The following is a 65,722-nucleotide window of genomic DNA, read 5'->3' as shown; positions in this document are numbered from 1 at the left end:
GTATAATTTCAAGGTAGACTGTAAGTTAAATTTCCACATTGTAAGCCTTAGAGAAATGACTTTAAAAAAAGGTACAGCTATATTCTATATCTGGATTTAGGTGAAGTTTACCCAGGTAGGTGTGTGAGTTTGTGTGGACACACATATATATTTGTCAAAATTCATTAACTTATAATCTTAAAATAGGTACATTTTATTGTATGTGAATTCTACCTCAATAATGTTTGATTTTTTTTTTAAGTGGTCAGGCAGATTTGAAAAAGAACCAAATAAAATTTTTTAAATGTTTCAAAAAACATAAATGCTAAAGTTATAAACTTAGACATCATGTTAAACAGTAGATTAGATACAGTCAAAGAGAATATTAGTGAGCTGAAAACAAATTTATGAAAATTGCCAAAATACTATATAAACACTGAAAAATTGAAAGAAAGTAGAGACACAGAAGATAGAAGGAAGTCTTAAAAATGTCTTATCAAATTCTAAGAATAAAAGCGAAGAAAGAGGATAAGTAATCAAGTGATGACAGAAAGTTCTGCAAAACTGACCCAAAAAACAAGAATCTACACAAAGAGCACAACATGTTCCAAGATAACACTTTTAAAATTCATGAACATGTTATAATAAAATTGTAGAGTTTGAATAACAAAGGCAAAATATTTAAAAGCAGCCAGAGAGAAAAGACAGATCACCAAACAGCAATCGGTTTTATAGCTGACTGTTCAACAGCAACAATGGAAGCCAGAAAAAAGTGGAATAATATCTTCAAGGTCTTAATATAGAGTAACTATCAACCAGAACTATCTTTTTAAAATGAGAGAGAAAAAAAGAATGAAGACAGTTTTGGCAAACCAAAATCTGGTATTATAAGCCTGTGTATTTTGAGAAAAAGCAGAAAACGAAAGTGTGTATATGTGAGTCTTCATGGAAACAATATATAGTTTTACTCTCTGCAGCTTTTTGCATATAGTTTTGTGTGTACATGTAGTGTTACATATATGCATAAAAATGTATATTACATAGGATATAGAATATATAGAAAGAATTCCATATATGTACATAGAATTATGTTTCATATGGATATAGTCTAGGTATGAGTATACCTCTAAATAGCTCTACCAATAGAGCTTTCTGTAATAATAAAAAATGTTTTATATTTGGGCTAATACCATTGCCACTAGCCATATGTGGCTATTAAGCCCTTGAAATGTGATCAAAATTTTTAGTTGTATTTAATTTTAATTAATTTAAACATAAACAGTTGCATGTAGCTAGTGACTACAATATAAGAAAGCACAGCTATAGACTGATGGTGGGAAAGGGAAGCAAATCCACTGAAATTGGATGGTGATTGTCTCCAACTGGCAGAATTTTGCTTTATATCTGTATTTATGCATTCCTTTTATAATATGAAAAAGCTTATTTAAAATTATGCGTTATATTTCTAATTCCTAATTTGAAATAAGTAGTGATTTTACCAGAAAATTTTAGAATTAAACTTTAACAGTGTAGAAACTGAATTAGCACTTAATCCTTATAGTGTTTATCTCTGGATATTTTTATGCCAACAAAGAGTCTTGCAATGGAAACTTCATTTTTTTTAAGTTCTTTTTTCTTTTCCTGGTAGAGAAGAGGAATGTTGTTGTCCAGGCTAATCTCAAACTCCTGGCTTCAAGCCATCTTCCTGCCTCAGCCTACCAAGGCATGAGCCACCACACCCAGCCAGAAACCTCATTTTCATGTAAGTAAATCAGGTTTGAGTTTTCACACTACAATAAAATCAGTAGTTTCTTTACAACATTTCTTTTGCACTGTGATGCATCTAGATAGGATTATTTGTAAAAAATGCAAGAAGAGATATTCTATCTCAGAGACATCACGGATTTATACTCTGAAAATACAAAAATAAGTTAAAATGTTCAAACTTTCACTCATTCATCTAATTGTATATCATAATTTTAAAAAAGAAAGATCTTTGGGTTTGTGGTTGCATACAATTTAACAAATATTTTAATAAAGTAGAAAATAAAATTAGTTTAATGGTTGAGATGAAGAAAAGATTTAATATTAGATTATTAAGAAATTGGGAGGACACACTATAAATTCTTCCAATTTGCCTCTGACCCCCTTACCAACCCTCTCCCATACCAATTTGCTTGAATTTAGCAAGAGTAAGAATTATCTTAATGGGTCCCATTAGTGCCTACAATATGCAGTCTGCATAATACATTTGAGACATCAGCATTCTGGTATTTAGGCTGTAGCTTAACTCTGATTTTAAAAAGAATGCCAATGTTCCATTCATTGTTTCACCCATTGTTTGAAAACAGAGTGGGGAAAAAAAATGAGCTATTTTCAAATGTCAGCAAACCCGGGTAACTGTAAATGTTTAGAGCTGTCAATCCACAGCACATCACAGAGGTTTAATTCAGCAGTACGTGTATAAGCAAGTGTCACTGCCAGCCATGAGTTCAGACTACTAATACAAGTTTAATTTCTACTCTGCACATCCTTTAGTACTACAAGTATCACTACATTTAAAAAATTAACCATATGCAAGGACAAAACTTGGGTATGTTAAAGCTCTCTTCATTCGATGACATTTCAAAGTATCACTGAGATATTACAAAACAGATCATTTTCATGATAATCATGTTTTTCCAAACCATAACGTGCATTGTTTTTTAAGTGGAAGACTTAAATGCTAGCTGTCCTTAAGTAGCCCACAATTTGACTGGGACACAAGATAGTCACAAACACACATCTAGAGTAAAATTCTAAGGTAATAAACAAATGATGCCATGGTACTATAATGTGTGTGGTGTTAACCCTAAAATTAAGGGTCAATATTGTGTGTTGCCTTGACATCTGGTGTGATTGGGAGGGCCTCAAATGGTTTTCCTGAAGTTCCCTTGCCCCCAACTCTGTTCCCATGAAAAAGGTTCCCTACCCAAACAACCCTCCCTGCTTATCACTAAATTCAGTTCCTTACCAGCCTGCAGAATTATTGAAAGAAGCCAATCACGTCCTTGGGTGGAAAGTGTGGGTCATCCCATTTTCTTGATACTACACAGCCTGCTTCCCACAGCCTCTGGTTCCTCATTCTGTTTTCTAGTGCAATCCCCATGTGGCCCTGCATGGCATGGCGTCCTCTTCCCCTTGACTATTAGTATGCGTGACTAATAAACTGCTGCCAATCACATCTGCTCAGTGTCAGGTGTCATGAGTTTAACCATTCCCCTAACGCTAGGGCAGGAATCTCTCCATCATCAGCAGGGTGAATAGGAGGTGATTAAAACAGAGGTACCTCACAATACTGTAAGAGGTGTAGTTTTAGAAAAAGACCCTTATGATGGCTGTCTGAAAAGGTTTTGTGAAAGAGGTTGGTCTGGATGGAGATTAGTATTAGGATCTTACTTCTGGGATTCTCTGCTGAAGGAGCATATAGACAAGAAATTATGACAAAATAGTCAACAAAACACTGATTTCATTAGCTAGACAAAGACCCATTGCAATAATAAAAACTTGAGTAAAAACTAGATTACAGAAATTGATTTAGGGTAGGAGGCCAAAGTGAACTCTCTTATTTCTTATACTCTCTGCCTTGAAGTCTATACCCTCTCTCCAAACAGTTGCATGATTATGGATGACTGGTCCATTAGCTCCCCCAAGGTACAGGTAGGACAGAGAGAGTTGAGATGAGGAGGCCAGCTAAGACAGGCCCTGCCTGCTTCATCCAATCCCTGGATACAGGAAGTGAGAAAGGGCAAGGTTATGTACCATCCCTGAGCACAGACTTTAATACAATGAAAGTGGTCCCAATCAAAATCTTCTTCTAACAATCTGATTGGCAAGTTCGTTCTCCAGCGGAATGAAAGTGGGTAAAGAGAAGGTGACAGTTTCCTTCTAATCCATGAACTAAGGCAAAAATAAGTCCATTCCCCACAAATAGGATAGAATATATTCCAGAAAAGTTAATTAGATCAACAAACAGAGTAAAGCAGAAATGAGGATTGTTTGTGGAAAACCAAAGTACAGTTTGGAGCAAGGAATCCAAATTGTGGAGGTGTGAAACCAATGGAACCAGTGTTAAGATATTCATATTTTTTTGAGTGTGTGAAATCCAAAGCCAGAGAAGAGCTAAACAACCACCCAAGAAAAAAACATGAAGTCTCATCAAAAAGATGACATCTTTTTTGCCTATCACCAACGTCTCAGGATACCCTAGGTGAGTCCAGTCTCTGGCACTCATAACTTCCAGTGAACAATTCCAGAATCAGGGGGATACCAGTGGGCTGGAGAAGAAGAGAGGGGTCTGTATAAAACTTAACGAGATGCTTTTGCCATTCATTCAGGAAATATCTACTGAGAATCTGCCAGGTACCAGGTACAATGCATGGGGCTAGGCACAACAGAGAGGAGTACAGACAATCTCAACTTTTAAAACACTTATATTCTGATGAAAATACTGATGGATAACAAGTCAACGAGCACTTGCTATGTGCCAGGCAGTATACTACGGACCACCTTATTTTTATCCTCACGAAAACTCTGTGAGGAAGGCAGGTGCTATAATTATTATCATTTTATAGATAAGGAAATATCAGAAAGATACAACTTGCTCAAGGTCATGCAGCGAAGAAGCGGCTCCAACTCCAGAGCCCAGCTTGTAACTATTATGCTATATAGTCCTTCAAATACTGAATGAGAAGCAAAGAGAATATTAAAAATAGGAAGTAAAATTCAGGTCTATCTATATTCAGTTCAGAAAAAAAGACTAAGAATCTAAGTTTAAAAATGTTCATAGAGAAGGTAAAAATAAAAAGTTTAAAGAGTAGTAGCCAGAAGAAGTAACATAAGCCTCACGTTACTATATAAGAATATAAAGTGATAGAAGATAATAAGCTTGGAATATAACGCCATGAAATACGCCCAAGATAAATTTAAATAACTTGTTTCTACTACTTAAGTAACTTCAAGCATTCATTAGGAAAATAACATACTTAGAATCATTATATTTTACACTAGTGAGTTTTTCTGCTCTCATCCAAATTAATCAAACCACAATCAAGTTAAAGCAGAAGTCTAAAATTAGTTATTTGGTCCTATCTTCTACATTATTTGGGCTCATGTTTAGAGAGACAGATATGAGTTTGGAATAGCTGATCTCCTGAGTGGGCTCCTCAGCCTAATATTCTTACAGAAATGAAATCTGGTTTAAAATAAGGATTAATAGCAGGCTCAGCAAACAAACAGAATCTAAAATATAAACAAAAAAGCAAGGGCAAGCACCAGTTTTGCAGGGAGGCTGTTACCAAAGTGCATGCTGATGGAAACTACAGTTTACACACCGGAAGTTGTCTCCTTCTGTGAAACTAATCCCAAGAGGGTGGGGTTACGACATTAGCATAGCCAGCTATTGGATTTCATAATGATGATGTCTCCCACTTGTTAAGCAAGTTCTTTCGTATGTAACTGCTCCTTCAAGCTTGCTATGTAGGTAGGGTAAATGGTAGCATCCCAGTCTACAGATAAAGACAGAGGCTCAGAGAGGTCAGATTTGCTGACTGTCTCAGGCATGATAAACAAAAAAGCGAGCCCCAAATCGGGATTTCCAACAGGAGAATCTCCTGCCCTTGTTCACTGTGGTGGCTTAGACAACAATGGCTTGCAAGGCTTAGACCTGAGGTAACAATAGCCCCCCAAGCTTCCCTGTAGTCCCCATTAAGGTTGACTAGCCATGACCTAGGTGAAGCAAGGTCTGTGATGCTTTCCATATTCTATTCTCTACGTGGCAAAAAATTGAAGAAACGCTGCGTTTCTTTCTAATGGTTATTTCTTTTATAAACAGAAAAGGTTTTCTAAGATTCTTTTCCTGAATCTTACAACTCATTATTAAAGTCTAGAGGTTGGCAGAGAAAGCAAGAAAAAGAGAAGCTCAAATCAGCTAAATAGTTTGCTCCCAGACTTACTATGAGGATAAAAAATATGGCTAAGTTTCCAAACTCTTGAAAAGCTTATAAATGCTGCAGTAATTAACTATAACTTAAAGCACAGAATGCCATTATAATTAAATGAGGGGAAAAGTGTAGGTTAGAATAATAGTTTAAAAGAAATGACTTGCGAAATCTTTATTTGCCACACCATTTTGAAAAGAAAGACATAGGTCTAGGAGATAGTTGAGGTAAACTAAACTAACACTTATTAGTGTTGTACTTTTCTTTTTAAAAGTTATAATTGACAAATAATAATTGTCCATATTCATGGGGTACATAGTGATGTCTCAATACATGTAATATATAGTATGCACTTTTCTACTTAAAACCTCAACTGTGATTTCTTTTTAGGCATATTCTTTTAGGTCAAAACCCTCATTGTCCTTTAAATGGCATCTTACCTCCTAACTTCACTTTTTCTATAGAAGGAAAGAATTTTTAAATTTATCAGAAGGTCCACCCATCCATATCAACATCACTACCATTGTTTACCAGTTCAGTGGCATAGTCTCAAAATTGTGGCACCATATAAAGTCATAAGTCAGATTCATGGTGATTTGTGATTATGCGCTTATTCTTGGCTTGTTATTGTTTCTGTTTTACAAACCATGCAACCTAAGCTGCAGCATGTGTGTCAGAATGCATTGTGTATGACATTTTACAAGAAGATGGAACACACTCTTCCCAACAACCCCATCACTGAATGCATATATCATATTCTCCTCCCCTATTACAGCCTTCCTATCTCAAAGCCTTCCGCCTACCATCCATGGACTCTTATAACATGCCTGACTTCACTTTTTCTACTTATTTTTCCCAATTTCATACCATAGTGTTCCTAACCTTTTCTAGTCTACTGTGGAAAGACTCTATTTAGGATTTTACGGGTTTTTTTTTTTTTTTTTTTTTTTGAGACAGAGTCTTACTGTGTCGCCCAGGCTGGAGTGCAGTGGCACGATCTCAGCCAACTGCAACCTCCGTCTCTCGGGTTCAAGCAATTCTCCTGCCTCAGCCTCCTGAGGGGCTAGGACTACAGGCACCTGCCACCATGCCCGGTTAATTTTTGTATTTTTAGTAGAGACAGGGTTTCACCATATTGGCCAGGCTGGTCTCAAACTCCTGACCTTGTGATCCACCCGCCTCAGCCTCCCAAAGTGCTGAGATTACAGGCGTGAGCCACTGCACCCAGCAAATTTTTATTGTTATCGTTTACAGCAAGAGGTAGAAAAACTAGATATAGAGGCAATGAGGTATAAATAGAGAGAGAGACTTGTCTAAAAACAAACCTGGCTGTATTGCTTTTTAGCTGCCCTTAGACAAGGGGCAAGGGTGGGGAGAAATAATAATTATTGGGTACCTATTTTGTATGATGGGCCTTACGTATATTATCTTATTTAATATAATAACCCTACAAGATAACTTCTTTTATCTCTACTCTGTTAAGGTCTTCTTTTTCTATATTTTAAAGATTAACAAGAGAAATTTTGAATATCTACAGCTCAAATAATTTAAGTATCTTGCCTAAAGTCACAGAGCTAGGATTTAAACTCAGGTTTAACCCCAAAGTTCAATAAATATTAGCTATCCTCCCCCAGGAAAAGTACAGAGAATGGCAATTTGTATTAATCAAAGGGATCAAAAATAGATTTTTTGGGCAAAGTTTAAGAACTTAAGTTTTCTTTTAGCTTAAAAGGAAGTTCTAATTGCCATTTTAAAAATGAGATTCTCTAAGTATATTGAACAGATATTATCTATTTCCACAAAAAAACTTAGAAATTAAAAGTAGTATATATTTTGTGGGATATAAAGGATTTTCTGTGTCTGTCTTATTCACAGGACCTATTATTTGGAAGACAATTTTTTTTTGAGACTGAGTCTCACTATGTCACCCTGGCTGGAGTGCAGTGATGTAATCTCAGCTCACTGCAACCTCCACCTCCCAGGTTCAAGCGATTCTCCTGCCTCAGCCTTGCAAGTAGCTAGGATTACAGGCACCCAGCACTATGCCCAGCTAATTTTTTGCATTTTTAGTAGAGATGGGGTTTCACCATGTTGGCCAGGCTGGTCTTGAACACCTGACCTTGTGATTCACCCACCTCAGCCTCCCAAAGTGCTGGGATTACAGGTGTGAGCCACCACGTCTGGCCCATTTGTAAGATAATTTTCTAGGTGCCAGGAATTTCAAAGAATAAACTAAAATTTGACATTCCAATGAGAATAGGCCACAATACAGAAGGTACTCAAATACAGAAGGTATATACTGGCTTGGCTATAGGTTAGCTAATAAGATATAGCGATGACCTACAAGGAAGATGATCACATCTCTGGACTTCTTCAAATAGAACGAGGAAAGTCACTTTTAAGAGAAGCTAGGAGACATAGAAAACCTTCAAAACTAAACAGCTTAGGCTAATGATATGGTTTGGCTCTGTGTCCTCACCAAAATCACATCTTGAATTGAAATCCCTATGTGTCAGGGGAGGGTCCTGGTGGGAGGTGACTGGATCATGGGGGCAGTTTCCCAAATGATGTTCTCATGATATTGAGTGAGTCCTCATGAGATCCAATGGTTTTAAAGTGTGGCACTTCCCCTCTACCTTCTCCTGATACCATGTAAGACACGCCTTGCTTCCCCTTCGCTTTCCACCATGATTGTAAGTTTCCTGAGGCCTCCCCAGCCATGCTGAACTGTGAGTCAAATTAAATCCCTTTTCTTTATAAATTACCCAGTCTCAGGTAGTTCTTTATAGCAGTGTGAAAACAAACTAATACAGAAAATTGGTACCAAGAGAAGTGGGGCACTGTTGTAAGGATACCTGAAAACGTGGAAGCAACTTTGGAAATGGGTAAAGGTCACAGGTTGGAACATTTTGGAGAGCTCAGAACAACACAGGAAAATGTGGGAAACTTTGGAACTTCCTAGAGACTTGTTGAATGGTTTTCATCAAAATGCTGATAGTAAAATGTACAACAATGTTCAGGCTGAGGTGGTCTCGGATGGAGACGAGGGAGGAACTTACTGGGAACTGGAGCAAAGGTCACTCTTGCTGTGCTTTAGCAAAGAGACTGGCTGCATTTTGCCCCTGCCCTAGAGATCTGTGGAACTTTGAACTTGAGATTATTTATGGTATCTGGAAAGAGATTTCTAAGTAGCAAAGCATTCAGGATGTGACCTGGCTTTTTCTGAAGTGTACAGTCATATGAGTTCACAAAGAGATGGTCTGAAATTGGAACTTAATGTTTAAAAAGGAAGCAGGGCATATAAGTTTGGAAAATTTGCAGCCTGACCATGTGGTAGAAAACAAAAACCCATTTTCTGGGGGAGGAATTCAAGTCCAAGCCAGCTGCAGAAATTTGCATAAGTAATGAAGAGCCAAATGTTCAGACAATGGGGAAAATGTCTCCAAAGCATTTCAGAGATCTTCATGGCAGCTCCTCCCATCACAGGCCCAGAGGCCTAAGAGGGAAAAATGGTTTTATGGGCCAGGCCCAGGGCCCAGCTGCTCTGTGCAGCCTTGGAACACAGCACCCTGCATCCCAGCTGCTCCAGCTACAGCCGTGGCTAAAAGGGGCCAGTGTACAGCTCAGGTCATTGCTTTGGAGGGCACAAGCCCCAAGCCTTGGCACCTTCTATGTGGTGTTGGGCCTGTAGGTGCACAGAAGACAAGAGTTGAGCTTTGAGAGCCTCTGCCTAGGTTTCAGAGTATGTATGGAAATGCCTGAATGTCCAGGCAAAAGCCTGCTGCAAGGGTGGAGAACTCATGGAGAACCTCTCCTAGGGCAATGCAGAGTAGAAATGTGGGGTTGGAGCCCCCATACAAAGTCCCCCACTGGAGCACTGCCTAGTGGAGCTGTGAGAAGTAGGCCACCATCCTCCAGACCCAGAATGGTAGATCCACTGGAAGTCTGTACTGTGCACTTGCAAAAGCCACAGGCACTCAACGCCAGCCCAAAAAAGCAGCCACAGGGGTTGGACCCTGCAGAGCCACAGGGACAGAGCTGCCCAAGGCCTTGGGAGCCCAGCTCTTACATCAGCTTGTCCTGGATGTGAGACATGGCATCAAAAGAGATTATTTTGGACCATTAAGATTTAATGAGTGCCCTGTTGGGTTTTGGATGTGCATGGGACCTGCAGCCCCTTTGTTCTGGTCAATCTCTCCCTTTTGCAATGGGAGCATTTACCGAATGCCCGTACCCCCAATGTATCTCAGAAGTACTTAACTTGCTTTTGATTTTACAGGCTCATAGGCAGAAGGGCCTTGTCTCAGATGAGACTTTGGACTTGGACTTTGAGTTAATGCTGGAATAAGTTAAGACTCTGAGAAACTGCTGAGAAGGCATGATTGGTTTTGAAATGTGAGAAGGACAAGAGATTTGGGAGGGGCCAGGGATAGAATGATATGGTTTGGCTCTGTGTCCCCACCCAAATATCATCTGGAATTGTAACCTCCACGTTGTCAGAGAAGGGACCTGGTGGGAGGTGACTGGATCATGGGGGCAGTTTCCTTCATGATGTTCTCATGATAGTGAGTTCTCACAAGATCTTATGCTTTAAAAGTGTGGCACATCCCCCCTTGCTCTCTCTCTCGCCACCATGTAAGACATGCCTTGCTTCCCCTCCACCTTCTACCATGATTGTAACTTTTTTGAGGCCTCCTCAGCCATGTGGAACTGTGAGTCAATTAAATCTCTTCTTTATAAATTATCCAGTCTCAAGTAGTTCTTTATAGCAGTATGAAAACAGACTAACACTACTAGTGATTCCTAACCTTTTGAGAATGATATCACCCCAGCCATGTTTCATTTTGCAATGTTCCTTCTTCAAGAAGCTAAATATCCATAGCCATTCAGTCAATCCATCTTCACCCCAGGACCACTCTATTTAAAATACCACTGCATTATGGAAATGGCCCTTCACTATTTTCTCCACCTAAGACAGGCTTTTTCATTCATCCTTTCTTTGGTCATGCAACATTTATACAGGCAACCACATTTGGGATTATTTAAAAATAAACCTTAAGTCATGAAATCATATAGGTGGGCAAATTAATAAAACATAAGCCCTCCAAATTCATAAAATACAAATTTCTTCATTCAATCAGGTAAACTTGCAAACTAGTGATTTCTGATCATTTTGTAGTAACGCAGGCTGTTTTAATTCTTTCAGGAGATCTCACGTAATTAAGATTTTAATTTATACATCTATACAAATGTAAACATACCCCTGCATATATCCAGGATTTGTTTTTTTGTTTGTTTGTTTTTGAGATGGAGTTTCACTCTTGTTGCCCAGGCTGGAGTGCGGTGGCACAATCTCAGCTCACCACAACCTCTGCCTCCTGGGTTCGAGCAATTCTCCTGTCTCAGCCTCCAGAGTAGCTGGGATTAGAGAGACCCATCACCATGCCCAGCTAATTTTTTGTATTTTTAGTACAGACGGGGTTTCACCATGTTGGTCAGGCTGGTATTGAACTCCCGACCTCAGGTGATCTGCCTGCCTCGGCCTCCAAAAGTGCTGGGATTACAGGTGTGGACCACCATGCCCGGCATACCCAGGATTATTTATATCAGAAGTGATCTATATGATTTCTACTACAGATTTTTACCCTTTAGGAAATGTAACAATTTATACTTACTTGTTTAGTAATATGTCTCTCTTAAAAGCATGCTACAAATCAATTAGCTTTGAACCTAGACCAGAGGAAAACACAGGGTCCCTTTCATTTCTGTGATTTATTTGAACCTATCCATCTTCAAAGATGGGCAGACCTAACACTACCATTTTTCATTTCCATTATCCTCAAATTCATGTCTATTCTGGTTTGATAAAAGTTTTATAGTATCAGATAATGAAACAAAGACAACATAATGCATGCACTTAATGAATCTTCTACCCTACTAGTTATAAAAATAGGAAGATTAACAGCTAACTCTTAGTGAGTGCTATGTGCCAGGATGAGCTCTCTGAACGTATTTTCTCATTTAATCCTCACAACACATGTATATGAGGCAAATAAATTATCTTTTAAAAATAGAACTAGGACTAGCTTTTGTTTATGCCATATTTTTGAGATCCTCACCTGTATCACACGCACAACATTGAAAAAATAACTGAGAGGAAGCTGGATCTCCCTGAGCCTCAGCTTTCCTATCAGTTATACAACTGTGCCATTCTTTATTTCTGGAATTTTCCTATGGTTCCAAAAAAATGTTGAAAATTTTCTACATCTATAACATTTTGGATGTGCAATTTCCATCTTATTGTGTTCCCTCACATATGGTGTTCTTGCTCAAAGAGCATCGGTATTTTTAACTTGCACAATATTAGTAACTACTTTGAATTATTCTTCATTGACAAGTATCCAAATATCTATCACAAATTAGAAAATTACATGTATTATTTAGGCTAGTGTGTTCATTGATTTTTCAGACAAGTTTTCCAGTAGCATCACTGTATTTTACATCTGGAAGAGATCATGAAGACAATTTAATATGAAGTTATCTTTTTACGAGTGAAAATCTATAGCGCAGAGAGGTTTAAGCGTCTCTCCTAGGTCAGTGCTTAGTCAGTAGTAAAAACCACTAATGGCAGCCCAGTGTTTTTCCTGTATAAAAAACATCAAAAGTTATTATAAAATTCATATTTTTATGCAGCACCCTGCAGAGGATGCACCAGGAATAAATAATTGGCACATTATTATACTATCAGTACTGCAATGTAATACTTTGTCTATCAGTTATATAATGCGTCCATATATCACCGATGTTTTGGTCAGTTTTTTTTTTACTGTATGTCTTATGTCTCTAACTAGATTGTCACTTCCCTGTTGTTGGCACAACTTCTTTCCTCTTTTTTTTTATTTTTATTTTTGAAACTGAGTCTTGCTCTGTCACCCAGGCTGGAGTGCAATGCTGCAATCTTGGCTCACTGCAACCTCTGCCTCCTGGGTTCAAGTGATTCTCCTGCCTCAGCCTCCCGAGTAGCTAGGACTACAGGCGCGTGCCACCACGCCTGGCTAATTTTTGTATTTTTAGTAGAGACGGGGTTTCACTGTGTTAGCCAGGATGATCTCTATCTCCTGACCTCGTGATCTGCCCGCCTTGGCCTCCCAAAGTGCTTGGATTACAGGCATGAGCCACCGCACCCGGCCCACAATTTTTTTTAAATGTTTCTCATAGCTTTTAATAAGTCCTAGACATATGCAAGCTACTTAACAGAGATTGACATAAATATATTTAAAACTAATACCATACTGCTCAAAAGAGAGGCAAATGACTCTAATCCTGTATGGATGCAGGTGAACTTGTCAGTCTGAAAGGATCAAGTTGAGAAAAATGCCCTCATTTCTTTAAGCCCTGAGATTGTTGCTGAGGGTAAGTGGTTTTAGGACTTGAAGAGATTGGTGAAGGTTGAAACAGAAATTAGAGGGAATGATGAGGGAGTTGACTAACCCTCAAGGACATGTGGCAGCATAAGCAGATCAAATTGATCAATAAAAATGACAAAGCACTTACTAGGCATCGGGCCCTGCTCTCAGTACTCTGCCTGTATTAAATCATCTACACCTCCCAACAACCCTAGGTATTTTCCCCATTTTGTGGATGAAAAAAAGTGAGGCTCAGAGAGGTTAGGTCATTTGCCCAAGTGAACTAGCTAGTAAATGGTAGAGCCAGGTTTCAAACACTGACTGCTCCCAGACCCTAAGTTCCTAACCACAGTGTGATGGTTAGGATAAGACCAGATAAGCAGGTGGTGTTTAATACAATGCCTAACAAATGCCTGGTCCCCTAGTGGAAGCTCAATTGATATTAGTTCCCCCTGCTTTCTGGTTTTCAACCCACTTGCCCCATATTTATTTACTCATCCACTCCTCACCCACCAAACACACACACGCACAATAACACATTCACACACACTCCAGTCTTTAACAACAAAGTCCACACTCAGGTATTTAGGTCACTAGGTGTCAAATCTATACATATATTCTTCTTCCTGATAGGATTTCAGGTCACATACATAAAATGAGTCCTAGGACCAACCTCTGCTCTCCCATCACTCTCCAAGGTGAATGTAAATACACACACGAACACTGACTCTGGATTCCAAACATATGCGTACGCATAGCCTGATATAAGGCAGATTGAACTGTGGACTTTTCTTTTTCCGTTATCCAGGGAAATGCATGAGTTACTATGACAGATGCCAAAGACTTTTGGCTCTGGTAGTGGAAATTGGGAGGCAATGGTGAAATGAAGTAAGAAATTCCAGGGCCAGAAGGTGGATGCAAGTCAGCAACGGCTTTTCCCAGGAGCTTGCTCTTTTTGGGTAAGTGCTACACGTACAAGCCCCAGCCCGCTGCCTAAGCTACCCTATTCTGAACTCCGCTCAGGCTGCAACAGATGACACACCGCAGGGAGCCTCATTTGCAGGAGATGAGTGTTCCCTTGCTCTATTTTAATCCTGGCAGCCCAGCCGGGGAAGGTTTTGTCAGAAATGGTGGAAAACAGTGACAACCAAGCTTTCTGGAGTAAAGGCTAGGCAGCTCAGGAGCAACGAATCACGACTCGCACAGTATTAAACAATACAAGGGAAAACAAGTATCCTTCCCGCCGGCCCACACTTTTGCAGCCAGCTTGGGCGACCGTGGCAGCGCCTTGACGACGACCTGCCGGGCTCCGGAGGGCGAGCGCGGCGGAGACGCGAGCAGCCCTTCCCCTATCCTCAAGGACCAAATCGGTCCTGATAAATACCCCTCCTGGCCCTACAGTGGGAAGGGCAAGTTCAAACGCAGGGCGTCGAGCCCACACGCCTAGAGACCCGGCCAGCCACCCCCGCCCTCCTCGCCGCGCAGTCGCGCACGGTAAGCGACAGTCCAGCACCAACCCGGCTTACTGCACCTGCGCACTCCAAGAGTGCCCCCCGCCCCCGCTCCACGCCCCTTTCCGAGGCCGAGCGCCCGTCGCTTAGCAACGTGCGAGTCACAGTCGCCGAGCTTTGCGCGCCCTTTTCCTGGCGGGGCTGCGTCCCTGTTCTTCCCAGGAGGCTCCTCGCTGCCTGGTGCCGCAGAGGCCCATGGAGGGAAAGGAAGATAAGCATCAGTAAGTGCTGGGGTTTGGTGTCTTATTTCCCCTTCCAAAAACTATTTTCCTCCTTCAGGGGGAGGCCGGGGTCCAGCATGGACAGTCCAGGCCAAGCTCAGACAGCCCCCTTGCTTCTCTGATTTCCGGTTGGCTGAGAGCTTACAACAATAATTTTTAAAACGCACCGTTTACTGAGCACATACTGTGTGTCCGGGACTTGACTTACATTACCGGGTCTAAAATTCTTGAAGTCATCCACTCCTTCTCACAATTATTAGCAGATTCTGTAGGCTTTACCTTTAAAATTATCCAGAATCTACCACTGTTCATCACTTTCAGTAGTGTCCCCACCCAGTCCCAAGTACCAGCTTCTTTTGCCGGGATGCTGCAACAGCCCTCCAGTTGGTGGCTTGGCTTTTCCCTTACCCCTCTGCAGTCTCCTCGACACAGAAGTCAGAGCAGTCCGTTTCCAGCCCAGGTTAGATCGCCGTTCTCCATCCGACATCGTAGAGTAAAAGCCAAGGCACCTCCAATGGCCTATGGAGTCTACACAACACGCCCCTTCCCGTTTCTTGCCTCCCTCTGACAGGACTCTGCTATAGCAAACAGGCCTTTCTGCTGTCATCTGCAGTGATAAAGACCGGCATCAGCAGCACCTGGTTGTTAGGAATGCAAATTTTGGGGACTTCCCACCCCTGAGACACACTGAATCAGAAACTGTGGCTGGGGCTCGATAATCTGGCCTCAACCAAGGCATCCAGGTGATTCTGACGTACCTTAAATTGAGACTATTAATCAAGGTAGTACATACAGCTAGTTAGGAATGATGTGGAGCCAGAGATACCTTCTTCCAAAGCCTGTATTTTTGTCCCTGGAACAATGGTTCTCACACTTGAATGTGCATAAGAATCAGCGAAACAGCTGATTAAAACACGTTCCTGGGAACCACCCCAGAGATTCTGAGTTTGCAGTGCTTACTAAAAACAAGTAAACAAAAAACTAGGTACATAAAGGAAATGGGACCCATAAATTTGTATTTCTAACAAGGTCACAGTTGATGCCAATGCTGTTACTCCAGTGCCCATACTTTTAGAAGCAGTGCACTAAGGATGGTTACACTTCTGCTGGGAAGCTTTGACAGTTACAGTTCACTCTGCTAGAATGCTTTTCCCACAAATATCCACTTAGCTCTCTCCTCCCCTCTTTTTTCATTGCCACCTTCACAATGCAGCCTCCACCCTACCTGAAAATGCAAACCTACCTCCCACATACATACACTACCTTTTCCCATTCTCTATTTTATTATTGTCCTTAGCACTTAACAGACTATGTAATTTACTTTTTCATCCGCCTTTCCCCATTAGAATGTAAGCTCTATGAGGGCAGGAATTTTTGTTTTGTCACTGCTTTATCATCAGTGCCTCTAACAGCACCTGGCACGCAACTCAATAAATATCTGTTGAAACAATGAATTATTCAATGTTATTCTCATATCTCTTACAATAGGTATTGTTCCTATCATGCAAATGAGACAAAGGCTTAGATATGGCAGAACTGGGATTCCAGTCCCTATCTGACTCACTTCAGAGCCCATCAGTGTTTTTATCTGTGCTTTTCTTCTGGCAAGAGATTGCTGGAGTCATATATTTCACACTTATTTATCAACCCATAGGCATTCATACCACAAGTGCTTAATCAAATGAATTTAACTATATGAGCAAATAGCCCCAGTCCTTTTCTTTAAGGACTTGATCACGACAAGTGTATATTGTTGGGTGATAACTATGAGAAACAGGTGGAAAAAACTGATGCCAGAAGCCTACAATAATAAATTAATTGACCCCAAAGACTCTACCTTTAAATAAATAATTGTATCTCTGGAAAAATAATAGAAAAAGGTTTAGAAGTTTTTTACACTTTACCAGTAATCAGTTTTTCCAAATCCTTTGCAGAAAGTAATTTTTGGGAAGTAGGAAACTAGAATCCAAGGATTCTGAATGTTGTTTTTATGTGTACTGGAGGGGTGGTTGAGGGTATTCAAACAAAGCCGGAGTAAACAACTCCAGCAGATTCACCAGAAATATGTAAATATTATAATGGCAGTCCATTTACCTTGGATGAACAGGACACTTTTCCTGATGTTGGGCACATGGTGAATTCAACAATCTACACCTTTATGGAACTTATTGACTAGTAAAGGATATTTGTAGTGCTTACTAAAAACAAGTAAACAAAAAACTAGGTACATAAAAAACTGTGGTGTTAATAAAAGAAATGAACAAAGTACTAAAATAGTGAACACATGTGGTAGAGGAAGGAAATCTAGGAAAAGCTGCTGAGGAGATGGTTTTAAGCTGAGACCTAAATATCCTGAGCCAGCTGTGCTGGGAGCTGGGGAAGAGCTGTCCAGGCAGAGGGAACAGCATGTGCAGGTGCCGTGAGGGAAAAGAGATTGATGTGTCCCTGGAACTGACAGAAGGCAGTCTGGTTGGAGGGTCTTGAGGGAGGTCGAATAGATTCACTGGGGCAAGTCACACAGGACCTTAGAGCTACAATTAGGAGGCAGTATTTTATTGTAAATGAATGGAAAACTACTTGAGGGTTTTAATTGAAAAATGATGTGGGCCAGGCACAGTGGTTTACCCCTGTAATCCCACCACTTTGGGAGGCCAAGGCTGGCGGATCACCTGAGGTCAGGAGTTAAAGACCACCCTGGCCAACATGGCGAAACCCCATCTCTACTAAAAAAAAATACAAAAATTAGCCGGGCATGGTGGTGCATGCCTGTAACCCCAGCTACTCAGGAGGCCGAGGCAGGAGAATCACTTGAACCTGGGAGGCAGAGGTTGCAGTGAGCGGAGATAGCGCCACTGCACTCCTGCCTGGGACAGAGTAAGACTCCGTCTCAAAAAGGAAAAAAAGAAAAATGATGCGGTAGAAGAGATGAACCTGGCATTTGTTTGAAGGAAGGCAGGTGTTATACCTTAAGGGCTGTGTATAAGGTTAAACGGTGCTACCTGCTTTCTGTGAATTTGGAGTTTCATTGACTCACCTGCTGTGGGATCACGGCTTTGATTTTAAAAGCTTCTAGGTAAAAAGTATTCAAATTCATATGTTTCATTCTTTATTTTTCAAGTATGTGAATTTTAAAAATACTGCCTTTTATAATTTCAATTTCTCCTTATTTGAAAGGGGAAAAATCTGATAAGCTGTTCTTCCTATACATTTTTAAAATATTTTATTTTAGTAATTTTCATATTTGTAACAGAGTACTTATTAGAGGCAAAAAATGAAGAGATTTATTTTGACTGCCACATAGTGTTCTTTTCTTGAAAAGATAAATAATGGTGCTCCTTTGGTAGCTTTAAGTTTGCCAGACAAACTTTTAAAATTAATTGGTTTATCCTTGTCCAGATAGCTGTTTACTAGGTAAATGGGAGAATAAAGCCATTCTCTTGGTAATAAAACTTTTAAAGAAGATGAGTTAACTATAGCGTGTAACTTATCCACACACGTAAGTACTGCAAACATGATATGGAAGCATAATCCAATCACTACTCTTTCTTTACTCCAAGCAAATAAGAGTTGGTGCACTGCACTGGTATATTATAATGAGTAATCATTATTAACACAAAGCCCTTTATCGCTTATATGATTTAGAATTAGAAAATGGCCTCCTAAATTTTAATAGCACAAACGCTTATAACTATCAATACAGCCTAAATTGTCTTGACTGATGTTTGTAATATATTTAAATCTTATTTTACGTAATTTTGACTCAATATTTTAATGGTTACTGGGGTAAATGGTTTACTATTTATGTTTTTCAGACAGCATAAAATAGAGGATGCTGCTATAGCATATGTAACTGAAAATGAAGAAATTAAACACGAAAAAAAACCTGGAAAAAGCATACATCATTCAAAACCACGTGTTGGAAGAGGACGTATATATTATGCTAAATTCATTAACACAAATGCAAGAACATACAATGAACCAGTTCCCTACATAGATCCCAAAAAAGGGCCAGAAATACAGGTTGGACAGATGTTCATTGTATACAAATAGAGATTTAGATTCAGACGCTGTTTTGCAGAATAATTTGGTCACAGACTATAAAGGATGAGACATATCTCAGAGTAGTACTTATCATAATCCAATAGTTAAAAGCAGTAACCTGAAACTATTTTGGCAGCTGACTTTTACATATAAACAATACAGATACAGGGAGGGAATCTAAGTAATTGTTTCCCTAGATTGGGTCAGATTATTGCCACAAAGTAGTGCTTTGGGGTTACTAAAGAAATTTCATGTATTTATGATATATATTCTAATATAAAAATGTCCCATGATACTCAGTAATTCACATACCTTCTGTAAAATAATAATCATTTATTGAAATCATATGAAGTTCTAGGAATGAGCTAAGTGTTTTATATAAATTATATTCTTAATCTCTACAACAATTTCTATGAAGTCTTATTGGAAATAGTTTACAAATAACACATATTCCTTTGAGGTTAATTAAAATATCTGAGATTAAGTAATAAGCAAATGTCACAGTCATATTTCTGACCCAGAGCTGTTGGTTTAGCCAAACCACACTTCACTGACTATCCCATACTAAAAATATTCCATTATCTTTTTTATAAAGTCGGGTTTGTTGCGGTACAATTTATTGTATTAGTTTCCTATTGCTGATGTTACAAATTTTCACAAACTTGAAAGCTGATTTAAAGCAGCACATATTTATTATCTAGCTTAGAAGTCCAAAATCCGTCTCACTGGCTGTTGCCAGGCCTAGTTCTTTCTGTAGGCTCTAAGGGTGGATCGGTTTCCTTGCCTTTCCCAGCTTCTAGAGACTGCCCATGTTCCTTGGTTTATGGCACCTTTTTCTTTGAAGCCAGCAACACAGCATCTTCAAATCTTTCTCTGACCCACTCTCCTGACTCTCTCTCATAAGGACCCTTGTGATTAGATTGCACCCACCCAGATAATTCAGGATAATCTCCACATCTCAAGATCCTTAATCACATCTGCAAAGTCCCTTTGCTATGCAAGGTAACATTCACAGATTTGGGGCTTAAATCACGAACATCTTTAGGGTTAGAGAGAGGGAGCATTATTCTACCTACCCTTACACAGTAAATTAGTTACCCTTGTAGTGCATAATTCTCTGAATTTTGGCAAAGGTGTAGTCATGTTACTCCATCACAATCAAGCTATGAATCATTTCTAACACCCTCAAAAGTTCCCCTATGCCCTTTTGTGGTCATTCCCTTCCTCTACTCCAACAGCCACTGATCTGTTTTCCATAGTTTTGCCCTTTCCAGAAAGTCATGTTAATGGAATTACACAGTATGTAGCTTATTGAACCAGTCTTTCAGAATAAGGCATCTGGGATTTGTCCATGTTGCTGCAGCATGTCACTAGTTCATTCCATTTTGTTGCTGCTACACACTTGCCATGTGACTTTGGGCAAGTCACACTAAGCTTCAATTTCCTTTTTTATATAAGGATAGTAAATGTCCCTCTCATAGGGTTTTTATGAGAATTAAAATATTTTTGTCAGTTACTGTGCTAGACACTAGAGACACAGCAGTGAACAAAGTAAATGGGGGAAAAAATCCTGTCCTTACATAGCTTACATTTTAGTGAGGGAATAGATCAAACAAGAAAGCTGTATTGGAATGTTACATGGTAGTAAGGGCGGCATGCAAGGCAGGATAAGGACTGCTGCAGGCAGAGCTGCAATTTTAAATTGGTGGTCAGAGAAGGCTTCACTGAGTGACATTTGAGTGAAGACCTGAGGGAGAGTGAGGGAGTGAGCATGTAGGAACCTGGCAGAAGAGCATTCATAATGCACAAAGGAAGCACTCACTAAATATTAGCTCTTAGGAGCAGCAGAATCCTAGTCTACTGCTCTCTGCACAGTGATGGGGACTCATTTGCAGCTGAGAGCAGGATTCTATGAGAGAAGACCTAGTACAGTGCTGAGCCAGGCAAGTGTTCAACAGATGGGATTCAAAATATGTCACAGCAAAGGTAATAATTTCTCATGTAGGTTTTTTTCCAGCATATTTGGAAAAGGAAATGTGTACCATCTAAATGGTCTCAGACCACTGTGCCAATGTCAGCCTCCTCCTACTCCACTTCTTTCCTCATCCCTCTGTGTATTAGGTATAGTGATTTAACATTTAGATGGAGATTGCTTTTTGTGAGCTCTCTTCGTACTGATAACATCTATTCTTGTCATGGACAGCACACCATGACTGTGAATGTGAGATCTTCTTGGGGCAGGAATTCCTGTGGTTAAATGTTCTTTAATTTCATGAACTAAACCCCTTTAAGGGCCATATTGAGGGTACTTCATTTTGTACACTTGCTTATGCTCTCATACCAATTATTTCAGAAAGAAATCAATTGTTATTGTTAGACCAGACCTACACTGGGGAAATTAATTTGGTACCAAAATCCAGATTAGTGAAGTTCTTATATTTCTTACAAAGGCTCATGGATGACTCTGAGCTCTAGTTCAGGGTTGAATTTAAAACTGTTCACTGAACTCATCCTTACATTGGCGATACTAAGAAAAAGAAGCTGGTTTGAGAATAGAAATATGAAACATAAAAGTTTAAAAACTTAATCCCAACTAATTTTCTCTTACTCTTACTCTGTAGGTATGTTGGAAAAAAATGAACAAAGATGTTAAGAGCTGCTATCATCAAGACTAGGTGACAGAGTAGTAGCAGAATCATTATTAGCGCTGGACCTTTAAGAGATGGTGAAAGTGAGTTTGAGATGAAATAAGAGCTCACATAAGGGAAGCTGTCAGTGAATATGAATGAGGAGAGTTACAGAGAAAGACTGAAGATACATCACTGAGTTACAAGCATGTCTGATTTGGATGTGGCAGGAAGGGAGTGTGTATATTTTAAAAACATAGCCTGGGCAACATGGTGAGACCCCATTTATACAAAAAAATTAAAAAAAATAGCTGGGTATAATGGTGTACGCCTGTGGTCCCAGCTACTTGAGAGGCTGAGCAGGAAGATTGCTTGCACCTGGGAGGTCAAGGCTGCAGTGAGCTATGTTCATGCCATTGCACTCCAGCCTGAGTGACAGAGTGAGACCCTGCTCAAAAAGAAATAAAATTGGCTGGGCACAGTGGCTCACACCTGTAATCTCAACACTTTGGAAGGCCAAGGCAGGTGGGTAACTTGAGCCCAGGAGTTTGAAACCTGCCTGGGCAACATAGTGAGCTCTACAAAAATAAATAAATAGCCAGGTGTGGTGGCAAGCCTCCATAGTCCCAGCTACTTAGGAGGCTGAGGCAGGAGGACGGCTTGAGCTCAGGAGTTCAAGGCTGCAGTGAGCAATGATCGTGCCACTGCACTCCAGCCTGAGCAACAGAGCAAGACCCCATCTCTAAAAACAAATTTTAAAATAATAAAATAAAAAACAAAAACAATGAACTTAAATGTACTCATTTCTAACTATCCAAGGAATAATGAAGAATGTATATTTCACATATTTGTAAACTGTTCCTTTAAGATGACAGGTTTCTTTTTAAAGGTTAGCTTGGTTAAGAAAAAAACTGGTTGACGGTAATGCTGTCTTTATAATAAGAGTAAAGAAAATAAACCTGCCTAAATATTTTAAATGACACCTGTTGTTTTATGTGTTTTGCTAAGATAATATCTTTAGGATGCAACACGAGATTGGTTGGTTTTATTTATTTACAAGATTTTTAAGATTTCGTACATTTCTACCTAGGAACATAAAATTGGGGATGCTAGAAAAAGAAGTTGTTTTAGCTCAGTCACTTCCAAAGAAAACTGGTTTGATTGTCTTATATTTTTGGCTGGGTGCGGTGGCTCATGCCTGCTATCCCAGCACTTTGGGAGGCTGAGGTGGGCGGATCATGAGGTCAGGAGTTCGAGACCAGCCTGGCTGGCATGGTGCGACCCCATCTCTACTAAAAATACAAAAAATTAGCTGGGCATGGTGGTGCGCGCCTATAGTCCTAGCTATCTGGGAGGCTGAGGCAGGAGAATTGCTTGAACCTGGCAGGCAGAGGTTTCAGTGAGCCAAGATCATGCCGCTGGACTCCAGCCTGGTGACAGAATGAGACTCTGTCTCAAGAAAAAATAAAATAAAATAAAATATTTTTAAATATTGGTACTTTAAAAGAGATTATACTAGTTTGGTATTCTCAAAAGTTTAATTTTCAGAGCACTGACCCTTGCCTACATGCTTAACAAAATAAATTTGCAAAGTCAAATATGTTTTGGAAAAGCTGTATTTTTATAAACCCTTCTCAGAGCTTCACAATTCACATTGGTATATAAAGGTTCTGAGAAATCTTGTGATAAACTTATTTAACTTTGCTTTTCTCACTAGTTCCCAAAGTTATTTAACTGTGGACACCTCCTTTGTATAACACCTATTAATATGCTGGAGAACTATTGTTCCACAAAACACAATTTTGGAATTTTTTAATGGGGGGGGTACATTATGAACTGCTTAAAAACAGATTTTTTTAAAGCACTCATAGCATCTATAGCAAAATAGAGATGAATTTAGGTGCAGTGTAACCAATGTGACCTTAGCTGCCCTAGTGTTTGTGATAGTACTTCAATTTTTTAAAGCCACTGAGCTCTACCAACAAAATGCGATTGTTTATGTGCAGGTTTTGTCAAAAGCCCACATTTCCTTGGGAATCCACAAAGTATGATTTTATGTTCCACAGATGACCACCACCAGCCATCTTGGCTAGGCCACTGTGGCTGTGGAGCTTGGCTTATGACCTCTTGCATTCACTTAACTGGTTTCTCTAGGATACTTCACTTGCTTTTTACTACTTCTGCTCTGAGGATTCTCCCTTAATTTCTCAAAGAATGGAAAATAGGTAATCTTTACTAAAACATCTCTGAGAGCTTAGGGATACTAGGAGTATAACATAGAGACTGCCTTACACTGGCTTCCAAATGTGACTAAGGGACCCACAGTGCAACTGCCATTGGCCTTCCCAGAGCTGCAGGTTAGAGGGAGCCCCGTCATCTGGAATCTCCAGGCAACTCCTGACCATGGAGCCCAGTGACTATCATCCTTGGGCAGGAAAGAAGACAGTCCTTAAGACTGGTAGGGATAACTCCTCTCTGGGTCCAAAGTTTGAATTAGGCAAAACCCCCTCTACAATCTGCAAGATATGGTCTGTTCCCCAGAGCCTAGACAAAGCCATCACGCTAGGTAACTTCCCAGCTTATTTTGTCATAAATAACTGTGTTAACCCCCCACAATCCAATGTAAGTGATGGTACACAGAACAGTAAATTTTTTGTTAGTCTTTCCCTTCAGTATGATATAAAGACGAGCCTCCATCTATGTCTTTCCTTAATCTCATAATCTTTTATGAGTAAATGCTTGGACCAAAAAGGCATGCACATGTTGCATGGGCACAGAAGCACTTTCACTCTTCCAGGAACAAACCAAACTTTTTAGGCATAAGGAAGACTATCCAGAAACATGAAAGATAACCTTTTTTTTGGACTGTAAGATTTCACTCAGCTAAAGTGAAGATGTATCCAATTTATAACACTCATCAGAACACTTTCACAAACTGCAGAGCCTTAAAGTCACCAATTACATTTTAGGAAAAACTATTCTCTATTTCCTTTATATTTGTGAAACAAAGACTATTTTGGTAAAATTCTCAGGTTAAAAGAAGTTTGCTCAAAAGATGAAATTATCTCTCTGCTTTAAGGCTAGCTTTGCATTACGCTTTTAAGAAAAAAATATAGCCAGGCATGGTGGCTCATGCCTATAGTCCCTGCTACTCAGGAGGCTAAGGTGGGAGAATCACCTGAGTCTGGGAATTTGAGGCTGCAGTGAGTTGTAATCGCACCACTATGCTCCAGCTTGGGTGATGGAGTGAGACCCTGGCTCAAAAAAATAATAATAACAAATAATAATAATTAAAGTCCATCAGCCATTTCATAGTGGTTCGCTTATCCCAGAGTCATTTTTCCGGTAACTTGGGTATTAGCAAAATAAGTTTTTGATCAACAAAAGTAGATGAAATGAAGTGTTTGTGTATGCTTTACAATCTTATCATAGAAGAACTTTCTCAGGATATTTACTGCTATGGTTTGAATGTTTGTCCCCTCCAAACTCATGTTGAAATGTAATTTCCATTGTAACTGTATTAAAAGGTGGGACCCTTAAGGGGTGATTAGGTCATGAAAGCTCCACCCTCATGAATGAAATGAATGCCATTATAAAAGGGCAAGTTTTGTCCCCTGTTGCCCCTTTTTGCTCTTCTGCCTTCCACCATGTGAAGATGCAGTGTTCAAGGTGCCATCTTAGAATCATAATTACCAAACCTGCCAGTGCCTTGATCTTGGACTTCTCAGCCTCCAGAACTGTGAGCCAGTAAATTTCTGATCCTTATAAATTACCCAGTCTAAGGTATTCTGTTATAGCAGCACAAAACAGACTAAGATGTGCACTTACAGCCTCTATTTTCACTTCTTAAATAATTTCATTTGGTTTGTACTTAGCTGGTTTTGCATTCCACAGCAGGTTTGATACAGCAGTGTGGCACAGAAATTAGAGGTGTGCACAAAGAGGTTGGGGTTTGAATTGTGGCAGTGCAGCAGTCTGCTGGTGATATATCTTGGGGAAGTTACTTCATCTCCTGGCAGTTTTCTCATCTGTAAAGTGGGTGTGCCTCCCTCATAGAATTGTGATGAGCATAAGTAAGACAAGACCTATAAATCCTGGACCTTGGAGCATAATAAGCACTCTTATAATTGTGAAGTGGAGTGGAGAAGAGCTGCCAGAAGCAGGCGCTCTGACAACAGTAAGATGTGACTATTTCCAGCCAGATAGTGAGAAGACACCATCTGTTTAGTAATCTGTTCTAGAATTTTCCTAGGATCTACATCAAGTAGTCTTAATTTTTTAAATTCACCTTTTAGCCCATTCTGAAAAATGAAGCATTAGCCAATCTATTCTCCAAAATCCCCTAGTTCCTAAATTTCTGTGATCTCCGCAGAAATTACCCCAGTTACAATTACCAATTATTCCATTACTCCTGTTTACAATTTGTCATTGGCCTAAAAACTGGCACTCTTATAAAGTGACAAAGTGAAGTCCAACTCTCTCATCAGCTCTTCAGGGCTTAGTTCTTTGGTACGTGTTCATCCCATCTTTTTCAAGTTAACTGTAATTTTCCTTAACAACCTCAAGTTGAATAGTTCTGACTTTCCTGAACAAGATTCTTCTCTCCAAACTGTTAGCCAGAACACAAAAGATAACCTGTTTTGGGGCTGTAGGATTTCACTCAGCTATGAACAATTTTTTCTAGAAAACATTATTTTTGCTGCCTTTGACAATTGTATAAATTATCAATTTGTAAAATTTTATAAATTTATAAATTTCTTCTAAGTTTCTTGACAATCTTCTGACAAGCTGACTCCATTAATTATTTTTTAAATCTAATGTTGTATATGTCTTTTATACATGCCTGTCTTTTTAAAAACTAAGCTAATTTGAGAGCTGACTCCCTATGCAGCCACATAGGTTTTTTTTTTTTAAAGAAACATCTCCCTTTTTGCCTCAGTGTAGCCTCAATTATATTGTCAGTATTTTACCTATTAGAATTGCATATTTATCCCCCTTGAATCATAGTTTAGAAGTCTTTGGCTATGGAACCATAGTTGATTTTCAAAAGGCAGACTTGCTTCCTTATAGCCCACGGTAGGTGTTTGATTATACCGAAAGTTACTTTCATACCCTCACTGTATTCCAGGAACTCTTAGGTGTCATAGGGTTTCTCAAGCGTTTTCTTACTACCACCTAATCAACCAGTTTTAAAATATTTGGTCAGAATTAAGTTGAGTCACAGTTCCCCCTCTCTACTCTCTCAACTTCCAAGAAATCAAATTGTCATACAGCTAATGAAGAATCTCAGTTTTCCCTTTCTTGTGTACTTAGGTTTTAGTACCAAAATTCAGTAACATTAGAGAGATTTCCCCTTAGAACAAAGTTTATCAAACTGAGTCATTAGTGAATTAAAAATCAATGAGTTGCAGTCAGCAATGTGAAATGAAATAGGAAAGCAATAAAATAGAATAGAAAAATAGCTAAGCACACTGCATATAGTAAAAGTATTTTGTGAAACTTTTGTTTCAGTTTTATGTATGTGTAGCATTGTGTGCTCTTGTATGACATAAAATGTATTTCATGGTGCAGGCTAGGGACTAAAACCTCTGAAAACCACCATTTTTAGATGATAATACATTATTTGTATTGTCATAATGAAAAGTTTAGAACATAATTTTTAAATTAAATATTTTATACATACACATGTACATATATAATAAAATCATAGTATAAAACAAATACAGCTATTTTGCTGATTTTTACCACTTCATTTGTTGATAGAAGGAAGGTAGCTTAAGAATTCAGCAGCTGTATTTTAGCTAAAAATTTATGACAACTCATTTTTCAGTGCCTTCAAAGAAATACATTTTTTGTGAAAAGATATTTCTAGATTTCAGAACTCCACATTAGTACTCGGATATCCACTAACTTGTTAAATTGAATTATGAATATCCATAGACATCAAGCAATACATGAAAATGCCCTACAGTATCCAACATTGTGTTTCCAATTATTTTCTATAAAGGGTGACTGGTGGTCACATGGTAAAGCACTGGAACCTGTCTTCCTACCACCTTATGACTCTAAGAGCACCCAGAGGAGTGACTTCCAAAAACCATCGTGTCCACTGGTTTTGCCAGTCAAACACAGCAAGACGCAAAAGCCTTCTTGTGGAATAGGTAAGGTTTTGCAGTGGTAAAAACCTTTTTTGTTATCTCAAATTATTGCTACCAAAACTAAGATGTATTAGATGTCCAGACAGCTCCTGAAAATAATTACTTCTCTACAGAAGTTGAAAATACACATACAGCAAATACAGCCCTTGGGAAGTTTGTTATTTCTTCCTAGTGGACAGTTTGTCTCCAAACACAGTTAATATGACACAATGAAAATTGTACTGATCATTAATAACACCAGCCTCAAAGTCAGAAACTTAGTAGCATCCTGCTCATTGTTGTTGCCATCACATTTTAATAGTTATAACTATTGTCACTTCAAGGAAGATAGTTGATGAAGAGGGCTATTAGATAATCTGTAACAATGACCTGTCCTTTAGAAAGATAATAAAGTTTCCACTTCTGGTTCAGGATAGTAGACCGAGCACACATATCTAAATTCCCTGCCTTCCAAGACCCTATTACTATAAATAGTAGCAAAGCAATAAACTCTTAAGAGTGAAGAGAATAGAAGGAAGAACTTTCTGGAATGCAGCAAAGACTAGAAGCCTATTGATAGATAAAAGAGAATAAAGAAGCAATATCTATAAGGAGATGCAGCAAAGAAGAGACAATCTGCCTGGCCAAAGCCCTGACTGAGCTGCACGCCGAGCCAGCAGGCATAGTGGAAGGCAAAAATGAAAAGCGGGTAGGAGAGAGACAGAGAGTTACTTCAAAGCCTGTCCCTTAAATAAAGGCTCCACTCATGAGCACTCCACCCTATCCCAACATTAAGACTACTAGAGCCCAGTGTCTTAGCCAGATGTCAACTACCACACCAGTTATTTCGGTAAATCAAGCTGATCCCCCCGTCCCCTTCTTATGAATGGACAACCAAAGATTAGAATTACGCCAATTAAAAAAAAGATTTGGAGGATAAAGGCAGGGAAATATCACACAGCATAAAACAAAAGAACAAAAGCTTGGAAAATGAGAAGGAAAGCAAAACAGAAGATCTGTTTGGGAAATCCAACTTTTCTGGAGCTCCAGAAAAGAGTAAAAATGAAGGTAGATAATTAGCAAAACATAACATTTATTGAGCACATACTATTCGCCAGGCACTTTATGGAACTTTCTAAATATTAACTCATTTAATTCCCACATGAACTCTATGCAATATAATAGTGTAGTAATACTATTAATATTCTTATTTTTCAGATAAGAAAGTGTAGGGAGGCAAAATTTTACCTCTACCCTTTTAGTGTTTTTGGCTGGGGTTGAGAATTAAATTGACACAAAGATCAACAGGAGAAAAGCATACAAATTTATTTAATACAAGTTTTACATAGCAGGGGAGCCTTCATAAGGAAATGAAGACCCTAAGACAGAAAGAACACATATACTAAATTGGACAAAGAGTGGTACATTGTAAAAATGGGACAAGGCAAAGGAGTTTGGGCTAGGGTAATTGGGTAGAGAAATGACTAGGCAGATAAGGGTGAGTTTAACAAGGTTTACTTGTCAGATTTCCCCTCATCTCAAATTCCTGTGCTTGGTAAGAATAATGCTTTCCTTCTGGTATAGGGAGGATATCTTTTACATAGGAATTTCATCTGCTTTTGAGAAAGAGAAGGAAGGTCAAACTGTTTTTCTTGCATCTGCTGTTTTTCAAGTGCCTTTAACTCAATATAGTCAATATGCCAGAGTGGCATTTTAGAGTAGCATGTTCTGAACTCCTTTGAAAGCAAGAATGGAGTTGAAATAACGTGCCCAAGGCTACAGTGAATAATTGGCATTTGCACCCAGCTAGCCTGACTCCAGTACATATACTCATAACCAGTACTGTATAGTACTCTACACAACATCTAAAATAATAACAAAGTTTCCCTACATAAAATGCATTAAAAGGGTCTACTGAGTGCTTCTAAGTATGAAGGAGAAAAAGATGCACACCCTACATATCATTACAAAATTGCAAAACAATTATCATCAACAGAAGATTCTAAAAGTTTCCATAAAGGGATAGAAAAATAAGTCACCATCTAAGAAATAAGTATCAACATGGAATCAGGCAGCACTGATGCAAGAGTACAATGGAGTTAATATCTTCAAAGTTCTCAGGGGAAATACTTTTTGACCTAGAAAAGGGAATTTATTTGGCACGGATACTAAACCATTTTTTTTCAAGTGGCACTGGGCATTACACCCACTGAGAAGGAAATGAAGTCCTGGCACAACATTTCACCCTTAAATGAACAAAATGTATATAATTATGTAATACTATGCATGCTGTTTAGTAGTTTTCAACTTTTAGGCTCAATCTATAGACACAAGTTTAAATATGGTTACAGAACAGAATGTATCTTAGCAGCTTTAATAAGAAAAGTAAGTGCACAACTGATAGAAGATGAGAAGTAGAAGAGAATAAGGGTGCTAACATCATTATTTGCGATATAGGTAATCAATTGATACTATCCAGTGGGGGTGAAACAAGGAATAGATGTTTAAGGTGAAAGGTCAAAGGAACCACTCTAAAAACCAAATTTCTCTAACCCTGGCGTATTTACTGAGCCTCAAGTTCACGTATCCAAACACCTACTTAACATCTCCTTTTGGATAGCTAGTCACCTTTTCAAACTTGATATGGCTGGAAGAGAATGTTTCATTTCCCCCATCCAAACATCCTCCACGAGTCTTCTCCATCTCAGTGAATGCCACCTCCACTCTCCCACCAGGTGCTCAAGTTTTGATAAGCTAGAAGGCATTATGAAACTCTCTCATTTCACTCCCCGCCCCCACATTCAATCCATCAGCAAATTGTGACACCTCTATCTCCAAAATAGACCCCAAATCTATTCCTTTCCATCTTCACTGTAACCAATGCAGTACATTGGTTCCTTTCTTCCTTTCTTCTTTCTCCGTATGTGTTTTCTGCATCATTGTCAAAGGATCTTTTTAAAAACACAAATGATATTCTCCTCCTTTAGATTCTCCAGTTACTTCTCACTGTTCATAGAATAAATTTCAAATTCCTCACTATGGCCTACAAGGCCCTTTTTGATCTGTCAAATTTACCTACATCATCTTCTATTGCTCATAATATGAGGATTTAGAGACAAAGAATATAACTCAGACCAAGGAGGTAGAGATACTCTCTGAAAGTTAGGCTTGTTTCCAAACCAGATTTATGTCTATGTACTTGTTACTGTATTTCCATATTTTAATTACATATTCTCGTAAATTAAAATCTGAATAAGAAAACAAAACAGTTGTTTCTATAAAACATTCAAAATTGAATGTACAGACTTGATAAAAGGTCAATTGCTAACTTTAAAAAATGCTAATTAGGTATAGGCAAAATAACTAAGAGGTGTTGGACTGAATTTTTAAAATCTTGAAGGATTCTGCATTCATTTTGCTTGAAATTTGTCTTTACGTTTTCATTCTGTGTGAAAGAAATAGAAACTGGAAATGATGCATTAGAAGCGTGGTTTGTACAAGAAACACGAAGTGGAATTCCAGTCAGTGGACACCTCCTCAAAGAAAATGGCTTGGCGTGCCAATAAAAATGTGATGAACTGGTTAAAATATGTATCTACATATGGCATATGATTTTTTGCTTTAACTTTCTTTGGTAGCCAACCAGTCCCTTCCATATAACGAGCAGTTACGGTACTTCAGCTACTCAAGTTGAAGGGATGTAGAAGAGTAGTGAAAGATGATACTGGAGAGATGGGCTTTGTTCTGGGTTCATAAGGCAGTCATTTCATAAGGGATCCTCCAAACTCAGGGTCTGTACATCTACTTAATTTGCCCGGAGAGAAATCCTCCAAACCTCTGCCTAGGATGGAGGACAGAAAATCCAGGAGTCCCTTAAGCAGTCCTCTGCAACATGACCTTGTCCCCCTGCCCCACGCTCCCTGCCTCAGAGGTATCTGATGCCTCCCGATTCTGAGGCACTCCTGGAATGCTGTGGCATTAGTTGGTTTAATTTTTACCCCATTCCCTTCCCCCATAGCACTTAACTTCCAGTTTTCTGCAGTTTACTTGAGTCTATTGCTACTTATCCATCTGTTTTCCATCTTCCAAATTTGTTAAAATCTTCACCCTCATTTAGTTCTTTTCTTCCTTAAGGACGTAAGCCCTCTTAAATTTCTGTAGTGTGATTGTACTGGGGCTTGGGGAAGGAATGGGGGAAATGCACATTGAATTTGCCATGTTTAACTGGAAATCACAGCAACTTTGTCACCATCAACACTTCTTTTATAATATTGGTTCAGTATTAAACTTAGTATTATGTGAACCTGAACCCATTAAATTTAATCATCCTGTTTTGCTCAATTTCTGAAGTGAGAATAATTCCTACTTTGCAGGATTGTTCTGAGAAACAACACATAAAGTGCCTAACACAGTGTTTGCTACATAGTAGACAATAACTGGTAACTGTTTCTGTTGTCAATTATTGCATTGTACTAGGTTATGTGTTGATTTGAAATTTAGCTTGAGAACCTGGCATGACTCTCTCTGTTCTTTTATTGGTATTTCTTTTTCTCCCTCTGTTCTTTTGTTGGTATTTCTCATGGCTAAGTTCATTATTGTATCCTAGGGTCTAGTACAATGCCCAGATTCAATAAATATTTATTAGTTAAATGATAATTATACATTCTTCAATAGATTAAAGTCATAATGTAATTTAAAGTAACATATACTACACAATATAGGCCTGCAATTTATTCATATTTCAGGTATTTGGATATTAGATGAAAATGATTTTTAAAAAACAAAATATTTTAATGTAACATTTAAAAATATGTATATAAACTAGTCTATATGTGCCAGGTTTTTTACTATAAGCATATGAACATGCACATAAATATGCACTAATACCAATTAAAAGTCATCTCATAGTCATTCTGTTCCATCAGCCCACTTAATTACGCCTGGACTTTGGCATTTCAGCAATGTTATCTTGTGCTGACAATTCAAAGTGCCCTTTATGTCTTCTACCACACACAATTTCCTGGCTGCCATCCACAGTCAGTTAACAAATGGCTATGCGCCATCATATTTGAGTCTCTGTAAGAATAAGTGTTCACATTTGGTTTTATATAATAAAACTTTATAAATTGGAAAGCCTAATCTAATATGTGAAGGGGGTATTTCGTACTTAAATAAAACCTTGCTGATTATCAACAACTTGATATTTCAATGTTCTTTTGAATTGCAAATTCAGATATAGTGGTAAAATTAATTTTCTAAAATAGGTTTTAGTTTGTGTTGCTTCTTTTGCACCAAAATGTAACAACAATTTTTTGCTACAGTTATGCTTTTTTCTTTTTACTGTATTTTGAAAATCTATACTATTATTTTTATACTAATAGTCTTTATATGTAAGATCAGAATACTGAGAAGAGTGGGATTTAAGAGAAAAATATTACTGATGAATGATCTTTAAGCAGACACAAAGAGTTAAGAAAAGAACATTTCTCAAAGTAAAACTGCTAAGTTCTCACCAATATAAGAAGCAAATTGTATGTTTGAATAAATCCTGGCTTTGTTGATAAAATATAAATGGTTAGATAGCAACTTGTTTAGAAAATTCTAATTTTAATTAGATCAAGTTTCCAAGAAACAAGAGAGTGGATTTCAAACATTCTTCATGGACTTTGCCTTATTTTTTGCAGTTCTCATCTAACAAGGCTTCTTTCAAGTAATTACTTTGGGTACAATTTGAATTCTTAAGTAGAGTAACCACTAACAATCTGAATATCTTCTTTGATGTTTTCTTGTTTAGATATTCCTCACTATTGTGGGCTTCTGTAAATGTCTCATATGCTTGTATAAATGAACATAGTTGTTATGTCTAATTTTAATAGGTGTAATGTCTGAATAAGGAATTTCCCTTTATAATTTATTAACTCAGATTCCTTTCTCCCCCCTTTATTTCCATGATGAAAAAGAATTTTTTTTTTTTTTTTTTTTTTTTTTTGAGACGGAGTCTCACTCTGTCGCCCAGGCTGGAATGCAAGTGGCGTGATCTCGGCTCACTGCAACCTCTGCCTCCCAGGTTCAAGAGATTCTCCTGCCTCAGCCTCCTGAGTAGCTGGGATTACAGGCATCCACCACCATGCCCGGCTAATTTTTTAAAAATATTTTTTAGTAGAGACAGGGTTTCACCAAGTTGGCCAGGCTACTCTTGAACTCCTGACCTCAGGTGATCCACCTGCCTTGGCCTCCCAAAGTGCTAGGATTAGGCGTGAGCCACCGTGCCCAGCCAGAGAATTATTTTTAAAGTTATTATTTGTGACACTGTGGGAGGTTTTAGATTACTATTTAAAAGATTCATTTTAATTGATTTAATTGACTTCCTTCTGAAATATGTGTTTTAGTTATTTGCATAACAAGCTACATCAAATTTAATTGCTTAAAACAACAATCATCTTATTAGCTTAATCTTCTGCAATCTTGGCTGAGTTCAGCTGGGTAGTTCTTGGTCTGGTCGGTGATGGTCACTTGTGTGGCCACATTCACTTGGCAGATGGACTGAGGACTGGACTCAGCTGGGATGCAGGAATGACTGGGCCTCCCCTTCTCCATGTGGTCACTCCACGTGGTTTCTCCAGCAGGGTAGCTGGACTTCTTACTCCCAAGAATGCAAAAACAGAAGCTATAACGCTTTCTTGAAGTTTATGGCTAGTACTGGCATAGTGTTACCTCTGTTATATCCTGTTGGTTAAAGCTAATCATAAGACCAGCCCACATTTACGGAGGCGGGGACTATTCAAGGATTTGAATACTGGGAGGCCAGATTCATTGGGGCCACCAATTTAACAGACTACCACAATACCCTTCAAAAGTCATTTAAATGAGAGTTTAGGAGTAGCCAACTCTTCACCTTTCATTGTCTGAAAATGTCTTTAAGTTGCCCACACTCTTTAATGAATGAAAGCATAGCTAAATGCAGAATTCTGGGTTCACAATTAATTACCCTTTACACACTTTGAAGATATTACTCCACTGTCTCCTGGATTTTATTGTTATGTCAAGTCTGCAGGCAGTTCAAATTCTTTGAGGGTCATCTGTTTCAGTATAAGATTTTTAATTTCAAAGAAAGCCTTTCTATATAAAAGGAATTCATAGTTACTTATGATTTGAATATTCCAGTTTGAACATTATAAATTTGAAAAATATGTTTCCTTAAGTCTTTAATTTTTAAATATTGTATAAAATAAGAATAGCATCTTTCACTTGTTTGACATTTAACTCAAGTTGAACAAACGAAATATACCTTAACAATGACTCATTTACGAAACATAGTCAATTAACTTCTGTTAGCATTTTAAATTGTAAGTTTGTTGATTTAATTATGTTCTGTTTTCCAGAACTACCATTCAACCAGCTATCCCATTACTGGGTATATACCCAAAGGAATATAAATAAAGACACATGCATGCATATGTTCATTGCAGCACTATTCACAATAGCAAAGACATGGAATCAACCTAAATGCCCATCAACTGTAGACTGCTTAAAGAAAATGTGGCACATATACACCGTGGAACACTATGCAGCCATAAAAAGGAATGAGATCTGGTCCTTTGCAGGAACATGGGTGGAGCTGGAGGCCATTATCCTTAGCAAACTAATGCAGGAACAAAAAACCAAATACCACTTGTTCTTATAAATGGGAGCTAAATGAGGAAAACACATGAACACAAGGTAACAACAGACACTAGGGCCTGTTGGATGGTGGAGGGAGGGAGGAGGGAGAGAATCAGGAAAAATAACTAATGGGTACTAGGCTTAACACCTGGGTGATAGAATAATCTGTACAACAAACCCCCATGAGACAAGCTTACCTATATATAACAAACTTGCACATGTACCCCTGAACTTAAAATGAAACTTTAAAAAATAATAGTTATTATATTGTTTTCTTCTCAAATATTTAAACATCTTTACAAGAAAAACTTAAAGCTTTGACAATCAAAACATTTCCAAATCCTTAAATAATTTCTATAAATTCAATAAATTAAACCTAATAAATCTTATAAAACCTAATAAACCTTGTGGCTACTGTGGGCTTACTACCTATGGGGCAGCCCTGTTCCACAAGGAGAAGAAAAAAAAACCTAATAAATCTTGCAAAACCTTGTAAATCTAATAAATTCAGATATCTTAAATATTTTAATACTGTTTATAAACTTAATCAGATTTCCCTAAAATTGTCAGCACAACACTAGTATTTGATCAAAATTTTTTTGACAATGTACTAAATAACAAATTACAGGTTTAATTTTCTTTGCTTTCTCATCTCTATATTTAATCCCAAAGCTTCCCAGAATTCAAAAGATTTACCAACCATCTACTTTAGTAGTGTGTAAATCCCAGAATATTGGTTTTGAGTATTAGTAAAGCATTAAATTTGTTTTATATTGGTTTTGAAAAGAAGCTACTCTGTAACCAGTCTTTACTTGTTACACTATAAGAAAAATTGTCTGATATGCTATTTGTATTTAATCTGATCCATGGCTAGGTATTATTGTGATTATTACAGACAGTGTTAACTGACAAACAAAAATTGTATGTATCTATACAAAACATCATTACATGATGTTTTGAAATACACATTGTGAAGTGGTTAATTAAGATGTTTATTACCTTACATACATTATTTTTGTGGTGAGAACACTTAAAATCTATTATTTTAGCAATTTTCAAGAGTACAATACATTAACTATAGTTACCTTGTTGCACATTCATCCCTCAGTATCCAGGGGATTGGTTTCAGGACCCCTGTGGATACCAAAATCCACAGATGTTCAAGTTCCTTATATAAAGTAGTGTAGTATTTGCATATAACCTATGCACATCTTCCCATATACTTTAATCTGTAGATTACTTAGAATACTTACTACAGTGTAAATGCCATGCAAATAGTTGTTATTGTGTTTTTTATTTGTATTATTTTTGTTGTTTATTTTTCTGAAAAGTTTCAATCCATAGTTGGTTGAATATGTGGATACAGAACCTATGGATAGAGAGCACCAACTGTACTTTATATCTTTTAAACTTACTGTTCCTTTCTAACTGAAATTTCGACTCCTTTGACCAACAAAATCTCCCCAGTTCTGCTCCCTCCAGAGGGCTTTTAATGATGACAGATTTTGCTTTATGCAGTTCACTTACTAAAACATCAGTATAACTTAAATTCATCTTATGTAGATCTCCTTGCAGTAGGTAGATGTAAACTCTGTTGTCTGAGGATTTTTCAGGTGTGGAAATTGCTGTCATCTGATTTTAACCCAATAGAAAGCGTAGCATATACATTTCCAGTTTGGGGCAGCTTATTTGCCCCAATTGTTACTGTCACCTTAGGCAGCTGTAATGTTAAACAACTGTCCCTGATTGTTTTGGATGAATACGTGGTCGTGGGGTGAGGCAGGGGCAGGGTGGCAGGGGTGCATAATTCACTTTTAGGGCTCTGAGTCATGTCTATAAAGACGAATCCTGCAAGCCAGGTTAAATAATGACAGTTCTGTGAGTTGGTATTTGTGAGACACTCCAAACCCCTTCCGCTTCTTCCAGTAGTTGATAGGCTTCTGGTTTTCATCATAATTGCAGGGTTCTTGGTTTTCAAGGCTTCTGCAGAGGAGAGATTGGTAGTGGGGGGAGGGGGAAACTGCATGAGTTAAAATGTCATCAAACTTGCTTTTATTTTGAAGATTAAGCCATTTTTCTTGAATAAATGCTCCTTAGATTATTGCATGCCTTTGGTTAATTTCCAGAGTTCTAAAGAAGTTGATTTTGATGACTTTTGCCAGTGTATTCATTGCTTTTGTGGAGGAGCAGCTTTTTCAAAGGTCCTTAACTCTGAAATTACCACTGATGTTCTGTCCCATTAGTTTCCATGTTACAAATATCTCCTTCCAATCTGCCATCTCTATTAGCTTTGCCCATGGTGTCTTTCATCGAGCAGTTCTCCTATGTTTTTTAATATAATCAAGTTTTTACCTTATGGGTTGTGTACTGGCCATTTTAAGAAGGGTTTTTCCTACCCTTAGGTAAAGAACGTTTTCTCCTACACTTTCTTATCTTGATTTTATACTTTTACCTTCCATAATTAAGTCTTTAATCTTAGAGTCCACCATGCGCGCACTATTAAATAGGGAATCAATTCCCCTTTCCAGCATGGAGTGAACCGCTTTTCTGAATACCATTTATAAAATAATCTGCACTTTTCCCGTTTACTTATAGGACCTCCTTAATTTTATGTTAAGTTTCCATATATAAATGAGTTTGTCTGCAAGCTCTCTGTTATGTTACTTAGGTTAATTTTCAGTTCTTGGATCAGTACCAAAATATTGTAATTATATGGATTTTTAGCTGGTCTTAATATCTGATATGGAAAGTCTCAATTATTCACCCTTCCTTCAGAGCTGATTTATGGGATTTATTTTTCTATTTAAACATTGAAAGGTATGACATTCCTGAAAATATCCAGCTAGAATTTTGATTGGATTGTGGTGACATTATATATTAAGAAAAAGTCACCATTATAATAAAATACTATCATCCTATTCAAGAGCATAGAATGTCTATTCAGTTCTACTTTTAGGTCTTTAACAGAATTTAAATTTTTTCTCTATAGAGATCTTGTGAATGCTTTTTTAATTTCTCGAAACTTCATACTATATAGTTTCTGTTTCTACTAAGAATATATGTTATTTTTCATTATATCTTCTAGTAGGTTATCACTGTTGTAGAGAAATGCTCTTGATTTTTGATTTTTATACATTTATCCAATGTCTGTTTACTTTGCCATACTCTTATTCTCATAATTAATGGACTCTTGTTGTTTTTCTATTCAGGTAATTATATTACCTACAATTACTTTTTTTTTGCTCCTTTGTAATCATTGTACTACTCTTTTATATAGTACTCACCAGAGTCTCCATTAATGTTAAACAATAGAATTTTAGTTCTGAGTTTTTATGGGTATAATACTTAGAATTTTCTGTTCTTTAATCCTTATCTTTTTCAGGTAACAAAAATTTTTGTTATTTTCTTCCTTATATCTCAGACATCCTCTTTGATTTATTTCTAGTCTTGAATTGTTCGTCTAGTTTTTCAAAGTAGGTCTGTTTTGGGGGGAAATCATCTGAGGCCTTCCTTTCCTTCCCGTATTTTTGAAATTTTGGCTTCACAGTTAAATGAAAATTTGGTTGGATATAAAAACTCTAGGCTTAAAGTGCTTTTCCTTTTAATATTAAAAAAAAATTATCTTGTGTCCAATGTTGCTATTGAGAAATTTGATATTAACCTGTTGTTACTCCTTCATAATTTACCTCTTTGAAAGCATTTATAATTTTTCTTTATCCCAGATGATGTTAAATTTCTCTATTAAATGTCTTAGATGCGAGTTTTTCCTTTATCTGTACTGCAAGATCGAGAGGAGAGAAGCCCAGCTAGGGTGTAAAATTTAAGGAGGCACTCCCAGGGTCATCCAAGTGCCTCCTTAAAGTTTTGCATCCTTTGTGCCTCATTGCCTCATTTTTCTCCTGCCCCTGCTACCTGTTTGGTATTCTGTGAGCTCTTTCAATCTGAGGTGTTTGATCTTTCTTTAATTCTTGGATACATATCATCGTCATTTTCTCAAATATTTCCTTCCCTTCCCTCTATTTCTTCTTAGTTCTGGTGTTGATACTTCCACCTTCCATGTCTCTGAGCTTTTCTTTATTTCTTTATCCTTTCCTGCTGCCTTCTGGGACAGCTTCTCAGTCTGATTTTCTAGTTCATGATTCTTGTTGTCTAGACCATGTATTTTTTTGTTTCAACTGTTATATTTTTTATTTCTAACATTTTTTGTTATTCCTTTTTATGACCTGTTCTTGTTCATATTAACAATACCTTGTTCTGGATCTTTGAGGATATTTGTTATGCTTATTTTAAATTCTTGGTATATTGGTTCTGATAATTCTGCTTCACACAGTATATGTTTTAAAATTTTCTTTTATGGTCAAATTTATGGTAGATCATATTCCCCTAGGGGAATCAGTAGGCCTGTGCAGGCAAAGGCTGAAGACCAGGGTCTGGTTTGTGTGTCTCCCACTAAATTTAAGGAAAGAAAATGAGGCTCAGGCTGGAGAGCTTCTGGTACCACAAAACCTATTTTGACCATTGTTAATTACTGTCACTCTACTAGGCTGGTCATGTAGTCAGGAATCCACCCTACCACCCTTAAACTGTTAAAAAAAAAAAAAAGGCATCATTGAGATAAGTCAGTATCTTGATGTTTTTAATTCACCAGCATTGACAGTTGCTGGGGGAATGTTGGAGGAAGAAATGCCCAAGGGGGCAACATGTACCCATTTTCATCAGCTCGTTATCCTGGAGGAACTTCTGTGCTCTTCTGATATTACTGTGTTGACAACAACTGGCTAGGCAGTTGCTGCCAGTTTCTGTGGCCCTGGGCAAGCATGATCTTCCCAAGGCAATGTGAGGGAAAGTCAAGAGCAGATTTTAAAAGCTCTCCCCCAACTTATTCTCTCTTGGCTACATCTGACCTTCCTACCCTCCAGTCCAAATTGCCACCAACCCTTCGTACCAGTTCACTAAAGCCTTTGGGTTTCTCACAGTTTTTTTGATAGCTCCGTTTCCTGCTTCCTTTTCCCTTCCATGGTTTCCGCTTTTGTCAGGATACAAAAGAACTGGCCCTTTGCTAACTTTGAAGACTCCATAATTTGACCCTAGCATCCTAGAGACTTCACAAACACTGCCCTTAATTTTCACAATTCCAAAAGCAAATTATTGTTTTCTTCATTTTAGAGAGGAGGAAACAGAATTTCAATGAAGTTCAGTGATTTTTTTCAAAGTCACACAACTAGGAAATGTGGTAAAGCCAGAATTTGAAAACATGTCTATTTTATTCCCAAATGCATGCTTTGAATACTTCATTAGCACCACCTAATTAATGCCTAAATTTAGAGCCGCTTCATTCTGTCTATCCACGAAGTTATGAAACTGTGTCCGAACATACTAATGTTCTGTGAGCTGGACCATGGTATTCATAAAAAAAATGGTCATCTTTTCCCACTTGTTAGAAAAAAAATATAAATTACGGATAGCATTTTCTCAGTGTCATGCTTATTAAATCTTTGCGCTACTGTTTTCTGTTTTCTAGCGAGTTCTAAAAGAAAGGTAATGATTAAGTAGAAAATGAGTTTTGAGCAGTTGATTGCAATTAGAAATCAAGAAAATGTTAACAGTTAACTTTTTTTATACTGCTAACTGGGAAAAGATTGCCATTTTGTATCATGTAATGTATAAGTATTTGAATATTAATCATTCTTGCTAATAAAATTAGTTTATAACAATGTCTGAATATCAAAGTGAATTCATGAATCCTTAATAAGTGTAAATTTACTAACATTTTTTCTTATGTATTCCTCTAATTTTAAAGGTGTGATTTTTAAAAGTTAAATTTTATTTTTTAATAGTTAATATATGCATATGGCACAAAATTCAAATGGTACAAAAAGATATACAGTGAAAACTGAATCCACTTCTCCCCACCTCTGTCCTCCAGTCACCCAGTTCTCTTTCCCTACAGTCACCACTGTTACCAGTTTGTTACATAGCATTTCATAGATATGTTAGTTGTACATAAACTCTTACGTACTTTTTTTTCTTTTTTTTTGAGACAGAGTCTTGCTCTATCACCCAGGCTGGGGTGCAGTGGCGTGATTTTGGCTCACTGGAACCTCCGCCTCCCAGGTTCAAGTGATTCTCCAGCCTCACCCTCCTGAGTAGCTGGGACTATAGGCGTTCACCACCACGCCCGGCTAATTTTTTTTTTTTTTTTGTATTTTTAGTAGAGACGGGGTTTTCACCATGTTGGCCAGGATGGTCTCGATCTCTTGACCTTGTGATCTGCCCGCCTTGGCCTCCCAAAGTGCTGGGATTGCAGGCGTGGGCCACTGCGCCCGGACACATACATATTTTTTAAGGGAGAAATTTTTGTCCTTGATAGAATTTTACTTCACTCAACTTTTTTTATTGCCAGCAACAGTACTGAAAGTTGCTCTGATTCTTTAAATAAGCTTCTCTGCTGAAAGTAAAACTGAGTTTTAAAAATTATTTAAGATGTTAAACATACATGGAGCAGAGACCAATATAATGAACTCATATACTCATCACCCAGATTGAAAAATTATTTAAAAGTGATTTTTAAAGGATTTCATACTCTTGCTAATTTTTCAGAACTCCTGTTATTGGGCAAAATGAAAAGAATTATGTGTTCAACTACAACTGCAGCAGCCCTAGAGTCTTCCAGTGGATTCCATTAGTGCTAGCTTCGGCATACAATTTCCACTCCGTGGCCATAGCCACTGGCCAAACTATAGATTCAACATAGAATTTCTCATACTCTTTCTAGTAGTGAAAAGTTAACAAATTATAGTTATGCTTTCCCTAAAACGTATTGGTATCTGTGTAAAAAGCATATCTAACAATTTTTTTTTTTTCTTAATGAGACAAGATCTCTCTTTCGCCTAGGCTGAAGCACAGTGGTGCAGTCATGGCTCACTGCAGCCTTGAACTTTTGAGCTCAAGCGATCCTCCCACCTTAGCCTTCCGAATAGCTGGGATTATAGGCACATGCCACCATGCCTGGCTTATTTTTTGTAGAGATGGAGTTTCACCATGTTCCCCAGGCTAGTCCTCAAACTCCTGGGCTCAAGCAATCCTCCTGTCTTGGCCTCCCAGGGCATGCTGGGATTACAGGAATGAGCCACCATGCCTGACCATATTGTTGTATTAATATTAATTTTAGTTTTAAAAATTACTAATAATTCCACACATGGGGCTAATTTGGTTATTTTGATTTGGCTCTTTTCATGAAGAAAGAATGGTGAATCCATTCTATTTATTATTTAGATGTGTGTAAATAATCTTGCATGCTTCAAGAATTTAGTTTTGTTACCATATTTTAGATTATTAATACTGATTATATGTCCATAAACAAATCTAATTTTTTGACCTGACTTCACAAAATCTTTTTTTTAGTACCACTTGCCTCTCCTGGTACATCAGCAGAACTTCAAAACAATTTTATAGAATACATCTCTTTTATACATCAATATGACGCCAGAAAAACTCCGAATGAGCCTCTCCAGGGAAAGGTGAGGCAGTATTTAGAATTATTTAATACTTTAAGAAAGAGTAGATTTGTAGAACTTTAAGCCTTTTCAAGTCATAATTATCTTTCTAAATGTCTATTTAAACAAACTACTTCAGTTATTAATAGGATAGAATCTTAGCCACATACCATAGTAAAATGTAAGGAATAATACTATCCTGGTATGGTGGTGCCACCTGTAGTCCCAGCTACTCAGGTGGGTGAGGCGGGAGGGTTGCTTGAGCCCAGGAGTTCGAGGCTGCAGTGAGCCGTAATTGCACCACTGCATTCCAGCCTGGGTGACACAATGAAACCTCATCTCAATCAATCAGTCCAAACATAATAATTTGAATCAGTCTTTGGAATTTGGTCTACTTAAATTATTGAAATAATTTGTGTAAAATAATATCAAAGCATACTGGGTACAGTGACTTGACGCCTGTAGTTCCAGCTACTCTGGAAGCTGAGGTTGGAGGATCACTTGAGTTTGAGACCAGCCTGGGCAACATAGCAAGGCCCATTTCTAATAATAATAATAATAGTAATAATATCAAAGCAGTTTGACAAATGTTTTGATATGCTTAATACATGTGTGTGGCAGGGAGATGCATATAAGGTTTATGAAGAGAAATAGAAATCTAATTGTCAATTATTGGATTTTTTTCCAACTATAGATGTTTGCTTTCATATTTTATTATCACTTAGCTTTTCATTAGCATTAATAGGCATTTGGGATGCAATCATAAATTCTTAGGTCTATGAACTATAGTTTTTGTTGTATCCATAGCAATCTTTAGAGCAAGAAATGAAGTTTGATGTGAATAGTCTTAAACAGTCCAAATGATAAAAAAGTTGAGAATGGGAGATGAGCTGCTACTTCTTTGACTTTCTGCTTTTTTCCTTCCTGTTCATTTTCTGATGCACCCTATTTTATAATTTAAAAGGTTCACCCATATATGGTGGTGTCTAGTTTGGGACTGAGGTGACACCAATGAAGAGGCAGAGAAGCGCCTGCATCACTGACTAGGACTTGAGCTAACCCACAAACTCAGTTCACAGCTGCATCTTCCAGCAATCTGCATTCTCCTGGTTAATGTCGACTTTGTTTTCTTTTCCAGAGACACGGAGCTTTTGTACAGAGAGAGATAAAACCAGGGAGTAGGCCAACAGTTCCTAAAGGAACAGAGGTATTACTGAATGCTCCAGGGTCACATTCATCAGAACAGTCCAAAAAAACAGAGAAAGGAAACTCAGCGGAAAGCAGAATGATCTCACCAGGTCTCTGCCAACAAAATTCCCAAGAGCTGTTAGAGCCTAAAACTCACTTATCAGAAACAGACGTCAGACAGGCAGCCAAGGCATGCCCCAGCAGTCCTGAGAGCAGAGAAAAGACGGCAGGCACCACTCAAACAACTGTAGGAGATGCTCTTTTCACTAGGCACAAGCCTTTAAATCCACCAGTTAAAAAATCAGAATAAATTACCTTCTTCAGGTAAAAATCTAATCCCTGGAATATAGGGAAATTTCACAATCATCATCTTGGCCCTTACATTTACTTTTCTGTTATCAGTAACTTCAGAACATACAATTTATGTAAATAGAAAAAGAGAAAAAAGACAATTAAAATACAACCAAATGTTATTAATAAGAGTGGTCTCCAATAAGTGGAGTGAGACATTATTTCTATGTCACATTCTTTATAAACACAACTTTGTTTTGCACAACAAATGATCGTAATTAACAAATATAATAAGACTTAGAAGACAGGCCCTGTTCGACATGAGTGACAGCTTTGGAATCAAACAAACTAGAGTTGGAATGTTGGCTTCACTTCATTCCTTGAGCTGTGTGACCTTGGGTAAGTAACTTAACCTCTCTAGACTTCAGTTTTCTCAACTGTAAAATTAGGAAAATAGCAACTTCGTAAGATTATTGAGGATGTGATTATGCACATTGATCAGTAAGTGGTCAATGTAATCATATCATCACTGCTACTATAATTCAATTTTCAATTTAAGGATAATGTTCTCTTATATATTTAATTTTTCCTCATTATTCTAAAACTTAGAACTCCTCCATATAAAATTAAAAGTGTGAAAATCTAAAAATACCTCTGCCAGTACAAGATGCACAGACACATACACACTTAATTCAAAGACGTAAGGGTACTTAGAATATTGAAGTATTTTCTAAATTGTTTTCTATTTTACTCAGATCATTTCTAGCACCAACTCAACCTTTGCTTTTTGGATGAGTTTGGTAAGGATTAATTCTACTTCCAATTTGGTGTGTTTGGTGTGCCACAATATATCTATTACAAGATATGTTATATTGCATACAAGTGGAAGTAGGTGGAGTATTCCTCTGTGATAAAGAGTATTTACAAATTTCCATGGGGAAATATCAGCTGCTCACTATTATCTGCAGTATTGATAAGACTACAGCTATATCTTTATCCCTTTATTCTCCATTAAAGAAATTGTGATAAACTGCAAAATAATGAATGTCATTATATTTTTTTGTGTTGGGGACTTCTAGTTCTTGCCACATGTATATCTCCAATATATATCTTGGAGATCTTTCCTTGTCAACACATGTAGGCAACCTTGTTATTTTAATAGCTCCATAGTCTTCAATAGCATAGGTATACTACTATAAAATTGGAAAAATAAGAATGCAAGTTTTGGTATGAGGGCAGGGAAGGGAGAGGTTGTTAGCATGTTTGGAAAAAGATCTTAAAGCCTAGGGACTTGAATTTTTATCCTCATTGGAACAGGGATGGAACCTTATGTCCTCCAAAGTAGAAAGATAGAATTGAAATCTGCATAAAGCTAGAACTCTCGAATGGCTGGCCTGTCAGTGCAAGGCAGACTCCACTCCACTCATATAACCAGAAGATAGCAAGAAAATTTGCCTCTGCCTGGAGCTATGGATAGTGAATAAACTCCTTGTGAAAAAGTAAAACCCCAAGCTTGTACCACGCTCCAGTTAGGAATATGAATTTACATGTAAGACTTCTCTTAGGACACAAAACGAAAAAATCCTCTAGTGATGCCACCGAAGGGCCTGACAAAAGCAAATGCAAACCCTCCCTGGAGAGAGTTTCATGATCAACACAAAAAAGGAATCCCTGCTAAAGACAGTCACCAACAAAAATTACAAATCACACCAAGAAGAAAACCAAACTGAGCAAGAGTCTGCAGTACAAAAGAATGACTATAATTTCAGAACTGGAGATAAAAGAATTAAAACATGTAACTTCAAAACTGGAGATAAAAGAATTAAAATACTTTCAATTTGAAGATCCTTGGTTTTTTTCCACCTTAGAAAATTTTATTACGTTGCCTTTTCTGTTATTTCCATCCCTTCCATTCTTTCTCTTCCCTCTTTCTGGAACAGCTATTAGCTAAATGTTTGAACACTTGGATCTATTGTCTATGTCTCTCATTATCTGTCTGTGTGTGTATGTGTGGTTTTTTGTTTTGAGACAGTCTCTCCAGAGCCAGGCTGGAGTGCAGTGGCTTGATCTCGGCTCACTGCAATTTCCACCTCCCAGGTTCAAGCGATCCTCCAGCCTCAGCCTCCCACGTGCTGGGATTACAGGTGTGCACCACCACACCTGGATAATTTTTGTATTTTTAGTATAGGCAGGGTTTTGCCATGTTAGCCAGGCTGTTCTCAAACTCCTGAGCTCAATCGATCTGCCTACCTCAGCCTCCCACAGTGCTGAGATTACAGGCATGAGCCACTGTGCATGGCTCTCATCTTTCTCATGGTACTTCGCCACTAAGTAATGCAAGAATTCCCTGACACTTTCTACTAATTTGCTTTTCAGCCTTGTCCATTGGTATGCCAGTCCATTTATTGAAACTTAATATGTGACCATCTATTAAACTTAGTATATATTTAATGTCCAATCGATACATGTTTCATCAATACATAAGACTCTTGCTCTCTTATGGATATGATCATCTCTCCTAGGATATTGTAGTTATGCTTAAAATGTTTTGTTTGCTCTCTCAATTCTATTAACTTTTGTTTGTTGAGTGTGAAACTCGCACCTGGGTATTGTACTTTTTCCCAAATGCTTCATGTCTCTTAATTGTCTACTCTTCTTTCATTATATGGTTTCCAGGTTACTATCAGTTTCCGTTGACTATAGCCTGACTTTGGGACAGGTTTGGGATGTAGACAGGAGCTGAACATGATTTGTCTGATGAGCGCTTTGGTCTTCCTGGGGGTCAGTAGCTACTTGGGCATTACCCTGCTTCTCCAGCCCCAGTGTATGATTTGATTCATGCCACAGTTACCCTGGCTTAACATAGCAGGGAAACAGAAAGGGAATGACTGGTTTGCTGCTCCACATGTAGTTCCCTAATTTTTCAAATTGATAAATGGCCCAGGGCCTCTTCTACCTCTTCATATTCATTGACTCTAGGCTTGTAGTCCTATCAGACCTACCATCAGGTCATCTCTACACAGGTTAGGCTTTTGTTTCCTTTAGTTTTGTTCTTCTAAACTTGATTTCTTTGGTAATCTCTTTCAAAATTTATTTTAAAATTTTGTTTTCTGATCATAAGTTTTCCTGTTTTCTAACTCTATTAAAATGGATTTCATTATCTATATTTACCTACATTTTACGGACTTTAGAGGGCAACAGGGAGTGGCTGTGTATGATCAGTCCACCATCTTGAGTCAATCTCTAATTTTCTTTCTAAATCATTTGCAAACTTAGTACTTTAACCATTAGGAAATAACACATTATCTGCAACAGACCTCATAGTTGACTGACAAATGTCACTGAGGATTGACACAGTCCTTGTGCCCCACATAATTTAGAGGAGAATGGTCTGGGATCATAAGCCCAGTGAGTGGTTCCTACCACAGGCTAGGTTGGTTCTCAATGTTTTCAAACATAAGGGCATCTTTTCTGCATTAAGATAAAAAGTTTATGGTTCCTCACAATGACTGAAAGTCATTGAAATTTCAGTATCCATTGTGTGGGAAATGTATAATAAAATGCAATGATGATTTCCAGGTTTAAGTCTCTATTTTTTTAACTGCAAAGGGTGTGTCTCTCCAAAATGAATTCCATAGTCTATTAAAGTCATAACTGCCTGTCAGTACAAATAGTGCTCTTAAATTTCACAAGAATATTTGAATGTTTCCAAGTAGTTCCCTTATTATTTCCAAAGAATGCTAGCCTTTACCAGGATACAAGATCATTTTTCAAATTACAAAAAATAAAAAAGAAAACCAAACAAAAACAAAAACCATCATTTATTATTAAAGTCAAAAATACTTTAATGAAGGTGCTAATGGTTTCTAACATTGCTATTAATAGCATAAATTTGTATATGTTAAGTATTGAAGCATTTTAAAATCTATTATCTTATGTGACTCTTACAATAATCCTATGAAGCAGGGCAAATAATAATTGCATTTCACAGCTATTTATAGAGAACATAAATGATTTCTCCAAGTCTGCAGTTAGCAAGCAACTAGGACCAGATCCAGAGTTTCTCAATAACCGGTCCATTAATTCCCAGATGTTAACCAACAGGGCAATGCTGGCCCATAACAAATGAAAAAACAAGGATAGTATAAATAAGTATCAAGACAAATAACTTCAATTCTTTTATTGAAGAGACTGCAACTTTATGGCATTTTGGGATTTAAAATACTCTTTGTTAGACTCCTTACTGCCTTAATGGACTATGTTGATGTTGGAAGCACCCATCATCCCGAACACAGATAAATGTAGGATAAAATATAACAGGAACATTTGAAATATACAACTAAGCACTAAAACAAGAAATTAAAATCCTCAGGTGCCAGAAATGGAGAGAACACAAACAAGCAATGAGCAAGAGGTGAGACTAAAGCAATTGCAGAGTCGGAATCAGAGGATGAACTTATGGGCTGAGATTTTAATGCCTGAGCTGGAATGGGAATGGAAGCCCCAGGTGCAGTGGAGTTGGAGCTGTGCAAAGAGCCAGGATCCTAGAAGAGCTTTACTGCTGTGAAAATAATTCTGGGCTATCTCTTCCCATTAGCCTGGGAATTAGGGGAGGTAGTAGATTCATTACCACCTAGATGACACACCTACCAAATCGAGCTATGCACAGGAGTGGGGTCCAGTGTGTATTCATGAGGAGGAAATGCAAACCAAGAAAGCAACAGAAATACTGGTTTGAACCAGGAAACTTGAGGAACCCTGTTAAAAACAAATAAGAAATCACTCCATAGTGACAATTAATAAGCCTGCACACATGAGACAATGTGGAAAAAAATCCCAAGATGAGATGGTTAAAAACAAAAAACAAAAACACAAGAGGCAAGAACAAAAACTTCCCAGGAAAGGAGTTAGCAGAACTCATATGCCAAGAATTACAGACAATAGAACAAATAGACTATATAAAGTAAGTATACCTAAAATGACTCAAGACATAAGAGAATACAAAGTATACAGAAACCTCTTGCTTCTGCTCTCACCGTGTGATATGCTGGCTCTGCCTTTGCCTTCTGCCATAATTGTAAACTTCCTGAGGCCTCACCAAAGCCAAGCAGATGCCAGTGCTGTGCTTCCTGAACAGCCTGCAGAACCATGAGCCAATTAAACCTCATTTCTTTATAAATTAAACAAAAAGTATACAGAAAGACCAGAACACCATTAAAATAGGCACATTTGGGAGTGAAGCTATAGAGATTCTACAGTTTAAAATGTCTAATTTTTAAAAAACTTAATTCAGTAGATTAAACATAGCTTAAGAGAAAATCAGTAAATTGGAAGATAGGACTGAAGAACACTCACAAAATGCAACACAAAAAGATTTTTAAAATATTAATAGGAAGACAGAGAATAGAATGTTATTAAGAGTTCCAGAAGGATATAATACAAGGAACATGAGAGAAAATTTGAAACGAAAATGGCTATGATAGAGACTACTACTTGTTTCCCAATAGCCAGTCATCCCCTCTTTCTTACTAATAAAATCACCCATTTTTAGCTGGAAATTTGGCTGACCAGAATAAAGACAGTATTTCCCAGCTTCCCTTGTAGCTGGGTTGACTATATGACTATGTTCTGGGATATAACCAGAGCAGCATGTGCAGCTTCTAAAAATGTCCTTGAAGGGAGGTTGTAGGCACTATTTTCTTTCTAGTAGCTGGAATTCAGCTGTGATAGTGTAAGGTTTTAGCCATCTTGCTGAAAATGGAGAAGCAATAAAATACAAGGATCCTTGAGCCTCTGACATCATCAAACACACCTGGATGGCCTAATCTGTATGAGAAAGAAATAAACTTCTATCTTGTATAAACTACTGTGATTTAGGATTGTTTTCTTTAATCACTTGTAGCAAATTCTACTCCTAACTTATACAATGATTGAGCATTTTCTAGGATTAAAGAAAGATGTGAGTTTTCAATCTGAAGGGGAAAAATCAATTGTGAACTAGAAAAATGAAATCCAGACATAGACGCATAATAGTGAAACTGCAGAATATCAAATCTAAAGAGAAAAACCTTAAAAACAAATCAGAGATAAAAGAGCTCTTACAAAGCTCTTATAAAGGAAAGACAACCATAATGTCAGCAGACTTCTCATCCACAATAATGGATGCAAGGCAGCAATGGAGTAATATCTCAAAAATACTGAAAGTAATAATGGTCAACACAGAACTCCGTGCTAAAATAAACTATAAGTCAAGAATGAGGGTAAAATATGGACATCGTCTGACATACACAGATTAACAGTAATTGCAAGCACTTATATAATACTTATATAACTGTACAAGGTACTATTCTTAGTGCTATATAAATATTTTAACTCAGTAATCTCCACAACCTCTGAGGTAGATACTGTTAATATAACCATCTTAGAGATGATGAAACTAAGATACAGGGAGGTTAACGTAACTTACCCAAGGTCACAAAGCTAGTAAATAGCCAAATTGGGATTTAAGCCCAGGCATTCTAAACTAGACTCCATGGTTTGATTAATCACTGTGCTTCATCATTTCCATGACTAATCGAGTTAGCTACTCACAGATCTTCACTGAAATATTAAAAGATGTCATTTAAAACATTTATATTAAATCTAGACAGAAAAAGTTAGGATGTAAGCAGAAAAGCAAGGCAAATAAATCAGTAAGTCATACTGATTAACCTATGTATTAACTATGAGGATGTTCTTTTATGAAATTATTCTGATAAAAGATTCTAGGGGACTTTTTCTGTTATAGTTTCTTCATTTGGCAAAATATATATATTTGACAATCCTATGTCAGTTCCCCCCACCTCCAAAAAAAATTGGTAATTTTCCTGGTCTGTGAAATTCCAAAATCTGGAAACTATTGGTTTGATCTATTGTGAAACAGGATTTTTTTTGAAAAGGCAAATTTGCAAGGTTTATTACTGTATCATACAAAAATATATATATTTATTGGTAATTGGGTATTTGTATTCATGATGTAGGGAGGACAGGCTGCATGAAACCATTAGTCAGAATTGCTGTTCCCTAAGCAACATGGCCCTAGGAAAGGGATCCTATAAATCAAATGTAAAAAAGGAGAAGAAAAACCCTTTCCACCACAGGACTTCATTGCCAACTTAAGATTTATGGAGAAAATGCTTTTGGTCAGTAAAATATGTCAAGATACTCTATAATATTTCAGCCAGGAAGGCAGAGTCCAGTGCTATTCTATGGCCACAAAGTCAAAGATGGATTTCAAGAGATAGAAAAAACATGTTACTTTTTACTTACTTGCAATATTTTCTTTATTACAAAAATTTCTTCAAATTACTCTGTAAACTTTTTAAAGTCTGTAGATTGAGAAAACATTAGTTTTAATCTTTAATAACCTTATAGGTCACATAATTTCCTCATTATCTAGTCAACTTTACACTAGGAGACATCCCCAAAAAAATGGTCCCCAGAGTTCTAGCTCTTTGTTTCACAATCATAAGCAAAAAGAGTTGAAGAAACTTATGACCTAACACAATTTTCATGACTAGAATATTAATTGTAGCACTAACAGAAACTGAATTTCCACATTTGGTTCTTCTGTAAAAACAATTTCATTTGTTTGCTTTTGCTTTTGTTTCTTTACAGTAGTTTCATCAGCAGCTTATGTATTTTGTTGTGGTGGGAGTTGGGGATAGTGGGAAGGTACTTTTAAACATCAGTCAATAAAGTTGAAATTTCTTTGAAAGCCGTTACATAGCCTGTGATGTTTGGTATACATTGCTTTGTGTACAGTAATTCTTATATGTACTAGAAAATAACACTGAGCTAGAAGGACAAAAGGAAAAGCCCTGTCAGATGTCTGCTTGCAGTCTCCTCCATTGGGTTTCAATATGAGATTTCCATAACCCCAGTGCATGCCTATGCAATAAAGGATTAATCTGCCCAAAGACAGGTCTGGCCTTTGCCCTTGGATCCTGTGAGGTAACTTCTAAGACCTTGGAATGTCCTGCATGAGAAGAGTGTCTTTGTTTACTTGGTGGCATTGAGCCATGCCAGATAGTCAATGTGATTTATGGTGAGGGGTCTTGGGCCACATGGCATCAGCTTGACCTCCAGAGGGACCAGAGACTGAAGTCAGCCACACAGCTGTCAACCATGTCTTATATGACAAAGTCCAATAAAAACTCTGGACACCAAGGCTCAGGTAATTTCCCTGATTGGCATTACTCCATGCCATGTATCATCACACATTGTTGCTGACAGAAGTCAGCACTGTCCACAATTCTTCTGGGAGAGTACAACTGGAAGCTCATGCTTGGAATTCTCTTGGACCCTGCCCTATATGCCTATTTGCTGATTTTTAATCTGATTCTTTTACTGTAATAAACCATAATAATATATACAAGAGCTCTGGAGTGAGTGAGTGAATTCTGGGGTCCTTCTAGCAAATTATCAAACATGAGGGTGGTCTTGGGGACCTCACACTTGAATTGGTACTGCATACATCATATACACAAAGCATACCAGGCCACAGGAGCCTGCAACCATCACACTGGGTCACAGAACAATTTTCCTCTCATGACAAGCACTTAAATCCTCAGTCACCAAAACACCGGGATAGGCAAAATGTGTCAGGAATTTGTGTGTGGGGGTGTGTGTGTGTTTGGTGTGTATGTGTGTCTGTCTGATGTGAAATGAACCTGGACTTACAGACATTTTGACTCATACCATCTAACAATAATCTTAGGAGGCTAAAAAAAAATCCTTTACATCACTGAGGAGACAGCTTAGACCAAACACTGAAAAATCTGGTTTCTAACCCTAAGGCAGGTCTTGGAGCAGTTCACCTCATCTACATGAACATTAGTTTTCTAGTCCACAAAGCAAGAACAATTAGAGCAACTCTACTTAGGTTGTGGGTCATCTTAAGGATCACATTAAGAAAGAAAATTGATTTGAAAGTACTTTAGAATTTGTAAAGCAACCAGACAGATGTACATTTTCATTATCTCTTCACGAGCCCATGAAAATTTTCACTGGCAAATCAAAATGGTTGTTTAAATAACCAGGACAATTCCTTGATTGCAGCAAAGCACTGTTTTGAAAGGAGGAAAAAAATACTAATGAGTGCATTTGTTTTCTAATATATAATTTCCCAGGCCACAAGGTAGTTTGTAAACCAATGCCATGCTGACATTTTTCATCACACCAATCACACCAAAGTTGCTAGAGTTATTAAAAGAATTCAGTGAGGGGAATGAAGGGCATCCCCACTGCAGAACAGCCAAGTGAGATGTTCCTTCCTTCACCTTGCTTCTAACGTTATTGCTGGTGAATTCACACAGTACAAAAACATAGAGTAATTCCATATTACTTTAGTCCTATGTTTTGGTCTTGCCAACTATTAAGAAAAAGAAGTCAGCCAGGTGCAGTGGCTCACACCTGTAATTCCAGCACTTTGGGAGGGCGAGACAGGTGGATCACCTGAGGTCAGTTCAAGACCAACCTGACCAACATGTTGAAACCCTATCTCTACTAAAAATATAAAAATTAGCCAGTTGTGGTGGCTTGTGCTTGTAATCTTGGCTACTCGGGAGGCTGAGGCAGGAGAATCACTTGAACTCAGGAGGTGGAGGTTGCAGTGAGTCAAGATTATGCCACTGCACTCCGGCCTGGGCAGCAGAGTAAGACTCTGTCTCAAAAAAAGAGAAAGGAAAAAGACAAGAGAAAGAAAGAAAGTCAAAATTACATTTTCAGAGAAGGAAGCAGGGAAGAAGTTAAAGCTCCCTGCCACCTTTACAAAAGTGTTGTGGAAATTATAAAATGTTACTCATAAAAAGTACTTTGCAAATCCACTCAAAGGTGGATTACAATTATTTTTAGTACTAAAAAAAAAAAAAAAAAAAACATGTAAAGACGACTAGTAAACTCGGAAATATAGAACTTGCCGTACAGTTGACATGTTTTTTGGTTTTGCCATCCAGAGTTCTCTCAAGAGTCTGAATTGGGCAAGAAACGAAATAACTTCAAACACCACAAATCTGAGTAGTTCTGCCTAGTGACTCCTAAGCTGACACTGGTTAGTTTGAACTGTGGGAAAAGTTGAAGCAGCCCGTTGGTCTTTAGGAGAAAGTTCTGTTGCAGGGGCCTGCTTCCCTTGTGACATGCGTGGAGAGGAAGCCTGAATTGAGGGGTGGGCTGTGACCCACCAAGGCCAGGATAGCAGAGTTCCTGACGTTCTCCTGAACTTCCTGGAAGTCTTGAGAGGTGAGACAGTCCCTGGAGGGGTAGTCTGCCCCCGTCAACTTTGACCATACCCAGGGTCGCCTGCCAAGTGAACTGTTTTTATTGTTAGCAAATGTCACTCCACCCAGGGCAGGATTTTCAAAGATTCCTTAGATGAATGGGAACTTCTGGTTGCTCCTTGTTTTCTGAAGTGTGTTATGACAGGCATTTGATCTGTTCCTTCTTTGTAATTCAGGAAAAATTCCTCAGGGCCTAGAGGGTGACCTTTAACAGAAAGCAGCAGACACTGTTATTCCTTTCCAGGCAGTTGCAGGGCCCGATGGGTTGATAGATTAGTTTTCTCACAGATGTGTCCATGTTTTTAGGCTGTTTAAGAAGTAAGAGGAAACATGTCACTGCTCTACTTCCTTGCTTGATTTTTGAACCCCCTACATGGGAAGATGGGGAGGGTTGAGAGAGGGAGGTGAGGTGCAGAGCTCAGTCATAGAGGAGACCCCAGGAAGCAAGAGGGTGTACCCTGCAGGTGCCACCACCGGGGCTGACACCCTTCACCAGGGTGCTGGCTCCTACTGGGTCTTTAGGGAGAAGGCGGGCCCGTCCTTATTCCACATTCACCCACAGTCATCTTGGGCAGGCACATCTAGGCCTGGCTTCTGTTTTGGTGCGGTCCCAAGAGAATGGTCATGCATTGATGAGTTTGGTCCTCGGTTCTGAGTGGCCCTGGGGAAAGGGCTATACCCCACCCCCACTCCACACCAAAGGCAACTGTCTGGAGTTTTCCAGCAGGGAGGCTGGGTGCCTGCAGGCATCACACCTGCTGTTGCAGTTGTCCACATCTTGCTTCTAGTAAATTTCAGACATGCCAGTGGTGGGCGAAGGCAGGGGCAGCCCAGGCGGCATCTCCTGGGAGGACAGCTTCAGTGCCAGAAACACAGTGGGTTGGCCAGGAAGCTAATCCCACAATGTGGGTGGGCATAGGAGTGGTTCCAGGCTTGCTCCTGTTTGGGGAGCAGCTGCGCAGCTGTGGGAAGAACTGAGTCTATGGAAGCAGGAAAGCAGGTTTCCGAAGTCACGGCTCTGTCACTTGCCGGCTGTGTGACCTTGAGAATGCTACCTAACCTCTCAGGGTCTGGGTCCTTTATCTGTTAAATGATAATGCGAACAGCTACATCAGATGTCCTAGGAAGGAATAAATGAGATAGTGCATGTGGTGGTGCTCTGACAATAGCTGCTAACATTCATGGAACTGTTCTGTGAACTGTGTATGTTTTAGCTAGCATTCTCAGCAACCTTTTAAAGTAGGTCACTATTATTATACCCATTAAAATGGGATAGCAGATAAAGAATGTGGAGGGGGAACAGAGAGATTAAGAAACTTGCCTGTGGTCAAACTGTAACTATGCAGTGGAGCCGATCTTCAAGCCAGGTCGTCAGATTCCATGCCTACCTTCTTCATCACCAGCAATGATATTATGACGCAGGAAATGACAGTGTTCGTATTTATCATAAGGCTTCCTTCCTCCTTAGCCTCATCTTCAGTCGGTTGCTGGCATCTGCAGAGTGTACCTGCAGCCGTATTTGTTCACTTGTTTTTATTATGTCACTCATCGTGGTGGCTGTAAAACATGGCCTCAGGCTTTTTGAGGCTCCTCCTATTGAGATGTGGAGTCTGTGTCCCCTCTTCGAATCTGGGCAAACTTGTGACTGCTTAGACCAACAGAGCAAGGCAGGAGTGATGACAGGAGACTTCTAAGGAGAGGTCATAAAAGTCCACCATGTAAGAAGGTTGACAACTCTGGGGCTGCTGTGCTGTGTGGTCATGCCAACCAGCAGTCCTGGCAGAGCCCAGCCTGCACTCTTCCCCAGGGTGCCAGGCACATGAGTGGAAAAGTCGTCTTGGAAGTGGCTCCTGCAGCTCCAGCTCTTCTTCAGCCCCAGCCACTTGAGCCCAGTATTTTTAGCTAAGGCCCCCGATTAAGGAGGAGGGACAAGTCATACCTACTGCATAACAAAGTGGTGGTGTTTGCTGCTCTGTTTGGGGTCCTTTATTGTACCACAATAGCTAACTGGCACTCTTGGTATGTTTCAAACCAGGGTCATCTCTACCTCCTACATTTCCCCTTGTATATTTCTGCTTTCCAGTTAATGGTGTCTTAGGTCACCAATGGGTCTCTCTGAGTCCTCTTTTCCATTCCCACTGCCCCTGCCTTCCATAGTTCAGGACCTTACCACTGCCTTCATCCACAGGCAGTGGTCTCCTACTGACCTGACTTCACCTTCTCACACCCTGTCCCTTCTCTGTACTGCAGCTGGAACTGGTCTTTCCAGATGCACCTGAGTTGTATCCATCTCAGCCTTGCTTAAAATTGTGTAAGGGCTCCCCATGGCTGCCTGAAGGAGTGACACAACCTTCACAGTTGGGCAGCCCCTCTCCAGCCAGCCATGCTCCAAGCCCAGCGCTGGCTGCTCAGTCTTCCCGGAACCTGCCTCGCATGCTCGTGCTTCTGTCCTTCCTCATGCTGCTGCCTGGGCTGCCCAGGCCTTCACACCTCCCATGGCTGTAACTTTTTATTCTTTGTCCAAGGCCTAGTGCCGATATCACCCTCTCAGAAGCTCCCCCTCCACCAAACCCACAGCACAAATAAATGCTCCTTCACAGCCATCCTATCCTTCCCTAGTTCGTGTGTCGCTTTTGCAACACTTCTCGTCTCTATACTCGGTAGTTCCAGGGCTTGCCAGGTAGCCTTCATGGGATATAATACATGCCCTACAAATGCTTCTAGGAGCTCCTCTGCTGCTCTCCTCAGAGAGTTATCTTCACCCTAGTATAATTAGTCTTCTTAAAATACAGCCCCAATACTTTGCCTCCTCCTCAAAAACTCTAGGTGGCTGCCTATTCAATAAAGACACAACTCCTTGGCATGGCATCAGTGACCTCCACCTATGTCCTTGGGCTGAAGGAGGCTTGAGTAATGGCCAAACAGTGGAAGTCTCCCAAAAAGTCAGGTGAGTTAATGCCTTGCCTGTTTCTGTGCTGCTTCCAGCCCTCCCTTCTCTTCTCTGCACCTGTTATTCTCCAGCAGGGCACAATCCTTGGTACATGAATTTCTGCTCACGTAATTATCTTCCTAATAGTCTGTTTCTCTTAGAGTCTATTCTTCCATTCCTTTATTCTGCCATTGAGTCTCCACATCAAGTCCCATGAATGCCCATGAGGTCATATTTATTCCTGGCTATTAAAATGACAAGTTCACTTTCGTTATTATGTACTGCCTAGCCAGTGGCACCCAGACCCCTGAGGTCAGCAGTGCTGTTACTTACCTCCTTAGCCTGTACCGTACTGTGCAGCATGCCTGCCATGTTCCTTTCTCTGTTCTACTCCATACTCTCCATAGTAACTGATTTTCCCATTTTATCTGAGCATGTCTTGCCCTACTCTTTAATTCTTACAGATGGAATCCTAACATGCTGAAAATGGAAGTCTTTTTTTCTTTTCTTTTGTTCTAAGATAAGTACTGGAAAAGTGCTGGAAGTCCTTTTCAAAACAAGGTATTCTGAGTAATTAAATTTGAGTGATCTGATTGAGAGATGAGATTATAAAACTTGTTTGGACTTTCCTTTAGTCATGGATGGCATTTTAAAGTATAAAGAACAAACTATCTCAGGGGAAAGGAGAATTAGGATTTTAAAATTTTAAGTAAAGGTAAAATAATGCTTACAGAGCCAATAATGAATCTTTCCAAATTAACAGGATAGTTTGACTCCATTTAAAGAACTTAAATATCAACCAGGTGTTCACATTTTGTTCCCTTCATAGGAATTTTATGCACATTATCCAAAATGGGTGTTGGAAAGAAAAGGCTGGGATAAGCCTGAACTTGGATGTAACACAGAGGACTTAACAGAGTTCTAATTCTCTCTTGTGTCTTTTTTCTTGGAAAAATAAAAGCAGAATCAGCCAGTGCTAAATTTTGCTTCTAGAGCAAATGATGAAATACACATGTCAAGGCCCCCTTTCAGTTTTCCCACTGGCCCCTCACCCCACTCCCCTGCGTGTTTGCAGTGCACAGAAGGCTCTGCGCAGCCTTCCCCACTGCATTTTCTTCCCTGATCTGCAAAAAGCATTTATTAATCTTATTGGAGAATTATTTTTCTGTTTTGCTTCACACATAATAGAATATCTAGTGAAGTATTAATAAATGCTGGGTACATTTCTACGACATTAATTCTTCAAACTTTTAAGGCTTCTTTTTCTCAAGGGTTTCCAGCTACCTTACCAGCATTTAAAAATATCCCAAACAAGACCCCAAACCCAGAAGCTGTGAAGGAACAGAACAGCAGGTTTATCTACAAAAGAATGTAAAGTGTTGACACAGCAAAAAATGTAACTTTAATAAAGTTAAAAGATAAAGGGAAGAATGGGAGAAAATATTTGTAAGATAACAAAGTATTAATATTCCTAATGTATAAAGATATTAAAAGTTTTATATAAAGAGCTCATACAAATCAGTAACAAAGTCATCAAATTAATAAGGAAAATAGCAAAGGGGCTAAACAGGCAATTCACAGAAGAAATACAGAGTAAATACTGTCAAGTAATTGCAAAGGACAAACAAAATACAAGTTTTCCCCTATAGTTGGGCAAAAACTGAAAAGATTGTTTATATACAATGTTGGTAAGGGTGAGGGGGGAAGTAGGTACTTCAATGTGAGAGCATAAATAGGTACAACCTCTTAGAAGGGCAATTTGACAAAAGTTATCAAAATTGTACACGGGTATACATTTTTACTTTATGATTTTACTCCTTGGTGTCTATGCTACAGAAATTACAAGAAAACAAGAGCATATTTACAAAGACATTTATTTGCTATATTAAGTGTAAACAATTGAAGAAAACTTCAGTGTTCACCAGGGAACTTTTAAAATACATTATGATACATCTGTATAATGGAATTCTCTACTGTGCATTTGAAGCATGGGCTAGATCTTCTCCAAGATATATGTGAACTAACAGCAAGTCACAAAGCTATTGATATAGGTAGTATGTTCCAATTTTTTGTTTTAAAATTTTCAAATCATGTAGGGTGTGTGTGTGTGTGTGTGTGTGTGTGTGTGTGAAGTTTTGGAAGGTTACTCACCATAATGTGACTATCCCTGGAAAGTAGAGATAAAGAAGCAATTCCCTTTTTTAGCTTTATACTCTTCAATATTGTTTAAAATTTTTACAGTGACAAAAATTGTTTAACTTTTTTGGTTTTGTTCTTGAGACAGTTTCTCACTCTGTTGCCAAGTCTGGAATGCATTAGCATGAACACAGCTTATTATAGCCTCAACCTCCCCAACTCAAGCAATCCTCCTGACTCAGCCTCCTGAGTAGCTGGGACCACATGTGCATGCCACCACGCCTGGCTGATTTCTACCTTTTTTTGGGGGGGTAGAGACAGGCTGTCACCATGTTGCCCGAGCAGGTCTGCAACTCCTGGGCTCAAGTGATCCTCCTGCCTCACACTCCCTAAGTTCTGAGATCACAGGCATGAGCCACAGTGCTCACCCTGTTTTTCAATTTTTTCATGCAAACAGTTGAAGAAAAATAAAATCCAAAGACACCCTTAACTATATTCCTGTCGTCATAAGTACCAACTCACTAAGTCTTAAGGATCCCTAAAATATCATAGTTACCTCAAAATCTCAAGTTTGCTTTGTGGCCCCTCTCTTGGGGTAGAAATTCCTTCACTGGAATAGACATGATTTTACATTTGAGGCCATCAATTTCATTTCTGACCCTCATCCCAATTACTCCATCTGACTCATTTCCAGGCAATTATTCCCATGGACATAAATCTGAGCTTTGGTGACAGTCACCCAGGATAACGCACTATACACTCATTGGTGCAGTGGGCTGGCAGTGCCCAGGATTAGGAGTGACATGGAGTGAGTTAAAGAAAGCCTGCCAGACACCACATGCCACCAACTGCTGTGAATGGTGTCCACGCACCTCAACAGCCAGGGCCACCACTGCTTGGCCACTTGCACTGAGGCCCAGGAAGCTGAAGTATTTGGAAAAAGTATTAGCTACACACCAGGGCTTCTCCCAGCTGGGCAATGTTAGCACAAGAAATTAGTCTTGGTTTTCCTCGAGGGCAAAGGCACTACCTTCCAGGATCACTGTGAAGTTCACACATGAGTTTGCATGCCAGAGTTTTGTGAATGACCTAGTGTCCTTCTGAAGAACAGAGTCTTTACTTCTCACCTCAGCAGTCCGTTTTCCTGACTTCGGTTCTCTTGGCCAAGTCTCAAAGGAGAGGCTAGCACTCTTGGGCTTACAAAAGCTATTCATCAGCCCTTGTGGACTGTTTATTTCCTTACAAAGGGAATTTACAACTCCTGTCTGCATACTGTCCATGGCGTGCTGATAAATGTTGAACCCACGCTCCCTGGAAAACAACAGCCTGATTCGTAATATTGACCAATTTCCATCGTGTAGCTACAACTCCCATGGCTGATGTCAAACTACCAACAAAACTTTACTGAATATCAATTGGGAAGAGATGTGTACAGTGTATAGCACCATTATATAGTATTTCTACCTCAAGAGCAGAGGCAATAATAAAGGGCAGTAAAATGATTAGGAAATAACTTGTGAATATCTATGACATTTATTTTTAACATAATTTTATTTATATAATTTATATAGTTTACATAATTTACATAAATTTATATAATTTAACTTCTAATAACAGATTTTCAGGAATTCTCAGCTGGTTGTGAAACCTAACAATTGGCTCTTGCAAGCCAATACAAGTCGGCTCCAGCACACCCCTGAGATTGCTACACTGCAAGATACTACAGATACTATTTTTCCCAGGAAAATCACAGTCAGTATTTCCTTAATGAAAACCCAGCTCTGTGTTTTCAGCAGTCCATAGGTATGTTTGTGTGACAACAGTAGGTGTCTGTATTCACAGCTCCTTGGGCTTGGTGTCGGGGCTGGAGAGTGTGTAGTAGATGAAGAAAGGCACAGATGTCGGGGTCATATAGACCAGTGACTGTTCTGTGTCAACGTGTAATTTCATTAACCTTTAAGCCTTCATTTAATAATATTTATTAGCTGTGGGATTGTTGTAAAAAGAAAAAGATAAAGCTGGTAGCAAATACACTTAAAAATAGAGCACGTGTGAAGTATAAGGATTGACATACATGAAACACCCAGCCCAGAACAAAAGCTTAGTACATGTTAGTGCTTCTCTTTAACATGCGCCCATAGATTCCCCCGTTAATTGGTGGGAGCTATTTAGAGAGCCCTGCAGAGCCGGGAGCATCAGGACACAGCAGGCTGAACCCAGTTCTCCTTTCCTTTTTATCAGATTTGGGAATCCAGCTGGGAAAAACATTGACTTTATCATCCTGTTACCTGGGAACAGTCAGTAGTTTAATCTTCTTAATTAGAGCTGCCATTGTGGGGCAGAAGGTGAACAAAACTGACCTGGGTTTGTGGTGATAATATTCCCCTGGGTTACCAAGGCAGGATAACCAGTGCTAGTCTTTCTTGCGAAAAATCCCAGCCTCACACGGCTTTGCGGCCTCCGGACTTATCCAGGTGCAGGCCTGCACCTAAGCTCAACCAACAGGAGTTTAAAACAACATTTTTAAACAGGAAATCTATTGCAGCAACTTAAATTCTTCCCTAATTGATTGGCCAAATCATATGTTTTATACATGTTAATGCATTTTTTTTTAGAACATCAAAATTTTGTTTTGAAAGGTATTTGGGAAAATATGCATGTCAAATTACCAAAAAACAGTCTAGAAAGGAAGAAACAGAAATGCCCAGCTTTCTCAGGAAACAGAGTATATTATAGTTAACAATAAAATGCAGAGGTACCGGTTCTAACAAAAATAACTAAAGCATATATAACAATTCACAAAACAATACAGAAAAAGAAGTATTCAACCAAAGGAGAAAACTGGAATGTTGTCCCCTCTACTCTATTTAAATCAAACTCCCTTTTCAAGTCCCAGCTCAGTTCCCAAAAGCTCAAATAAGCCTCTTTGGACCCACATGTCCTGAATTCTTAGAGCTGTAGAACTTGTTATCTCTACTCCTAAGTTTGTGCTTTCGTGATGAAAGTGCTGTACTACTGTCTTTTGCAGAGATTTAAAATGTCTTATTTTCACATCTTTGGTTTTTGAGGGTAGAGAGCATGTACTGTAAGCCTCATGTGACAGGCACGCAAGCCTCTACTACTTAAGCTTCACATGCAGCAGGCACCCAAACCTATGAATGAATAACAAACCAACGAAGAAACAAATGAACAATGCAATAAATTAATGATATAGATATCAGCAAAACGTAGCTTCTAGGGCTCCCAGTTTCCTAGCCTGGCTTCAAACAAGGAAATTACACTGATTCAACTTCAAAACAAGGCTTTTGCTATAAATGTGGTTTATTGGCCTGATCTGCTGTGACTGACATCTCTGGAAAGTGACCTGGCTGCCCCTAACAATGCCTCCTCATCCACGTGGATCATAAAACAGCCAAGAAAGGACGTCTGGGAAGCATTTTACATTTTATCCTTTGGCTTCTATTTTTTCTCCAGTTCTCACTCTTCTAGTGTTTCATAATGTGTGGTTATTAGATCACCTCATCAGATCACCTGTGGCCCTAGTTCATATGCAGACTCCTGGGCCACACTTGCAGGCTTTTGAATGAGATTCTTGGGGATGAGGTGAGATCTGCATCTCCTAGGTGATTCTTACGTAGTCTAAGTTTTGAGAATCCCTTATTTAGGAGGGCAAGGAAAGGCCAGGCATGGTGGCTCATGCCTGTAATCCCAGCACTTTGGGAGGCCAAGGCGGGATTCCTTGAGCCCAGGAGTTTGAGACCAGTCTGGGCAACACAGGGAGACCCTGTCTCTACAAAACTTCAAAAAATTAAGTTGGCCAGGCATGGTGACTCATGCCTATAATCCCAGCACTTTGGAGGCCAAGGTGGGTGGGTCACCTGAGGTCAGGAGTTTCAGACCATCCTGACCAACATGGTGAAACCCCATCTCTACTTTAAAAAAAAAAAAGAAGAAGAAGCCGAGCATAGTGTCATGTGCCTGTAATCCCAGCTACTCAGGAGGCTGAGGCAGGAGACTCACTTGAACCCAGGAGGGGGAGGTTGCAGTGAGCCGAGATAGCGCCATTGCACCCCAGCCTGGGTGACAAGAGTGAAACTCCTTCTCAAAAAAAAAAAAAAAATCAGCTTGGTGTGGTGGTGTGCACCTCTGGTCCTAGCTACTCAGGAGGCTGAGGTGGGAGGATCGCTTGAGCCTGGGAGGTTGAGGCTGCAGTGGTGACAAGATCATGCCACTGCCCTCCAGCTTAGGCAGCAGAGCAAGACCCCATCTCAAAAAAATAAAATAAAAAAGAAGGAAGGAAAATAAATGTGTTCTGCGCCTCCTATATGCTCAGTACTTGTATTTATGATACCTCCTTTGACGTTTACAATACAACTAAATGTAGACTTTATTGTTCTCTTTCAGTAATGACTCCTAGAGACTAACGCATTGATGAGACAAACTGCCAAAAGCTGTTCATTAAGTTAGTACAAGCCTAGATTCCAAAGCAAATACATCTGACGGCCTCCCCGCGCTGCATCCCCCAACCCCCCTGCACTGCCTCAGTTCTTCCCATGACATCACACTGCCTTCTCCCACCTGGAATGTCTTCTCATTTGCATGTACTCAAGGTTCCAGGTTCCAGCTGATTGATAACTTTCTATATTGACCCAAAGTGACCTCTGAGATGCTACTCCACAGTTCATTTAGCACAAGAGTTAAAACACTCAAAAAGCTCCTGGGAATTCCTTATCTACCTGTGAACATTACAGGGAGACCTTGTGCTGACATGCTGTCCCCTAACTGCAGGGCCACATGAGCCAGGGCTATGTGTCCTCCACACCTAGTTCCCACACCTGCCTCTGACATACACAATGTGTGCACGCACACACATGCACACACAGACATACACATACGCATGATTACACCCATGCCTTACCAAGCATTCTGTACAGACACGTGCTACCATGGGAACATGGGCACAAAATACGTAGTTGGTTCGCCTCTTTCCTTTATAGATATTTTCAAAACAGTGTTTCTGTGGTGATATCTTTTTTAGTCTTCTTGTTTCCTTGACTACAGGTTAAGAACGCTGAAACGCCTTGGGTGCCTTTTAGTAGGTCTTTCTCCACTAGGTTTTGTGGCTGAATGACTATATTCCTATTTCTGAGTCAAAGTCTATTGTATTAATTATATCATTCATCTCTTTGCAGTGAAGTCTCAGAATATGCTTACAAAAAACATCTCTCTGCCCAGGAATTTGAGATCACATTTCCCTCTTTCCTGCATCAAGCTCAAGCTGCTCTCCTCCTTTCAAGGCCTGGTCCTGCCCCACTATTCTCTGCCCAAACCTTCCCCTGCCATCTCTGTTCCAGACCCATGTGATACGATGTTACCAACCTCTATGCCTTTGTTCATGCTGGTTCTAGTCTGAGATTCTACTCCAATTCCTAACTGACCCCCTAAATGATGTTGAGCAAGTTGTTACAACTCTCTAGGCCTGTTTCTTTACATACCATAAAAAGGCTCCACAAATCAAAGGCTACCATTTACTAAGGCTTACTTTGTACATTGCCCTAAGTAGTTTACCTATGTTTTCTCATGTCTTCTTAATATCCCTTACAGGGAACGTTACTCTTCCCATTTTCCAGATAAGGAAACTGAGACTCAGAGATGAAATAAATTGCCCAAAGGTATACAGCTAGCGAGGAACAAAGAAAGGATTAGAACCTGGCTTTGCCTAATTTCAAACCCCATCCTTTCAACTACTTGCTATGCTGTTCTTCAAAGACCTTTCCAATCCCGAAGTCTATGATTTTATGAGC

General features: G+C 38.8%; 1 protein-coding gene across 2 annotated transcripts; it reads left to right on the top strand.

Annotated features, from left to right (window-relative positions):
• The first annotated feature begins 14,953 nt into the window (after nt 1-14,953).
• C12H2orf73 (chromosome 12 C2orf73 homolog) lies at nt 14,954-46,380 on the top strand. 2 transcript variants are annotated; one of them, XM_054547571.1, is made up of 6 exons: nt 14,954-15,095; nt 18,908-19,115; nt 27,771-27,924; nt 42,967-43,082; nt 44,197-44,936; nt 46,103-46,380. In XM_054547571.1, exons 1-5 carry the CDS (start codon nt 15,070-15,072, stop codon nt 44,554-44,556), a joined length of 864 nt encoding a protein of 287 aa, XP_054403546.1. In that variant the 5' UTR covers nt 14,954-15,069; the 3' UTR covers nt 44,557-44,936; nt 46,103-46,380. The 2 variants fall into 2 exon arrangements, with proteins under 2 accessions (XP_054403546.1, XP_002812078.3); XM_002812032.3 differs by having other exon boundaries at nt 45,855-46,380.
• The last annotated feature ends 19,342 nt before the right edge of the window (nt 46,381-65,722 follow it).

This window comes from Pongo abelii, chromosome 12 (assembly GCF_028885655.2).
Source record: "Pongo abelii isolate AG06213 chromosome 12, NHGRI_mPonAbe1-v2.0_pri, whole genome shotgun sequence".
Taxonomy (NCBI): Eukaryota; Metazoa; Chordata; class Mammalia; order Primates; family Hominidae; genus Pongo; species Pongo abelii.
Note: the sequence above shows the minus strand (reverse complement) of the source record. Positions and strands in the feature narration are given on the sequence as shown.

Excerpts from the sequence above, each read along its gene's own strand:
- C12H2orf73 (XM_054547571.1), top strand. The coding sequence starts at position 15,070 with ATGGAGGGAAAGGAAGATAAGCATCA. Across the intron at positions 27,925-42,966 it reads AAAGCCTTCTTGTGGAATAG|TACCACTTGCCTCTCCTGGT; the intron begins GTAAGGTTTTGC and ends TCTTTTTTTTAG. Across the intron at positions 43,083-44,196 it reads ATGAGCCTCTCCAGGGAAAG|AGACACGGAGCTTTTGTACA; the intron begins GTGAGGCAGTAT and ends TTTCTTTTCCAG.